The sequence below is a fragment of the Schistocerca serialis genome, chromosome 11, assembly GCF_023864345.2.
Source record: "Schistocerca serialis cubense isolate TAMUIC-IGC-003099 chromosome 11, iqSchSeri2.2, whole genome shotgun sequence".
Taxonomy (NCBI): domain Eukaryota; kingdom Metazoa; phylum Arthropoda; class Insecta; order Orthoptera; family Acrididae; genus Schistocerca; species Schistocerca serialis.
The window spans coordinates 104,991,500-105,063,588 of record NC_064648.1 but is presented as its reverse complement, the minus strand read 5'-3'; the positions used below and the strand labels follow the sequence as shown (position 1 = coordinate 105,063,588).

Below are 72,089 nucleotides of genomic sequence, written 5' to 3'. Positions count from 1 at the left end.
ACGGCATTCGCTCCGTGGAGATGGAAGCGAAGGCAAACATTCCCTCCCACATCGTTGTTAACGGGCACAAGGCGCATGTTATTTACTCAGGGCAAACCCCTACATGTCATGTATGTAACGATTCTGGTCACCTCCGTCAGGACTGCCCTCGTCGTGTTTTTGTGCTAAAAAATAACCTTACGCAACGCCGGAAATTAACATTCAACGATTTGTTGCCAGCCAGTAATACAACAGATGCGGCGGCTGTCGTGGATCCTGTTACTACCTCTGAAAATGTTGCACTTAATATTAATGACTTTCCATCTTTAAAACCTGCATTAACTGCTGAAATTCCGTCCCGTGACAGCGAGACTCCCACTAAAAAGCGTCCTCTAGAGGACACTGAAAAAAATGTTGATGAGGAATCTTCCAGTGAAACACCCGTTGCCAGAAAGTCGAAGCCAAGTCCTGTTGGAAGTGGTAAAAGGAGATGAAATGCAGGTCGATGTGGCTCCCGCACAAGGAATTATACCGCCACGAACAGATAGTGACGCAGCTCGTAGTGACCTTTCACAGAAATGTGACCCTGAGCCTCAGGTCACAGCTGCAATAACCGCATCGAGTGCACAGCCCATACAGTGCGAACAGTACGAGGAAGTACCAAGTAAACAACCGGCTGGCTCGGAAGCGCAACACCGCGCCGAAGGAGGAAATAAACCAGCATCACCGCCTCGCCAGCAAGACAACGCAACCGACAACTCCCCGGAGCCAAACAAATACTGACGACTCGCAAGCCACCGCCGTTGCGCAAGACGGCCACCGTCTGAGGCTGCAACCGAAACCAGGTCTTGCTGTCACGCGTCATCAAGCGAAAGTCACACCAGAGAAGAAAGACGTCAAGAAAAAGAATATTAAATATGAAGTCATCAGGGCCAACGCTGACGAGGAGAAAGACCACAGTGACTTATAGCGATGCATTGTCAGGATTTCAGGATAATTTTCTTTTCAAGCACTTTGTTTCAAAGCAGTAAAAATTTTTCTATGAAGTTAGTGCATGTAATGGGCACACAGCTTGTAAAGATCGTGACTTGTAGAGAAGCATGTTGCTGCTATAATCATACCGATCCTCATCCCAAATAGCTTCTTCAGGTATGTCTGTGATGCAAGTTTATATCATTACTACTATTAACATTAATAAAATACAGTCACCCTTCAAATTGGCAGAATCAGAAGATTTCTTGTTCCAGTCTGGGACAGATATCGCGTTGCTACAAGAAGTTGCGATGACGGCATTTCGGATCCCAGGCTTTTTTGGAATTGTCAGTGTTTCTACGCAAGCCATATCGGTACAGCCATTCTTATAAGGGAAGGCATTCCAGTGACTGAAATCGAACGACTAGAATCAGGAAGAGCCGTAGGCATAAAAATTTTCGATATGACCGTGCTTAACCTTAACACCCCATCAGGAAATTCCCATAAATTGGATGGTGCGATGCTTTTTAAGATGAACTAATTTATTTATTGAGGAAAAATCCGTGTTCTCTTATATTAGGTGGACATACAGTGTGTTTCAAAAATGACAGGTATATTTGAAACGGCAATAAAAACTAAACGAGCAGCGATAGAAATACACCGTTTGTTGCAATATGCTTGGGACAACAGTACATTTTCGGGCAGACAAACTTTCGAAAGTACAGTAGTTACAATTTTCAACTACAGATGGCGCTGCGGTCTGGGAAACTCTATAGTACGATATTTTCCACATATCCACCATGCGTAGCAATAATATGGCGTAGTCTCTGAATGAAATTACCCGAAACCTTTGACAACGTGTCTGGCGGAATGGCTTCACATGCAGATGAGATGTACTGCTTCAGCTGTTCAATTGTTTCTGGATTCTGGCGGTACACCTGGTCTTTCAAGTGTCCCCACAGAAAGAAGTCACAGGGGTTCATGTCTGGCGAATAGGGAGGCCAATCCACGCCGCCTCATGTATGTTTCGGATAGCCCAAAGCAATCACACGATCATCGAAATATTCATTCAGGAAATTGAAGACGTCGGCCGTGCGATGTGGCCGGGCACCATCTTGCATAAACCACGAGGTGTTCGCAGTGTCGTCTAAGGCAGTTTGTACCGCCACAAATTCACGAAGAATGTCCACATAGCGTGATGCAGTAATCGTTTCGGATCTGAAAAATGGGCCAATGATTCCTTTGGAAGAAATGGCGGCCCAGACCAGTACTTTTTGAGGATGCAGGGACGATGGGACTGCAACATGGGGCTTTTCGGTTCCCCATATGCGCCAGTTTTGTTTATTGACGAAGCCGTCCAGGTAAAAATAAGCTTCGTCAGTAAACCAAATGCTGCCCACATGCATATCGCCGTCATCAATCCTGTGCACTATATCGTTAGCGAATGTCTCTCGTGCAGCAATGGTAGCGGCGCTGAGGGATTGCCGCGTTTGAATTTTGTATGGATAGAGGTGTAAACTCTGGCGCATGAGACGATACGTGGACGTTGGCGTCATTTGGACCGCAGCTGCAACACGGCAAATAGAAACCCGAGGCCGCTGTTGGATCACCTGCTGCACTAGCTGCGCGTTGCCCTCTGTGGTTGCCGTACGCGGTCGCCCTACCTTTCCAGCACGTTCATCCGTCACGTTCCCAGTCCATTGATATTTTTCAAACAGATCCTTTATTGTATCGCTTTTCGGTCCTTTGGTTACATTAAACCTCCGTTGAAAACTTCGTCTTGTTGCAACAACACTGTGTTCTAGGCGGTGGAATTCCAACACCAGAAAAATCCTCTGTTCTAAGGAATAAACCATGTTGTCTACAGCACACTTGCACGTTGTGAACAGCACACGCTTACAGCAGAAAGACGACGTACAGAATGGCGCACCCACAGACTGCGTTGTCTTCTATATCTTTCACATCACTTGCAGCGCCATCTGTTGTTGAAAATTGTAACTACTGTAATTTCGAATGTTTGTCCGCCTGAAAATGTACTGTTGTCCCAAGCATATTGCAACAAACGGTGTATTTCTATCGCTGCTCGTTTAGTTTTTATTGCCGTTTCAAATATACCGGTAATTTTTGAAACACCCTGTATTAACTGTGTTTTAAACGAGAAAGATCAACAACCCAATTTCAACTACTCGCCACAGTTCAAAAAGTTAGTAAGGAACTTCAGCACCCGACATCAGTCGAGTTCACGTATATAACCAGCCACTCCCGCAGCAGACTAGATAGAATTTACGTGCCACCACATTTGGAAATTTTTTTATTAAACGTTGAAACAGTTCCCGTGTATTTTAGCGATCACAGTACACTTTTAACTTGCTTTAATTTAAGTGTACAGCCAACCCGTCGATTCTGAGGGCAATGGAATTTGAATATATCTGTCTTAACTGACGAAGAACTGGAACAGGAAATAAGAGTAGCGTGGACTATGTGCCTCCACACAGCAGAGAAGCACCCAACAGTCACTGACTGGTGGACTAGGAGGGCTAAACCAAGGCTGCTGAAAGTTGTCGTGCAGTATAGTGTAGCGAGGCGCAGGGAGCTGAGGAATACAATGGAGTTTTATTATAAAGTTATAAGAGACTTATATCAAGAGGCACATGATGACGTAATTCGTCTGAATGATATCAAAAAATAAAAGACAAGTTATTAAGCATTAAACAGCAACAGATGGAGGGACTAAAAATTAAATCGAAAGCCACATCAGTAGTAGCTGATGAAACTGCTTCTCTGTATCACTTGGTGCAGCATGCTAAAAACAGACGTCAAGCTTTTATTGATGAAGTCCAGACGCATACTGGTACAAGGCTCACGTGCCAGAAAGAAATACTGGACCAAGTCCACAGGTACTACGACAACTTATATGCCCCTACCACAGTGGACGATGCAGCTCTCGAGGACTTTCTCATTGTTTTAGGTCCACAGTTGTCGGGAACAGAAAACGCTGACATCCTGTCACCTATTACTAAAGATGAAGTGCATGAGGCAGTGCGTAACTCACCTCTCAAAAAATCTCCGGGACTTGGTGGCCTCCCTGTGGATTTTTATGCCCGCTACTGGTGTATAATTGGGGACAAGATCACTTCCATGGCGAATGTGGTCTTGACCGGAAAAGCGGTCCCTGCAGAGTTTAAGGAAAGTAAAATAGTACTGATTCCTAAGAGTAAAGCCAAAACCAACTTTAACAAATTTCGGCCTCTTTCGCTAGTAAATTCTGATTACAAAAAAATTTCGCGTATTATCAACAAAAGACTCCCTGCCTTTTCCAACAAAATATTGAGTCATCATGAGTCTTGTTCTCCTACCAGAAGGGTATTCGAAAGTCTATCTGTATACAGAGACGTCATTGCAATTACGTCAGTGGCAAGTATAAAATCTTTATAGATTTCAACAAAACCTTTGACCGCGTTAGTCATAGATACCTCTTTGCGACGCTGTCAAGAATGACTTTCCACCCTCAGATTGTCAACATGCTAAGAAATATTGCAACAGGTATAAATGCGAAAATAGCAAACAATGGCCAAACCTGTAAACCCATACAGATAAGGCGAGGGGTTCCACAGGGCAATCCCTTATCTATGTTTTTATTTACCGTATCTGTAGAGCCCTTTCTCCGCAGTGTCCACGCAAGATTAACAGGCATAACATTGAGTGTTGGGAAAACCGTCATACGAGCTTATGCTGATGACGTGGGTGTTGTAATAAGGAATAAGGAGACAGTTACACTGGAAAGAGAAATCCAAAAGTATTGTCTAGCGTCGGGAGCGACAACCAATGAAAACAAAAGTAAAATATTGAATCTGCAGGGCCTAGATCACCTCCGACTGGCATGGGCAAAACAAGACAACAAACATAAAACTTTGGGAATAACCTTAATGGCATGTCCGATGAGGATGGCTGCTTTTAACTGGACGGAAGCTAGGAGGAAAGTTCATGGTGCTGTAATGGAGAACATCCATCGAACTGTGGACCAGGTGCAAAAGGTCAGATTCATGAACTCCTGCATTTTGTCTAAAGCGTATTTGACTGCACAGGTATTTCCAATCCCCAAGCTAGTAGCGAAAGGGATCGTGTCCACTTTTACCAATTATTTATGGCGAGGAGACATATTCAGTGTTGGTGCGACTACCGTTATACTGGATGTCAGAAACGGGGGCCTCGGTTTGGTGGACATTCGAAATAAAGCGTCTGCTCTGTTCCTCAAACGGACTTTCCATGTACTCAGAGAACTGTGACGCCCCATAGCCTGCAAGCACCGATTGATGTGCGAAGGATTAATGCCCGTCTGCAGTATGTGAGGAACTTTTTCCTCGAAGCAAGTTACCTTAGTGACGAAATCAGAAGCAACACATGTACCACAGTGCGTGACATCATACTTGAAAGGAAGTTAAATGAGGGCAGAAACAAAATTGAAAAGAAATTCCCTAATTGTGACTGGAAAGCTGTATGGCGGAACATCAACTATGCCGGGCTATCTGCAGACGCTATTTCCGCATGGTACAAAACAGTTAACAGTGTCATCAGCACCAACGAGAGACTGTATGGGATCGGTTTAAACCAGACACACCTTTGTGGAAAATGCCGTCTGGTGGATACACTCATCCACAGATTCACCTGTGGCGGCAGTGTGAATAACTGGAATTGGATCAGGCAACAAAGCGCCTTTCTCACCGATCCTCGACCGAATATATAACGCCATCGTTCCTTCTGAGACCAGACATGACATACTTTCCGAAATTAAAAACGAACGCCATAAGCTGGTTACTGGGAAAATATGTTAGTTATGTCATCAACAAACTTGGGTCGGACAACGAGATAGAATTCCGCGTTTACATGAAGTGTGAATACGCAAAAATCAGCACGTATCGCAACCACAAGAAGCACTACGGCAACATGCTGAAGATCATTTTTGAAAGAATGGGTGTCGGTTAAATATGTGGCACCACTACAACACCTTGAACGAGAACGAACAGAAGAAAATTAAAAGTCACTTGTGTTCTTATTGTTATTTACTTCTATGTTACACGAAGAGGTTTTTCAAAATTTTCAGAATTACTCGTGTTCGACTTCCAAAGTATTTGTGTGATTCAAGAAGAATTGTTAAGTTTTTGTCAGTGATCAGTTTCTACTCAGAGAAGAGGTTTCTTTGTCTTTCTTACATCGGAGAATGGGAATTTTGTGTTAAGATTTCTGCACACTTAGTGCTTAGTGCTATGACCCAACTGGGGACATGCAAAAAGGGGTGGGAGGGGTTTGGGCCTCGACGCGCCGGCAGTGCCGTGAAGAGACCCCACTGCTAGTGCGGCGTGTACCACGCCCTGTGACCTTCCTAAAAAAAAAATTAAAAAAAAATGTTTTTAGCGCGCGGGAATAGGATACGGAAGGTCATGGGTTCGCGCGTGGGTGGATGCGGAAAATTTTCTTTTCCTCTTCATAAAAAAAAAAGGAAAAAAAAGTTGATAGAGCACTTGCTCGTGAAAGGCAAAAGTCCCGAGTTCGAGTCTCGGTCCGGCACACAGTTTTACTCTGCCAGGAAGTTTCATATCAGCGCACACTCGGCTGTAGAGTGAAAATTTCATTCTAGAAACATCCCCCAGGCTGTGGGTAAGCCATGTCTCAGCAATATTCTTTCTTCCAGGAGTGCTAGTTCTGCAAGGTTCGCAGGAGAGCTTCTGTGAAGTTCGGAAGGTAGGAGACGAGGTACTGGCGGAATTAAAGCTGTGAGGACGGGGCGCGAGTCGTCCTTTGGTAGCTCAGTTGGTAGAGCACTTGCCTGCGAAAGTCAAAGGTCGCGAGTTCGAGTTTTAATGTGCCAGGAAGTTTCACATCAGCGCACACTCCGTTGTAGAGTGAAAATTTGATTCTAGAAAGAATATATTGTTATATGGGGAAACGTATAATTTTAGAATTGTACATTTGCATTCGAAACGTTCTAAGAAGTATGTATGCGTTAATGGCACATGCTGTTGCTGATGTCCGTGTCTGCTATTTCCAGTTTGGCTGGTATCTCGGTATTGCAGATGACGTGCAGCGACATGAACAACGACATGTGATACTATGGTTTACATGTCTGTTATAACGTTCTGAGCAAAAATAACACATTCCCAAAAATATGCGTATCCCAATGCGATATTTTACTCTTTACTCTGCAGATGAATAAAGGAAACTCGCTGGTGATAATGAAATATGGCTGAAATACGTATCGGTAAAAAGAGAAGAAACCGTGTTTGTTCAAGGTTGAATCTTTTCAAATTTTTGTTCTTAAATCAAAGACGAGATAAAAAAAACCTGAGATTTCATGTAGAGAAATCACCTAAGATAAATACCTACTCACAACATTCCAAGAAGCTGTATGAAGCGAAGAATCTGAGAATACAAGACGGACGCCTGGATGTCGCTCTCGTAGGGCCGGCAAAGACGAGGTCACACTAATTACAGGGCGCACAGGAGCGAAGTGGCCGGGGAGACGGTCCAGTATGTGCTACTGCAGGAAAAACCCTCTACCACGCACTTCGCAGGGGTTTGTAGAGTATGGAAGTGGAAGTTAATTCAGATATTACCAGCATGTTATTTTTACAGCCTTATGACTGAATATTTACTTTCGCACAGGAAAAAATAAATTTCACGAGCTGGGTGACTGACGCAAAAGCGGTAGTGCATGATATGGAAAAATATACTGTCCCAAATAATATATGATCTCAACCACATGCACTCTTATTTATTCTGTAATTACTGCTTCCATTTCCTTACAGTTTGCATCCTTCAGCTTTACCTTTAGTTGCCCACATTAAAAATGGTGTTACAAGCAATTTGAGTGAGTGAGGCGCAGGAGTTTGAACTTTCTTCGACGTACAAGACTTTATTGTTTAAACGTTTGCAAATCCCGTTAACGTTAGTAACGTCTTCACTCTACGACATTCAGTAAACAGATAACCGAAGATTTCCGCTGCTCGCCTGGCATTGTCCTCGTTGTATACCAGCGTAATTTGATGTTATTCTCAGATACGTACATACTACTCACACAGCTGATCCTATCAGCTGGTCTAATGACATTTCTCAAAATATTGCTGTGTTCTCTGTTATTGTCTCTAGTTGATGGCTCTTGATACTGCTGTATTCCTTGGCAATATTATGCTTTTAATATGTGTTATTCAAATGCGTTGTGTTTTACACGCTTGCTGTTTGTCACTTGTAAAAATGGACATCTTTTTCCTGGAAAATATCAAACGAACATATGTGAAGTATTACATCTTACATCCAACCTATGGCCACCGGTGAAGCCTCAGGAGTTGACTGAATGACTTCGCCGCAGCTGGGTAGGGGCTCATAATCACGGCCGGCCGCGCCGTGCCACAAGTCACGCGTGCAGCGTGTCTGGGCCACGGGCGGCGCGGGCCCGGCCTGCCTGCCGCTCGGCTCCGCTCGGTCCTTCTCGGAGGCGCCCGGAAGAGCGCGGCGCTTCATCCGGCGTCGCGGTGCGGCGTCTTCCGGCCGGCACAAGTCTCTCGAGTTCGGCAGACTCGCGCTGTCAGCGCTGTTTACCCTTCGCTGTGTGATCTCGGTACGATGGAGGTTCACCGGGCCAGTGGCTGTTTGCACGAAGGGGGCAGTCGAGCGATCTACCGTCGCGATTCTTTAAAATGAGTGGCAGTGACAGAAGAGAGCGAAGAGGTTTCTCAATTCATATACGTTACAGGTAGTGCATATCTACTGTGAAACGACATTAGATGTACATATACATGGATGCTCTGCAGATCACACTTAAGTGCCTGGCGGAGGGTTCATTGAATGACCTTCACAACAATTCTCGATTATCCCGATATCGAACAGTGCTAGGAGAAAACGAATGCCTATACTTTTCCCTGATAGCTCCCGTTTCCTTTATTTCACTACGACGATAGTTTCTCCCTAAGTATGTCTGCGTTAGCAAAATATTTTCGCACTCGAAGGAGAAAGTTGGTGATTGAAATTTCGTGAGATGATTGTGCCACAATGAAAAACGCCTTTTTGATGTCCACCCCAAATAATGCATCATGTCAGTAACACTGTTTCCCCTATTTCGGGGTAATACAGAACGTGCAGCTCTTCTTTGAACTTTCTCAATGTACTCTGTTAACCCTATCTGGTGAGGATCCCACACTGTGCAGCGGTACTCCAAATGAGGGCATACAAGCGTAGCGTAGGCAGTCTCTTTAGTAGATCTGTTACATTTTCTAAATATTCTGCTAATGAATAGCAGTCGTTGGGTTGCCTCCCCCTCAACATTATGTGTTCTTCCCAATTTAAGTCGCGTCTGCCCATTCTGATTTAGGTTTTCCGTGATTTCCCTAAATCGCTCCAGGCAAATGCTGGGATGGTTCCTTTGAAAGGGCACGGCCGACTTCCTGCCCCATCCTTCCCTAATCCAATGATACTGATGACCTCGCTGTTTGGTCTCTTTCCCCCAAACAACCCAACCCAACCCGACCCCAACCCCCAATCTATGTGGCTCGTAATTATAATTCCTAGGGTTTTAGTTGAATCTGTGGGCTTTAGATTTAGTGACTTATCGTGTAACCGAAGTTTAACAGATTCCTTTTAGCACTCATATGGAGGACTTCATTATCTAGGATCAATTGCCACTTTCCAAAATATACAGATATATTTTCTAAATCGTTTTGCATTTTTTGATCTCAGATTGTTCCTCAGATTGTTACGAAATCATTTATATAGATAAGGAACAGCAGTGGGCCTATAACACTACGTTGGGGAACGCCAGAAATCACTTCTGTTTCACTCGATGACTGTCAGTTATAAGGAACTGTGACCTCTCTGATAGGATATCACGAACCCAGTTAGCTAACTTAGATGATATCTCATAAGCACCCAATTTCAGTAGAAGCCGCTTGTGTGGTACAGTGTCAAAGGCCTTTTCGAAATCCTTGTCGATAGCACTCAACACTTCGCGCTTCACAAGAATAATGTTTTCTGAATCCGTCTTTACTGTGTGTCAACAGACCGCTTTCATCGAGGTAATTAATAGTCCTCACACGCAATATATGTTCCAAAATCCTACTGGATATCGAAGTTAATAATATGGACCTGTAATTTACTCCATTACTCCTTCCACCGTTCTTGAATATTGGTGTAACCTGTGCAGCTTTCCAATCTTTTCACACGGATCTTTCGTCCAGCTGACGGTTGTATAAGGTTGTTATGTATGGACCTGTTGCATCAGCATACTCTGAAGGAAACGTAATTGGTATACAGTACGGACCGGAAGACTTGCTGTTATTAAGTGATTTAAGCTGCCTCACAAATCGTAGGATATCTGCCTCTAGGTTACTCATGTGGAGAACTGTTCTTGATTCGGATTCTGGAATATGCAGAAAGAGTTTAAAGATTTGATTGACAATGAAACAGGATTAAATCACGAATGTCGACACACAAGATTCCTTGTTTTGTACCTCAAAAAGCACTTTGTGCTAAATTTGCAGGCCTTTGGCACATGGCGAAAGTGGAAGAAAGCATATTATAATTGCTGAAGTCACACGTATCTTCCGTTTTCAGCTGCAACGGTTTTCAGTGAAACTGAACGATTCCTATGGAGACTTCATATCGTACTGCAAAGTACGTAGGTTATATCGAGAGACATACCTGGAACAACTTAAAACTTGCTAGCGTTTAATAAAGGAATGCAGGAACGAAAATTAAAACATGGGCAATCTAGTGCATATTTCACATTTTAACTGGACTTGACTGCACACTGCCCAAAGTAATGCACTGCAAGGTAACTTTTTCCTCATTTGATGGGGATGGATTTAAAAAGAAAATCGCGTTTCTGGAACGGACACATTCTGACAAAGACAGTGAAGTTCCCTAAGATCACTGGTGTTAAAGGAAATACGGAGTTTGAAGAATACGTTGTGGCCTAGAAAGAATTACAAGGGTAGTTTTATAAAGTTTTTGAGATTTTTAAAAGTTTGTTTACATTAGCGCTTCATTGCGTATTAATACAGGTTACGTAACATCAGTGCTGTTGTGCCAAGTTATCCTCTTCCTTTGTGTAAATTTTTCTGTCAAAACACGTCTAGCAAAGGCGATGTTTGCTGTAGAAATCTGCAGGCGGGGATGTGAAGACTGTGTAGGTTGTGGTTTATTGGGGCGAATGTAGCGGCGAGGAAACTGGATAGATAAGACGCTCTCCATGGCAACGTACGTTATGTAGAAAGGACAGAAAAGTCGCTGAAAAGGAGGCAAAAATTTGTGCCCTTGAGGCTGAATTAGAAAATGAGGACTTGGAATTATGTAGGCTAAGGGAAGAAACAGGGACGGGAGAGGTAGAAGCAAAAAGAGAAACTGTTGAAAAAACTTCGAAATTCAGTTAGTAAATCAGTTTGGCTTGCTATCTGAAGTAGTGGAGGAAAGGCCTCATCCAGATGTAGTTGAATGTATTTTGAAGCAGAATATTAGCTTCAAGAAAAAAGGACACGTAGGGATCAAATCAGAATAGGAAAAGAAGAATATTGCTTCTAGTTAACAGTCAAGGCCAGGAGCGTCAGGAGGAATTAGGTGCAGCGTACCAGCTCACAAGTTTTGTGAAAACAAACGCTAGGGAGATGAGGTAATCACAGTTGGAGCAGCAGGAAACAGCCTGCGGTATGAATCCAAGGTGTACTATAGCGAGTGACTTGGATGAAATAGGAACATGAACTGGCCACACAAATGTGGTGTCTGTGGAGGTCTTTCAGCGCCATGTTCGGTCCTGCATAAACACTGGTGTAAGGCGTGTTAACACTCTGGCTTGCTATCTGAAGTAGTGGAGGAAAGGGATGTTCCAGATACCCCCAAAACCTCACATACGCGATGTTCCTTTTGACACTACTGGTAGGTGAGGATACACTACGCATGGCCTGCACCTAAATAGGAAGGGGAAAGATAAGTCAGCTTCTCCGTAAGCAGACACCGTAAGGGGGAACCTCAGTCACACGAGGGTGACCCCTGTGGTTAATGGCACCAGGTAGACAGGTTTCTTATGTTGAGGTCAAAGTCCAAACAGGCAACACTCAAGAAAAATAGAATAACAGAAGCTTCATGTACAGTAAATAGGGATGAAGCTGAGGGTAGTATCAACTTACTTCATCAGAATATCAGGAGAATAAAAAATAAAGTAGATGATCTGTTAGCATATGTAGATGACCTATTACACTGTCTGTCAGCCAAAAACAGGAAGTTGTTAATCTGTGATGATTTCTAAGTAAACTTTCTAACCAGTTCAGATGGGAAAAGTGTAAGTGTTATTAATTGTATATAAAATAGAATCAGCTATCAATTTCCCTGTACATATAGCTCAAGGCAGTAGCGCTCTAATAGATAATGTATTTGTACAGCAAGAGGGTGTAAAACTAACACATGCTTTTCCAATGATAAATGGATTGTCAGCCCATGATGTACAATTGATTGAATTAGAAAACACAGCAATGTGTACAGCTCAGAAATCATGAAATAAAACTGTAAGGTTGCTCAACCCAGTGTTTATTGAGCACTTCAGAGAAAATCTAATAAATGTATGTAATGAGCCAAATGCACTTGTGCCTGGGCATGGCCCGTGAGCCAGTGTCTTGGCCACCCCATTTCTACACTCCTCGTTTCTTTTGTAATTCCTACAAACAATAACACCTGTATTCGTACTGATAACTAATTTAAATAAAACCTACTGGTGAATTTTGCTTAATGGGTATTAGGCCACTGTCCATGGCATATTTGTGTGCCTAAGACTTAGTCTCCTAAATGTGGAGGCAGCACCAGAGACACCACCAGAGGCAATAAACAATGACACAACACTAACTTGTGGAAACAGACCTATCCGAGATTTCAATTTTGATGTATTCTAGAGCTTCCAGCAGATAAGGGCAACGCTACAATGCTCATGAAATAATGAACCTACTGCAGAAAAACTTGCGTTGTATTGCAACCAAGAAGGTACAGTGAGATTAAAAGCAATCTCCCAAGATCAGTACTTAGGGTAACGGATCAGCTAGTAAAAGCCTCTTTGATTTTTCTCACCAACTAGAAGTGTCTTACTAAATCAGAACTGGTCCCATCAAGATTGTGTGGTATACCAAAAATTCACAAACCCCTCACTCCATTAAGACCAGTTGTTAGCGCTATGGACTGTTCGACAAGCGTGACTGCCAAATACCTGGACAGTCTTCTACATACCTCTTTAGCAAAAAAAGACGTATAAAAGGTTCAGTTCATTATACAAAAAATAGAATCCTTCATGTCCATCAGATATTAGCCCATTTAGACATTCTATTACTGCTTACTATAGTTGCTCTTAGTAAAACGATGTCACATATGGAATTTACACTCTTAGACAAAAAAAGGAACACTCCGTGAAGGAAATATCCGAAAGGTACAGAAAGTAGTAGTTGTACTTTACATGAGCAGACAAACAAGTGGATGACTTATTCAAGAGGGAAGCTTAACAAGTTAAGTAAGTCAATAATGCGTCCTTATGTAAGCAATTTTTCATCTTGACATTGATTGACAGAGTTGTTGGATGTCTCCCTGAGGAACATCATGCCATATTTTGTCCAAATGCTGCGGTAGATGGTCAAAATCCCGACCTGGTAGGACGTCCCTGCCTATATCGCTCCAATTATTCTCAATTGCGAAGAAGTCTGGCCACCTTGCTGGCCAAGGTAGCGTTTGGCAAGTCTAAAAACAAATAATAAAAACTCTCCCCATATGCGAGAGGGCATTATTTTGCAAAAAAAGTTAGCCAAGAATGGCTTACCTTGAAGGCAGCAAAACGGGGTGTAGAACAGCATAGAAGAACTGCTGTGCTGTAAGGTACCACAGATTAAATCCAAAGAAGTCCTGCTGTGAAAAGAAATGACACCCCACACCATCACTCAAGGTTGTCAGACCATATGGCGGACGACAGTAAGGTTGGTATACCACGACCATCCGGGCAGAAATGCAAGTCCTTACGGATGAAATAGACAGGATGGGTAGGAAAGCTAAGACGAAATGGCTGCCTGAAAAATGTGAAGAAATCGAAAAAGAAATTATTGTTGGAAGGACTGAGTCAGCGCATAAGAATGTCAAAGCAACCTTGAGTGATATTTTTAGCAAAGGGTGGTAACATGAAGAGTGCAGTGGGAATTTCACCGTCAAAAAGGAGGAGGAAGTGGATATATGGAAAACGTACATGGAAGGCCTCCATGAGGAGGGAAGATTTGTCTGATGTGATAGAAGAAGAAAGAAGAGTCGATTTAGAAGACATAGGAGTCCAGTAATAGAATCAGAATTTAAAAGAGCTTTGGAGGACTTAAGATCAAATAAGGCAGAAGGGATAGATAATTTTCCATCAGGATGTCTAAAATCATTGGGGGGAACTGGCGACAAAGCGACTATTCACGTTGGTGTGTAAAACGTATGAGTCCGCCGACATATCATCTAGTTTTCGGAAAAAAATCATCCACACAATTCCTAAGACTGCAAGAGCTGACAAGTGCGACAATTATCGAACAGCCTGCTTAACGAAATTGGAGAATACATCCAGCAAATAATTGAGGCCGTAGGCCGCAAGTGCTGCACTGAGATGAAGAGGTTGGCATAGGAGAGGAATTCGTGGTGGACCACATCAAAAGAATCAGAAGACTGATGACTCAAAAAAAAAAAAAAAAAAAAAAAGGTCTCTAACGTTTCGTCTCCAAATGCTGGAGATATCTTCTGTAGTGTTAGCAGTTAGCCAACACTACGAACAGTACCTGAGTGAGAGAGCCGATATGCACGCGTTAACCCACGCAGGCCAGAGATAGGTCTGAAACAGGATACGTAATGAATGCTATAAAGAAAAGTACGTAGCTGCTGGAATACTTAACTTTAATCCATCATTGTTGTACATCGCTCTTGACGATACAAGTGAGACTCTGTAGATACATGCAATGTAATGCTAATGGCGCCTTGCTAGGTCGTAGCCATTGACTTAGCTGAAGGCTATTCTAACTATCTGCTCTGTAAATGAGCGAGGCTTCGTCAGTGTGCATCGCTAGCGAAGTCGTCTGTACAACTGGGCCGAGTGCTAGTCCGTCTCTCGAGACCTGCCGTGTGGTGGCGCTCGGTCTGCGATCACTAACAGTGGCGACACACGGGTCCGACATGTACTAATGGACCGCGGCCGATTTAAAGCTACCACCTAGCAAGTGTGGTGTCTGGCGGTGACACCACATCTTCAGAGGCTAGAAAGGCTCAGGCAGCAGTTTGAAACTTCTATAAACTCTACAAGTTGAACTGTTTGTTCGGATCCCTGCCACAGTCGGGCTGTGATGTCATCAGACGGCTGCTTAAGAGCGCAGAGTCACGAGTGCGTGTGTTGTCGAGCTTCTGCTGGGGAACACTTGGCGCTGGTTTCTGTATTCAGCACTGAGGCCAGCAACTAGTCTAATTTCCCTCATTCTTCTTTCCGTTAAAGTTGCTGTATTCCTGAATTTCCCTGAACATTTTTGAACTTCCCTCTTTCATCATGGGTAATAATATTTTAATTGAAATGGTTTCTTCGCAGTTACTTTCTTTGTACCTATGTTTTTCTTTCCAACTTTTGTTATTGTCATTTTCAGATATATCCATTCCTCTTCAAGTGGACTGCCTACTGGGATATTCCTTGTTGCTGTATCCATAGCCTTGCAGATCTTCAAGAGTATCTCGTCATTCCTTAGTACTTCTGTAACTGACACATTTGCGTATAGATTCTTTCTGACTTCTCTCTTAAACTGCAACGTACTGTTTATCATTACTACATTGTGATATGAGTCTATATCTGCTCCTGCGTATGCCTTAAATCCACTATATCCTTTCGGAAGGTCTGTCGGACCATGATGTAATCTAACTGTAGTTCTCCATATCACCCAGCCTTTTCCAATTATACATCCTCCTCTTGCGATTAAGAGTATTCGCTATTACTAGCCGAAATTTATATCAGGACTGAGTTAGTCTTTCTTCTCTCTCATTCCCTATCCCAACCCCATATTCTCCAGTATCTATTTCTTCCACGTTTTCCTCTACAACTGCATTCCAGTTTCCCACGAGTAATGGAGTTTCATCTCCGTTTACGTCCTGTATTACCCTTTCAATACCTTCATATGCTTTTTCTGTCTCTTCATCTTAAGCTTCCGACGTCGGCATGTACTTTCTGAACTATCGTTGTCGGTATTGGTTTGCTGTCGATTGTGATAAGCGTAACTGTATCACTGAACTGTTCACTGTAACACACTCTCTGCTCTACCTTCCTAAAGAATCCTACTCCCATTATACTGTTTCGTACTACTGTTGATATTACCATAATACAAGCCCAAAATACGACCGTCCCGCCCCGCAGCAGCACCCATGGATAGAGATCTGCACCGGTGCCTGGTCACCTACACAGCCTTGTACGACGATCCCCAGTCGACATTCGAAACCTGTACTCGCCGGTGAACACAAGCCCACTCCACTGATCCAAGTTCTGTTTCACGTGTCCCCTTAGCCAATTTCTTCGCACTCCAAGGTTCCAGGTAGTTGTTTATTGTTGTTCGTAGTGGTGGCCTAGTGACCACATTGATCTAGTGGAACTGGCTACTTACTGACTGTGTCAAAGAGCCTCCATGTTGACACCAAACAGAGGGAGTACTTTTACAGATAGAGACTCCAGCCAAACACAAGCGGAACTGAGCCCACAGAGTTCTACCTCCATGATACAGAGGCACACATATGTGCCCCTGGATAGGACCAAAATTTCCTGCAGCTACTTCCTTAATTACTTTCGTGTCTCCCTCTTCCTGTCACTGTCATTTATGCAGCACTGCACGGACCTGTGAAAGTCGTTTGCTTCTATTCTAAATCAACTGCACTACATTCCTGCAAAAAACTGGGGAGCAAATGTAGACAAACAAAACAACGCTGCAATTTCTCTTGGTTATTGAGCTGTCGCATATTGTGCTATAGCATGGGAGAATGGCACTCACACAGTTAAGACGTAAGGAGCCATGTTGACTATTAATGACATTGCTACAACAGCTCCCACTTAGGGGTTGCATGTTCTGTTAAATTTTGTCCCTGCTAATCTCACAATCAAGGATGCCAATGTGCTAATTCTTAAGACAGAGTGCTATAAGAATTCAGTCCAACTGAGTAAGGTAGCGTAGTATGGTCTTTCTTGTCAAGTAAGATCAAGATTCAGCCTCATCCAAATGGCACAGGAGAGACATGGCAACGTCTTGAAAACGTGGTATTATAGTGGAAGTGCTGCTCGTGACTATGACGCCCAGGAGCAGACGGTGAGCCATGTTGTGGGGGAGCGCCCACTCCATGCCTTTGAACGCGGTCTGCTGTGCTTGTCCAATCATAGTTCTGGCTGCATGTTTGTATGTGAATTCTTGCATTTCATCAGAAACGATTAGTTCGCCAGAATATGTAAGCAGACTCGCATACCAGCCGTAATGTACGCCATAATTCCTGACACCTCGATTCGTCTCTAATGGGCTGGCGACCTCTATCAATGGGAAACGTGAAAGCTGGAGAAGTGCAAGTTGAGTTTAGTTTTCACTATTCTATTCTACAAAATACAGTCAAGTTTCATAATATCATCTGTGACATAAACTGACTCCATTTTATTTTGAAAGGTTGAACAACATGGTATGGAACATGACAACGCTGCAAACGGATGATCTGAGGCATCATATCCTGTCCCAGTCAGTGGATGCTGTTCGGTTCATCACAAGAGCGACGATCGGCAGGGTGAATTGTGAGAGGTGGCGTCATGTTCAGTTTGAGTGGAGGGATAAACCTGGTGAGTATATTATTTGGAAGTTCGTTATTGTTAAATAAAGCGCAATGTGCTCATTTAGGTTTTCTATAAAAACTCTCGTCGAAGTTAATCAACACATGGTGATGGAGTTGCACCACATTTGAAAATTCTGTCCTAATTAAAGTGCACAGACATAAAAACATAAGAACTAAATAATAATCACACTGGAGAAAAGAAACAGTTATCTAATCACAACCGATTTCATCTAACAAGAGAAGATCACCAACCAGGTCTCATATACGAGACGCACACTTGCAAGGTGTGAGCCCCAGCTGTCTATGTCGCGCGGAGATTTGCGCCACGATTATGACTGAACGCAGTTAAGACCTTCTGACCACATAGCTTTTCAACGCCCGTGTACCACTTGTTTCTGGCACGCTCCGCTGCGTTCGCCCATTGTCGGAGCTCGAACTACTGTACGGTACGGTGAGTAAGAGGTTCGCGTTTATAGTGCCGGTGAACCGACAAGCGACAGTGTGGCACCTCCAGTAGCAGTATACAGTGACGGTCAAATTGCCACGTTTAAACGTCAAAGCTCGCGACAGTTGTGACCGGTAAGCGTCGTTATATGTGGCTATTCGACTAACTCTTACACGAGGCAAAAGAATCTCTACGAGCGTTTCTTTGTGCTACAATTTGTACCTTGTGATTTAGTTGCGGCAGTCATACAGAAGATCCGTTAAATGGAGAGAAGAATAGTTGATTGACGTTAGACTATTCTTTATGAGAGGATGGTGGTGACAATGATGACGATGCCCTTTCACCACGATCATTTTCGTCAAACAACTTCATTGGCACAATGCGATGGAGACGTAAAATCACGAACTGACTGTTTAGGAAGCTTGCTTTGAAGAGGTAATATTGTCAGATTTTACCTTGCATCTGTCCGTAACAGAGATCTGTGTGTGTGTGTGTGTGTGTGTGTGTGTGTGTGTGTGTGTGCGTGTGTTTTATAAAAAACTGCTGCAGAATATGTCCTAAAATATTGCTAAACGGTGTTGACCATATATGCACATGGCATTGAAATACTATCTGCCCGTATTGCTTACCCGTTTTTCATGTTAAATCACATGTGTTCTACTTGAAGAACAAAGTTTCGAGACGTGACCGGCTCCACACACGTCTTCCCACACTTGCGGCATGAAGCGGGTCTGAGGGCTCAGGACGTCACCCCGCTGCACAGTACTCTGCACTCGTGCATCAGGCAGCTGCAGTGGGGCGGAGCCAGTGGCAGGCAACCTGCACCTACAGAACTTTAAAAACTCTGTATTCAAGACGTCTGAAATGAGTATTATCATAAGTGTGGCCATTTATTTTAAGAGAGGGCGGGTGTTTGGTATCTAGGGTTGAGATCTTGCAAGTGTACGTTTTTCTCCTTACAAAACAAGGTCGAGTTAGTTATGTTTACGTGGAAGGTTACAAGTAATAAACATGAAGGTTGAGGACAGATTTCATTCGATGTCAGATAAGGAGAGATCATGCTGACACAGGAGTAGAGCACACCACCTCTAGCCTCGACAAGGGCCTGAGTTGGCCGACAAGGAGAGTCCACGAGTCTCTCCAGTTGTGTCGTGTTCAGCTGACGTCACTCAACAGGTCCCGTAGAGCCGCCAGATCGCAGCGACGTTGAGACCGCCGCTGTCGACACGCTGGTGCCAGACATCTCCTGTGAGGCTGAGACCGGATGGCTTAGCGGGCATGTCGGGATGCGGCAGGACGGCTGAGTGGTCATCCAGCCAGGAGCGTGTCCACGCGGTCTGTGAAGACGGCTGCTGTCTTGGGAGCGTCCCCAGGGTACTCAGCATGAAGGTAGCGCACAGATCCCGATTAAAAAATCACTATGCGATGTGATGCGATCTAGACTGCTCACTCACTGAACTTCAGCATAGATCTCTGACACGTGACGTTTTAACACTCCCGTTCATTGTCGTTGCGATAAAAGTGACAATGCAGGAAGGTACTGTAACTTTTCCGAAATTTTTAGACCTTTAATGCCATACGCTACAGAGCGTACGGGGATCCACTACACGATGCCAACCCCAGCAGAACAAACACTAAGAGTCGCAAGAAACGACAGAGTCCGTATCCTTAGAAATAGTGTAAAGTGCGTTATAAAAAGTAGCGGAATTTGGCACATTGTGTACATTTATTTACTTCTTTATGCGTTTATTCCACCTGATAGAATTAAGGCATTAGTGCACTCTCTTACATATGATCCGACATCTCAATGTGTCAACATTACGACATGCGAAGTACACGGGCAGCACACGGTAGTGATAATTATACTACTTCTGCTAATAACAACAACAACAACAATGGAGACACATAAGAACACACGTTTCTCTTGATGGGACATGCACAACTGTTGATACACATCCCAGTGATAAAACCAACTGCTGATGTACAATTTTGCAACTGTAGCAGGTATTATCACTGATGACAGAAATTAATGTATGGGGTTTAATAAATTCCACGTGTTATGCTTTATATCAGAATACACATACTACAAAAATTGTAGCTCTGCATCTTTAAGTTGACTTAGATGTAAATCAGTGTAACTATTTCAAACTGTGGATGCATTACTTTTACATGTTTGTTCGCCTTTCTTTTAACAAATTACATAGCGATAAAAATATCAAAACTTTACGTACTGCAATTACGTAACGTTATTGCTTCAGTACAAACAGTCATGATTGCACACGACGTTTGGCCTTGGAGCGGAGTGGAAGAGAGGGGAGTCCCTTTCTCTCTCCCTCTGTCGCTCTTTGTTTTAACTCGCAACCGTCGGTAGCTATAGAAAACTCTCGCTTCCCCACGGGAGGTATGCTTCGAAAAGGATCGAGGCACAGGAAAGTTCCATGTGAGGTTACGTTCTGGTGAGGCTCTTGTTAATACTCGTACTTCTGTATTTATGGGAACAATTGTCCGATTATCTATGTCTAGAAGTCGAAATCTATCTTTTCTAAATCCTGCTCTTCGATTGTGTGGCACACCTAGGGCCAGACATAAGCTCAGATGTCAGTTGAATTGCGATGAAGAGTGGATTGAAATTTAAGAGAATGGTCTTGAAGAACAAAATGCGGAAAGGAGTGGGACACTAAAGTGCAAAGCAAACACGAACTTCATTTGAATTTCTCTTGGGCTGTAGATATTACGTTGATGAATACCACACAGGCAGTTCATTTGAACAGAAATGGACACCTATGAAAAGGGCATCATAGAAATTGGACAAACAAAGATAGATATAAGGAGCTAACGGAAACGAATCCTTGGGAAACAGAAAAAAACACAGCAATTGATCAGCAAATCATTGGCGAAAGTGTCAACCAAGTATTATTGAAGTTGGCGTCTAGAATATACGAGAATGGTGGTATACCATTAGACACAACCATGAAGATAAGAGCAGAAACTAGCAGGCCTATCGCACAACTAGCATAACACCTCATGTACGGAATTTGTCGACAAGACTAATATATACAGAGGAATGGAAAAGATAATAGAGAATATGATACATGACGATCATTTTGACTGTCAGAAGGCTAATAGCATGAGAGGGCGGTACGTCTGATATTGTGACTGATGAGAGAAACAAAACTTGGAAAATAAAATGGCCACATTCATAGGCCCTATAGACCTGGAAAAAGCATCCGGAAATGTAAACTTCTGCAAGATGTTCGAAATATTGACAAAAATGGGAGTAAGTTGCAAAGAAAGACGGGTGATACGTACAAGAACCAAGAGGAAACAATAAGGTTGCATGACGAAGAACAAAATACTGTCCCATCTTCCTACCAAAGCGTTTGGTATGTTCCATTCTTCACCAGTTCTGCTGAGAACCTCATCATTTTTTCTTTTATCAGTCCATCTAATTTTCGACATTCTTCTCTAGAACCACATCTCAAACGCTTCGATTCTCTTCCGTCCCGGTTTTCCCACTGTCCATGTTTCACTTTCACAGAATACTGTGCTCAAAACTTAAGGGGTAGATTTTGGGAAAGTCACCCAGAACTGTAGGTCAGGGGAGACTTACTGTACGAGATGAGAAGGGAAGACTAATTGTTGAGGACTGCATCGGACGAGATTTGAAAACCTAAGAGCTTAAAGGTGGAAGACAAGGTGATATGCATAACAGAGATTACTGCTAAAACATTGATCACAAGTTATTAAGAGTGAAAAGGTAAGCGCATTGTACATAACAGAGGTGGGATGGGGCGGTGAAAAATAGATGGGAATGACAATGAAAGATGCAGGAAACTGTAATGGAGTGAAGCAAAGAGTAGTTACAGTGATAAAAAGCTGGGTGGCGAGAACCAAGGACACGTTGTAGAGTTAGTTCTCACCTACAGAGTCCTGAGAAACTGGTGTCTGGGGGAGGAATCCAGGTGGTGAAACAGGCGCTGGTGTCACGAATGTCACGTTGTAGAGCATGCTCTGCAACAGGATATTGTGAGTTACCAGTATATACCCTCAGCCTATGGCCATTCATCCTAATTGATAATGTGATGGTAGTCATGCCTATGTAGAAGGCTAAACAGTGTTTACGTAGTAGCTGGTATATGACTTGTATCTTTTCGCAGCTGGCTCTCCCTTTGATAGAATATGTTTTGCCAGTTTTTTTTTTTTTTTTTTTTTTTTTTTTTTGGTCATCAGTCTACTGACTGGTTTGATGCGGCCCGCCACGAATTCCTTTCCTGTGCTAACCTCTTCATCTCAAAGTAGCACTTCCAACCTACGTCCTCCATTATTTGCTTGACGTATTCCAATCTCTGTCTTCCTCTACAGTTTTTGCCCTCTACAGCTCCCTCTAGTACCATGGAAGTCATTTCCTCATGTCTTAGCAAATGTCCTATCATCCTGTCCCTTCTCCTTATCAGTGTTTTCCACATACTCCTTTCCTCTCCGGTTCTGCGTAGAGCCTCCTCATTCCTTACCTTATCAGTCCACCTAATTTTCAACATTCGTCTATAGCACCACATCTCAAATGCTTCGATTCACTTCTGTTCCGGTTTTCCCACAGTCCATGTTTCACTACCATACAATGCTGTACTCCAAACGTACATCCTCAGAAATTTCTTCCTCAAACTAAGGCCGGTATTTGATATTAGTAGACTTCTCTTGGCCAGAAATGCCTTTTTTGCCATAGCGAGTCTGCTTTTGATATCCTTGCTCCGTCCGTCATTGGTTATTTTACTGCCTAGGTAGCAGAATTCCTTAACTTCATTGACTTCGTGACCTTCAATCCTGATGTTAAGTTTCTCGCTGTTCTCATTTCTACTACTTCTCATTACCTTCGTCTTTCTCCGATTTACTCTCAAACCATACTGTGTACTCATTAGACTGTTCATTCCGTTCAGCAGATCATTTAATTCTTCTTCACTTTCACTCAGGATAGCAATGTCATCAGCGAATCGTATCATTGATATCCTTTCACCTTGTACTTTAATTCCACTCCTGAACCTTTCTTTTATTTCCATCATTGCTTCCTCGATGTACTGATTGAAGAGTAGGGGCGAAAGGCTACAGCCTTGTCTTACACACTTCTTAATACGAGCACTTCGTTCCTGATCGTCCACTCTTATTATTCCCTCTTGGTTGTTGTACATATTGTATATGACCCGTCTCTCCCTATAGCTTACCCCTACTTTTTTCAGAATCTCGAACAGCTTGCACCATTTTATATTGCCGAACGCTTTTTCCAGGTCGACAAATCCTATGAAAGTGTCTTGATTTTTCTTTAGCCTTGCTTCCATTATTAACCGTAACGTCAGAATTGCCTCTCTCGTCCCTTTACTTTTCATAAAGCCCATCTGATCGTCACCTAGCGCATTGTCAATTTTCTTTTCCATTCTTCTGTATATTATTCTTGTAAGCAGCTTCGATGCATGAGCTGTTAAGCTGATTGTGCGATAATTCTCGCACTTGTCAGCTCTTGCCGTCTTCGGAATTGTGTGGATGATGCTTTTCCGAAAGTCAGATGGCATGTCGCCAGACTCTTATATTCTAGACACCAACGTGAATAGTCGTTTTGTTGCCACTTCCCCCAATGATTTTAGAAATTCTGATGGGATGTTATCTATCCCTTCTGCCTTATTTGACCGTAAGTCCTCCAAAGCTCTTTTCAATTCCGATTCTAATACTGGGTCCCCTATCTCTTCTAAATCGACTCCTGTTTCTTCTTCTATCACATCAGACAAATCTTCACCCTCATAGAGGCTTTCAATGTACTCGTTCCACCTATCTGCTCTCTCCTCTGCATTTAACAGTGGAATTCCCGTTGCACTCTTAATGTTACCACCGTTGCTTTTAATGTCACCAAAGGTTGTTTTGACTTTCCTGTACGCTGAGTCTGTCCTTCCGACAATCATATCTTTTTCGATGTCTTCACATTTTTCCTGCAGCCATTTCTTCTTAGCTTCCCTGCACTTCTTATTTATTTCATTCCTCAGCGACTGGTACTTCTGTATTCCTGATTTTCCCGGAATATGTTTTTTAATTCCTCCTTTCATCAATCAACTGAAGTATTTCTTCTGTTACCCATGGATTCTTCGCAGCTACCTTCTTTGTACCTATGTTTTCCTTCCCAACTTCCGTGATGGCCCTTTTTAGAGATGTCCATTTCTCTTCAACTGTACTGCCTATTGCGCTATTCCTTATTGCTGTATTTATAGCCTTAGAGAACTTCAAACGTATCTCGTCATTCCCTAGTACTTCCGTATCCCACTTCTTTGCGTATTGATTCTTCCTGACTAATGTCTTGAACTTCAGCCTACTCTTCATCACTACTATATTGCGATCTGAGTCTATATCTGCTCCTGGGTACGCCTTACAATCCAGTATCTGATTTCGGAATCTCTGTCTGACCATGATGTAATCTAATTGAAATCTTCCCGTATCTCCCAGCCTTTTCCAAGTATACCTCCTCCTCTTCTGATTCTTGTACAGGGTATTCGCTATTACTAGCTGAAACTTGTTACAGAACTCAATTAGTCTTGCTCCTCTTTCATTCCTTGTCCCAATCCCATATTCTCCTGTAACCTTTTCTTCTACTCCTTCCCCTACAACTGCATTCCAGCCGCCCATGACTATTAGATTTTCGTCCCCCTTTACATACTGCATTACCCTTTCAATATCCTCATACACTTTCTCTATCTGTTCATCTTCAACTTGCGACGTCGGCATGTATACCTGAACTATCGTTGTCGGTGTTGGTCTGCTGTCGATTCTGGTTAGAACAACCCAGTTACTGAACTGTTCACAGTAACACACCCTCTGCCCTACCATCCTATTCATAACGAATCCTACACCTGTTATACCATTTTCTGCTGCTGTTGATATTACCCGATACTCATCTGACCAGAAATCCTTGTCTTCCTTCCACTTCACTTCACTGACCCCTACTATATCTAGATTGAGCCTTTGCATTTCCCTTTTTAGATTTTCTAGTTTCCCTACCACGTTCAAGCTTCTGACATTCCACGCCCAGACTCGTAGAACGTCATCCTTTCGTTGATTATTCAATCTTTTTCTCATGTTAGCCTCCCCCTTGGCAGTCCCCTCGCGGAGACCCGAATGGGGGACTATTACGGAATCTTTTGCCAATGGAGAGATCATCATGACACTTCTTCAATTACAGGCCACATGTCCTGTGGATACACGTTACGTGTCTTTAATGTAGTGGTTTCCATTGCCTTCTGCATCCTCATCTCGTTGATCACTGCTGATTCTTCCGCCTTTAGGGGCAATTTCCCACCCCTAGTACAAGATAGTGCCCTGAACCTCTATCCGCTCCTCCGCCCTCTTTGACAAGGCCGTTGGCAGAATGAGGCTGACTTCTTATGTCGGAAGTCTTCGGCCGCCAATGCTGATTATTTATCAAAATTTAGGCAGTGGTGGGGATCGAACCTGGGACCGAAGACGTTTTGATTATGAATCAAAGACGCTACCCCTAGACCACGGGAACTATATTTGCCAGTTACAGGGCTGTTATAGGAGTACACACGCTTGTTAACTCGAGATCAATGTTTTAGCAATAATCTCTGTCTTGTATATTACCCTATCGTCCACCTTTAAGCTCCCTGGATGCGGTTCCCAACATTCCTTCTCATCTTGTACGGTAAGTCTCCTCTGACCCACGGTTCTGGGTGACTTTCCCAAAATCTACCCCTTTTACCACTTTTCCTAGACCTGTCCAGTCCTTTTCCTTAACCCTTTTTCCTTCCGTTTCAACCCTTTTACCTGCAGATGGAGCCACTGGCCCGAAAGCTTGACAATCACAACAGTTTCTATGTGTGTTCCGCCGCTGCTTCGTGAGTCGATTCTTTTATCTATCCTATTAAATAATTTTATCAATGATTGTTTGATTTCGTTGATACAAAACTGACAGTTGATGCTAGTTGACTTCGTTTGGCCATGAACATCCTCTTTGAATGTTCTTCTCTACTCTTTATGTTCTCTTTCATTTTTCCATTATGAGTTAGTTTGTCCTTGGTTAAAATGGCTCTGAGCACTATGGGACTCAACTTCTAAGGTCATTAGTCCCCTAGAACTTAGAACTAGTTAAACCTAACTAACCTAAGGACATCACACACATCCATGCCCGAGGCAGGATTCGAACCTGCGACTGTAGCAGTCTCGCGGTTCCAGACTGCAGCGCCTAGAACCGCACGGCCACTTCAGCCGGCTACTTTGTCCTCAAGGTAGCAGAATTCTTTCAGTTCGTCTTGATCCTCGTCTACAATTCTGACATTAAGTTGAACACTGATCTGATTTCTGCTAGACCTCATTAATTTAATCTTTCTTTGGTTTAGTCTTAATTCATAGAGTCTATCCATTAGATTGTTCATTCTACTCAACATCTCCTACTGTTACCTCTGACTTCCATTGAGAACAGCAATGACATCAGCTATTCCTGTCACTGATAACCTTTCAACATGAATTTTAATTCCATTTCTGAACCCCATTTTTAATTCCGTCACTGCTTCTTCGATGTACAGATTGAATGGTAGATGCGATTAGATGTATGTCTTTTACCTTTCCTATTGGTCTTCCTACTTTATCCTCTTGTTTGATGTACAAATTGCACGTAACCCTTCTTTCCCTAGAGGTTACACCCATTTTCCTTAGAGTTTTGGAAATCCTGCAACATTTTAAATTATCGTACGATTTTTATCTAACTACAAATCCTATGGACATGCCTAGATTTTCCTTAAGTCTCGCTTTAATCATCAATCGCCAACTGAAAAGTCCTTCGCTGATGGCTTTATCTTTCCTAAAACCAAATTGATCGTCATCTAGTACGTCCTCAATCTCCTTTTTTCTCTTATATACATATTCTTGTCAGCAACTTGAGTATGAGAGCTCTTTAGGTAATTGTGTGGATGTCATCGCACTTATGTGTCCTTGAACATACAGAACTATGTGAATGATATTTTCAAGAGATACTGATTGTTTATCTGTAGAACCAGTTTGAATAACAATTTGGCTTCCAAATTTCTGAACAATTTTCGAAATTCCGAAGAACTGTTCCATATGCCTTCCACATGATTTGATCGCGAGTCTTCCTAACCCCTGTTTGTTTCTGTGGGCTGGAGAGGTAGGCATCTCGACGACCGCTGCTTCCCGTGACGTCTCACGAGGCCACCTGAGGACGGAGCAGCGTCGACCTTACCGCCACAGGCAAAAGCGACTCCCGCCACTGAACTCCAAAGAACGCCCTACACTATGCTGCTTGTGGTGTGGTGTCAGTGGTAGCCACAGATCTCAACCCAGGTTACATCGGTCTGTCTGTGATGGCTGGTGAATTTCTCAGAACTCTGTTGTCTCCACCCCAAGCCGTGGCTATACATTCTGCAGTTGTTGCCCTACAGCCACATGCCACTGTAATGTGTCGGTACGATGCTCTCAAGTCCCTCATGCTGATGATTCGTTTTTTTTACAAAGTCATTAAGATGCACGTTCTTTGGACTTTCTCTTTTGCGATTTGCGATGAGTAATTCCAATAGCATTAGGAACATCGTGTACACACATCATTCTCCAACTGTAGCAATGTCTTTTTTGTACTGAAAATAGGCTCGCATAAGAATGAAATGCCAAAAATCTGGCACAGGCATAAAAATAATGCAGTATTTTTCTTAAAGACGTTGTGTCTGCCAATAACTGTAACATTATTTGTTTTCACGACTACATTTTCGATCCTATGCCCTTTACACAGGTATACAGCAATAACCGAAAAGTGAAGTGCAGATGGCATGTATAGAACGCCACTATCCTCCCATGCATGAGGCAGTTATATTACAACAAATGCTAGAAACTGTACGTCACTTGCATTGGGCCACTGGAGGTGTCAAAATTTACGAATCTTCTGACGTGTGTATATCTCACTGTTGTCTCTGCATGTTGAGTCTCCTAACTCCGAGTGTACATCTACTTTAGAGGAGCGTGAGGATCATAGTTATGGCATCAGGTAAATTTATTGTTACTGATGTTAACTTCACTAACATGAATTTCCTCAAATCACTGTTCATGTTGTTTATATGAGGTGCATTCAAGTTCTAAGGCCTCCGATTTTTTTTCTCCAGACTGGAAAGAGATAGAAACATGCGCATTGTTTTAAAATGAGGCCGCGTTCATTGTCAATACGTCCCAGAGATGGCAGCACCATACGGCAGATGGAATTTTACCGCCAGCGGCGAGAATGAGAACTGTTTTAAATACTTAAAATGGCGACGTTTTCCTTAACTGAACAGCATGCAATCATTTGTTTTCTGAAGTTGTGTGGTGTGAAACCAATTGAAATTCATCGACAGTTGAAGGAGACATGTGGTGATGGAGTTATGGATGTGTCGAAAGTGCGTTCGTGGGTGCGACAGTTTAATGAAGGCAGAACATCGTGTGAAAACAAGCCAAAACAACCTTGGGCTCGCACAAGCCGGTCTGACGACATTATCGAGAAAGTGGAGAGAATTGTTTTGGGGGATCGCCGAATGACTGTTGAACAGATCGCCTCCAGAGTTGACATTTCTGGGGGCTCTGTGCACACAATCCTGCGTGACGACCTGAAAATGCGAAAAGTGTCATCCAGGTGGGTGCCACGAATGCTGACAGACCACCACATGGCTGCCCGTGTGGCATGTTGCCAAGTGATGTTGTCGCGCAACGACAGCATGAATGGGACTTTCTTTTCGTCGATTGTGACAATGGATGAGACGTGGATGCCATTTTTCAAACCAGAAACAAAGCGCCAGTCAGCTCAAAGGAAGCACACAGATTCACCGCCACCAAAAAAATTTCGGGTAACCGCCAGTGCTGAAAAAATGATGGTGTCCATGTTCTGGGACAGCGAGGGCGTAATCCTTACCCATTGCGTTTCAAAGGGCACTACGGTAACAGGTGCATCCTACGAAAATGTTTCGAAGAACAATTTCCTTCCTGCACTGCAAGAAAAACGTCCGGGAAGGGCTGCGCGTTTGCTGTTTCACCGAGACAACGCACCCGCACATCGAGCTAACGCTACGCAACAGTTTCTTCGTGATAACAACTTTGAAGTGATTCCTCATGCTCCCTACTCACCTGACCTGGCTCCTAGTGACTTTTGGTTTTTTCCAACAATGAAAGACACTCTCCATGGCCGCACATTCACCAGCTGTGCTGCTATTGCCTCAGCGATTTTCCAGTGCTCGAAACAGACTCCTAAAGAAGCCTTCGCCGCTGCCATGGAATCATGGCGTCAGCGTTGTGAAAAATGTGTACGTCTGCAGGGCGATTACGTCGAGAAGTAAGGCCAGTTTCATCGATTTCGGGTGAGTAGTTAATTAGAAAAAAAATCGGAGGCCTTAGAACTTGAATGCACCTCGTACGACAACTGAGGTGGTTGGTGTGGAACATATTCACAAGTCGTTTCTTCTTTGCTCTTAGCAGTGATTGTACATGCCACAGTAAACGTTTTATACCAGAGTATCTTAATATCGTGTTTACATTTGTTAACAAAATTTGGCATTCTGTTTACGATACAAGCATTTGATGTAAAGAAATAAGATAAGACATTTCTTTATTGTGATAGTGCATAATTGTACGTATGGTATCCTTCGTCAGAGGCTTACAGTAGCTTGGCTGCTCATAAAAACATGGCGGTAATAATCATATATATATATATATATATATATATATATATATATATAATTTTACATGTGTATTCTTTGTACCACATTAATATCACAAAAGTATAAATCGCATTCACAACTTTCGTACATGAATTGATCTGATGGACAAATAAAAAGAAAAAGGAGTACAAAAAGTGAGATAGAAACATGTGATGGGATACTTGTCACCAATTACAGAACATTATGTGTATCATCATGTAATTGTAAAATGTACTGTTAATATGTAAGGTACTGTACCAGTACAAATGTAGTCATACATTTCGACGGTCCTTAGAAAGTTTAGGCAGAGAATGGCTTTTTCAGCTACATTTGCAAAACACCTTATTCAATTTTTTACTGAATTACTAAAATATATTACTTATGTTAAAATAAATACATCCTAAATATAAAAACGTTGATGAGTGGACATAATTCTTCCTCATTTCCAAACATATCATACAACTTACGGGAAACGTTGTAAAGACTACTCGTATTATAAAACTAGCATAGACACGATTCTGTGCAAATCGTTATGTCCTATGCTTGTCAGTAAGTCAAGGTGAAATAGCCAAACTATACATCCTCATTTGTGTTACTTTCTTTTATTAGCACATAAAACTTACTGGAATTTATCTCGAGATCCCTTATTTCTTAAATCTGTCTTATTGCTGGGCAAGTCGTGTAGGTCATTTTTAAAATAGTTGTATATTTCCACTTCTTCAGATATTTTGATACTTCTACCCTTAGGCAATGTATCAAGAATTTTTATGACTGGATTTACGTTAGGTGATGGTACTCCTCTCTCTTTGCCAGATGTGCTTTTTAAATTTGTCACTGGAATATGAGCTTAGTAACGTCCGGTCAAGATGTCCGTGCTGTAACTCATATGATTACTGACATTGTATATTGATCTAGTTTCAAAAGGTAAATGCTACCTGCATACACTGTGTGGGGGCAGAAAGTGAAAGCTGTGCTTCTACAGAAATCTGATCCACTGGCTTGTTCACCAGTCCATCGTCTCCCGTCTTGTGCAGAACTGCAGGCCCAGGCGGCTGTTTACCGGGAACGCCTCTCCAGCTACTGGCGGGACTTGGCGCAGCTGCTCTCACTCGGTGCGACGCACTTCTCACAGCTGTTGGTTCCCCTCGCATTCGAACGTATGGTAAGTGGAGTTTTTTCCTCCTCTTATAAACTGTATTATACGTACAGGGGGTGAGAAAATGACACACACCACCTGGTCAGTTCTTGGAGAGTGTTTCCCAGTATACCTTCTTCACACTGTAGCTATCTTTGGCTCTCCAGTTCTAATACTAACCATCTGGAAAAATTCTGAACCAACCTCTACTTCTGTGAGCCTTTTGGGGCTATGATACAGGGAGGCTAAGCTCGGAATGGTTAGAGATCGAAGAAAATCGTCTGTATCTTTCTTTTTTCGTATTTGCTAGCTACTTCTTTAACAGATTCAGATAACTTTGCATCCAATCCTGCTTTACAAGCTGAAGCATGTTAGCTTCATATTTAGTGGAGAGTGGTCTAGAGTCTCAGTGTGGCATTTCAAGTCCCCATCAGCATCTTCTCTTCCTAAGAATCTCTACTCCATATGGAAGGCCTATAAAATTACTTCTGCTCAACATGGAGGTTCGTCAACTTCAAATCTCGTAATGAACCTGTATACATACCACATAATTCATACATTTCGACACAACTGTTCAACGTCTTCCCACCTTAACATTCACGTGACCATTTCCCAGGACTCCATGACAAGACGATAGCGCAGCTGACACTTGTGGCTCTACGCCATTGGTGGCCCCCTGTGCTCACCACTGCCAGCCAGCACGGCAATGCCCCAGCCGCCGCAGCCACAGAGGACGCGCGTCAATAACGAAAACCTGCAGTTGAGGTCCACCAGTTAGCGTGTGTTGCGTCTGCGAGTGGCTTTGTTAAAGGCACTGCGATACTACAGTCACAACCAGAACATTTTATGACTATGTCAAGGCCAATGAAAATCTCTGTCGGACTAACCTGAAACCGGATGCTGCTTTCTGAGAGCATTCATCTCAGTCGTTAGCCTTTCTGCACGTGTCTCGTGGCCTAACTCGAACCATTATCGAGTCTGAATTCTCTGTCTATGATTTATGAACACTACCACCAGTGATTTTCGCACTACCGAGAATAAAAGCTATGTGGTCTTAACACATACACTGGACTCGCATTCGGGAGGACGACGGTTCAATCCCGTGTCTGGCCATTCTGATTTAGGGCACGGCCGACTTCCTTCCCCATCCTTCCCTAATCCGATGAGACCGATGACCTCGCTGTCTGGTCTCCTTCCCCAAACCACCCAACCTTAACACATAGAATGGCCACTGTGCATTATGACTGTTTGGATTGTGACAGTAGTATACATGGAAAGCAAAAGGACGCACTATGATCTGTGTCTTTGTGTAGCTTTTTGTGGCGTATGTAGCAACGTGCCAGTCCCGAAAGAATCGTGTGAGCCTGATTTTGGATCCTTTGAGAAGAGAATTAGGCGATACCTGCTTTAGTGAACTGAAAAGGCTCTGGGTACATTAAATCTTTTTCCTATAAATATTACGGATGTTTTCTGAATGATAATTTCAAAGATTGATAGTTGCGGGTTCCATATTTAAGAATGGTTTCTGCCGTCCTGTCATTGCATCTTGTTTTCGATACCATCATCCATGCATTTCACTGCAGCAAAGGCAATTTACCTGATACGTATCCAATATTTTGTAGAGTTAGTACCTCACAGCTTCCGAGAATGTTTAAAGGACGACTTCTTTATTACTTTCGCGGTGCAGCTACGCTTCGTTGATCATACACTGCACCTGCTTAGGAAAACTGTAATTGCGAAAAGTTATTCCGTGAAACCAATGTGGTACAGATAGTTTCGATTTAAAGACACACTTTGCTTTCTGAATGAAACTTAAGTCTTCAGACAGTTGCAGCAGTCTTGAGGTATTCGTATTCGAGATAATTCCTCTCGTGGTTCTTCACTACAGCCCTGCAGAGCGTGCTGTGGCCCAGGTAACGACGCAGCTTACGATTTTGACCCTGTGCCCCTGGTAACTGGGCTCTCACATAATACTGTGTACAAATATGTATGTATGTATGTATAGTCAGAATAGTTCAAATGTCTCTGAGCACTATGGGACCTAACTTCTGAGGTCATCAGTCCCCTAGAACTTAGAACTACTTAAACCTAACTAACCTAAGTACATCACACACATCGATGCCAGAGGCAGGATTCGAACCTGCGACCGTAGCAGTCGCGCGGTTCCAGACTGAAGTGTTTAGTACCCCTCGGCCACACCAGCCGGCATAGATTAGGTCTAGATGGCAGAAAGCGCAGTGGCCCCATCGCAAGGACGACCGATTCAACGTATTGGAAGGTGCCGATTCAAAAGTGTGCACCACCTTCCAATTCACTGCTCCTGCACAACGAGGGAAATTCTGAATTTTATTTTTCGTTTTCTGTACTGCTTATCGACGTATCGGTAAGAGTCGACTGCAGCCACGTGTCACCACTACAGTGATTTTGGGTCGGTCCGTACGCCGGGCCCCCTACTGTGTGGACTCGGCCCGTGTCCCCCGCTGGCCTCCCTCGCCCTGTGTTGTTGTGACGCCCACAGCCGGGCTGTCGGAAGTGGGAAGCGGCTCAGACCGCTAACGGGATGTTAGCTGTCCGCTGACCGCGAACCGCACGCTGTCACAGCGAGGACGTGACGCACGTCCCACACACACACACACACGTAAACGCGTGCAGTATTCCTGACGCACATCCGCAAAGCTCTGCTTACGCAAATACGAATTGGAGGCGATAAATCGCGATCCCGTCTAGAACCGGTCGGCCATGTATGTATGTATGTAAATTTAAAAAATATTTTTTCGAAAAGGATTTCTTTTTTCTCTGGCACCTGCCATCAATATAAAACTGATAAAGGAGGTATTTCATGCAAAAAATATGAAAAAGAAGAACAACTGTATTGTGAAAACAACTGAAAGCTTTTTAATTTCCATTTTTTCTCGCATTTGTGATACACGTAACAGTTTTGTTATTTCGTAATTGATTCATTACAATATACACATTCTTTTGTGAATAAGGTAATTTTTTAATTTCCAATGTCTATTAAACACTTATTAGTAACTCAGAGAGAAAGAGAGAAGTTTTCAGTGTGTACATACATAGAACAGCAACAGCAATGGCAGCTCAAAAACAATTCACACACACACACACACACACACGCACACACACACACACGCGCGCACACACACATGGATGCACGCAGTGTGCAATGAAACATTCATAATCTCAAACATGCAGTCAAAACTGTGACAAACAGTTCATCAAACTATTCCACACACACCCAGTAAAGTGGAACACCTTTTTACCAACAAATAAACCCACCCAGACACATCTGTAAATAGTCTGGGTGCAGCAGATTTCCACACCTATGCCCCCCGATGAACCACTTGTGATCGTCATAGGACACCCCTGCTTCCAGCTGGAATTGCAGTATATACCTCAGTATAACCTCAATCGAAAGGTCTCCTGATAAGCATTTGTGGTGCAGCGCCAATGCCCTAGAGGAGACACCTGTGGAAGTCCCTGAACGTGAAAGTCTTTCAGGCTGTGCAAATCACCGTGTTTGTCATGCAGACTTGTGGGATAGTCCAGCTCTACCTCTAGGACATATCCCTCAACAGCATCAGCAGCCACATATTTGATCTCTTTCCTCAGTCTGGTCATTTCCCCTTTGGACATCGATGAGAGCCCTTGAAAAGGGAGACTTTGTTGCACGGTTTGCCTTTAGAGACAGTTTACATCCAGGTACAGGATGAAACTGAAATCGTCAGAAAACCTATACTCCCCCTCGATTATTTGCAAGTTATTTGCCTTGGCATACCTACGCACACATTGGCAAAGTCACTCGTGGACCGCATGTTCCAGGAAGACATGCATCTCAACGTTGGTCAAGAATTCGCTGCTGGCTTGTGTCTTTCTTAACATGGCATCCCACGAAATCTCAGCCATAGACTACAAAACTTCTCGAAGATGTTGGCGGTCAGATGTACATTGGTGTTCACCATTTTATATGTTCTGATAAATCAGAGATGCCGAAGTCCTGCTGTTCATTCACCAAGTGCCCGTTCTTTCCATTCATTATGGAAATGCCTCTTAGTTTACTAGAGAATCCAGATATTCGTATGGAAAGACCCCTTCTCCGTCACAAGTTGAAACTCTTGAAACTCTACATCATCGAGATAAGTGGCTCCCTTTGCTAAGAATATCTTCAGGACGCGTTGGTTCAGCAAATTTCTAAAGAGACGTGAGCATGAAGCGTTGTGAATCCAGGAAGTTGTGTGATCCTCTTTGAAGCGGCATGTATTTGTCAACGGTGTCAGCAATGACACTGATCTTATCATCCTTCAACTCAGACTCGTCAAAGTGTTGAACTAGAAAGTGGGCATCATGCTCACTGAAATTGTGGAAAAGATGGCTGTGTACTGTGGCAGTTAGTACTTAAAGATACATGGGTTGTCACCTGCACTCTACCGTTACATGGCAACAGTCTCTACAGGGAGCTTCCTCACCTCTGTCCAGTCACAGTCCGCAGATATAACCATCAGCTGCCTGCTTGTACAGTGCATCATTCTCCTTCACGTTGGTCATGAGGACGTTTTCACTATAAATGTTATAAACATCCCGTACAAGACTTTCAAGCTCAGTGAGCAGCCATCTCGCACTATTCCCTTGACATAAGATTTTAATTTTAGTGCACAGAACTTGATGGGTAGCCACATATCATATGCATCATTTTGTGGCAGTGATATGGGAGGCAGAGGCACCACGTTCACACTGTACCACAGGAGCTAGGAGGCGCTCTAAATCGACGTAAACGACAAAGGTAGTGGTGGTTAGTGTTTAACGTCCCGTCGACAACGAGGTCATTAGAGACGGAGCGCAAGCTCGGGATAGGGAAGGATTGGGAAGGAAATCGGCCGGGCCCTTTCAAAGGAGCCATCCCGGCATTTGCCTGAAACGATTTAGGGAAATCACGGAAAACCTAAATCAGGATGGCTGGAGACGGGATTGAACCGTCGTCCTCCCGAATGCGAGTCCAGTGTGCTAACCACTGCGCCACCTCGCTCGGTAAACGACAAAGGGACAGAAGTGTTGGTGAGAGGCATTCTTAAACTTCGCCGGCCGCGGTGGTCTCGCGGTTCTTGGCGCGCAGTCCGGAACCGTGGGACTGCTACGGTCGCAGGTTCGAATCCTGCCTCGAGCGTGGATGTGTGTGATGTCCTTAGGTTAGTTAGGTTTAAGTAGTTCTAAGTTCTAGGGGACTGATAACCACAGCAGTTGCGTCCCATAGTGCTCAGAGCCATTTGAACCATTCTTAAACTTCGAGAACCGTTTATCCTTGATAAGCATTTCCACACCTATTGTTTCCTGGCTGAAGCAGTCAATCAGGTGTCTTTCAAAATACATGCTCTTGGTAAACGACTTGATACATCTACAGCAAAAAATCGTGCATCTTTTTTGTTTTCATTTCAGAAGAACGTAGGTGGGACATGCATTTTATCCCAACGTTGTGTTACTTATCGTCTTCAGAGATTAGCAGCAGGTCTACACTTTTTGGATGTTTCTCTGCTAATATGGACATGAAGAGGGGACCACCTAATTTACGCTCGACTTCTTTGTCGATGTGCCACACAGCGTGTCAATGTTTGTCTTCTTCTTATGGCTTTCCTACATTCGGCCATAAACGAGAAATTAGAACGTCAGTGGACATCTGGTGTTTGTTGTGTATCTGTATGCCCTGTATTTTTTGGTTAATTTCTATCATTCGTGAGAAGCAACCATGGAAATCAATTTAAATTCCTGTCGTCATGGTTCTGGGCATTAGGACATGCTTTTTGTTAGCAGTATATACGTTTGAAGAGAGATGTGACTGGACCCCACAATAAGTCGATCAAAATCTTATGAACATAAATCAAGGCAGAGCATACAGCTGAGTGTCTTACAGGACTCCCTTTCCTGCATCTCAGAAAAGTGACTCAGTATGACCACTCTGGTATCGACTCACCCCATGATGTCACGACAGCTCTCCCCCTAACTTGGACAATGCTCTTCCCCTCAACAACACGTCGAACTCCTAATAACTCTGCACACGAGAAGGAGAAAGAGACGCAGTTGATAAGTATATAAGGAAGGAGAAATAAAAATCCGTATTCGTATAATAATTATAATAAATTCTGAGTACTTACAAGTAAAACTGTTGTTATGATCATTACTGGAATACACTTCCAGCAACTCATCATCAGTGGGCATGTTTGTCATTAAGGGCATATCCCACATGGGTACTAGAGGAGGTGTATGACGTCGGTAGGTGAATGTGTCTGAAAGAATATGGACAAACCCAAACGAAAACACAGGTGCTAAAGAACTAGTAGCTGGTGGTCGTGTCAAAACACCGATATTCGCATTGAGAACATCTACAAACTAGAGCATCTGAAAAATAACAAACAAAACATTTTATACTGTAGAATAATCGATATCTGCGTCTGAACAATCGAAGTCGTTCCCCAGAGATCATCATCATCGTCATCATCATTATCAGCTGCTGGGTTCAGATCCCACAGCGAGTAACGCCTGCTCACAGCTAGGAAAGAAGAAGTAGAACCCATAAGACTCACTTACACTACTAGCCATTAAAATTGCTACACCAAGAAGAAATGCAGATGATAAACGGGAATTCATTGGACAAATATATTATTCTAGAACTGACAGTGATTACATTTTCATGGAATTTCGGTGCGTACATCCTGAGAAATCAGTACCCAGAACAACCACCTCTGGCCGTAATAACGGCCTTGATACGTCTGGGCATTGAGTCAAATAGAGCTTTGATGGCGTGTACAGGTACAGCTGCCCATGCAGCCTCAACACGATACCACAGTTCATCAAGAGTAGTGACTGGCGTATTGTGACGAGCCAGTTGCTCGGCCACCATTGAGTAGACGTTTTCAATTGGTGAGAGATCTGGAGAATGTGCTGGCCAGGGCAGCAGTCGAACATTTTCTGTATCCAGAAAGGCCCGTACAGGACCTGCAACATGCGGTCAGTAATTGTCCTGCTGAAATGTAGGATTTCGCAGGGATCGAATGAAGGTAGAGCCACGGGTCGTAACACATCTGAAATGTAACGTCCACTGTTCAAAGTGCCGTCATTGCGAAAAAGAGGTGACCGAGACGTGTAACCAATGGCACCCCATACCATCACGCCGGGTGATACGCCAGTATGGCGATGACGAATACACGCTTCCAATGTGCGTTCACCGTGATGTCGCCAAACACGGATGCGACCATCGCAATGCTGTAAACAGAGCCTGGATTCATCCGAAAAAATGACGTTTTGTCATTCGTGCACCCAGGTTCGTCGTTGAGTACACCATATCAGGCGCTCCTGTCTGTGATGCAGCGTCAAGGGTAACCGCAGCCACGGTCTCAGAGCTGATAGTCCATGCTGCTGCAAACGTCATCGAACTGTTCGTGCAGATGATTGTTGTCTTGCAAACGTCCCCATCTGGACATGGCTGCACGATCCATTACAGCCATGCGGATAAGATGCCTGTCATCTCGACTGCTAGTGATACGAGGCCGTTGGGATACAGCACGTCGTTCCGTATTACCTTCCTGAACCCACCGATTCCATATTCTGCTAACAGTCCTTGGATCTCGACCAACGCGAGCAGCAATGTCGCGATACGATAAACCGCAATCGCGATAGGCTACAATCGGACCGTTATCAAAGTCGGAAACGCGATGGTGCGCATTTCTCCTCCTTACACGAGGCATCATAACAACATTTCACCAGGCAACGCCGGTCAACTGCTGTTTGTGTATGAGAAATCGGTTGGAAACTTTCCTCATGTCAGCACGTTGTAGGTGTCGCCACCGGCGCCAACATTCTGTGAATGCTCTGAAAAGCTAATCATTTGCATATCACAGCATCTTCTTCCTGTCGGTTAAATTTCGCGTCTGTAGCACGTCATCTTCGTGGTGTAGCAATTTTAATGGCCAGTAGTGTATAAACAAAACACTATAGAAAATATGTATACTTGCTTTCATCCTCAGCCAAGGTGACCATGATGAATGACATCACACCGTCGTCGGTAAACAGTGACAACAGTGCGGCGTCATCATTGTTATCCAACGTGCGTGGCCATGACTGCAGTCACCATCGTCGTCACGGATACCGCACGAGCGCTTGACTCCGATATCAGGGCTGGCTGGCAGTCGGAGAGAGAGAGAGACTCGCGTCGCCCTCCGCAGGGCTGTTTACAAAACCCTTCAGCCACGCAGCGTGCGCTGATCAGCAATTCAAGTCGCAATCCATCACGCTTCTTCCCTCACCACTAACACTACTTACACATAGCGCATTGCGACAGTGCCCAGCGTGTTGGTACACATTTGAACATGCCCCTCACAACTTGCTACTACTCTCATTACTTACCAAGCGTGGACGCAAGGCAGCACACGCGGGTTTATTTCTCGTAAGAAGAAGAACTTCCACATATTAAACGAGTGGGATTGTGCTGTGACAGAAATGCACGAAATGGAATATGCTGGCTGCAAGTAGCTGCTGATCGGCTACGTTTTGAGTGACACATTGCAGAAACTTGGGAAATCATCTCGACAGTTCTCCAAAAAGAGTGTAGATGTCACCTGGTAAATAAACATAGCTGACAAAAGAACTGTAAAAAATGAGCTCATTGTGCACTGTACACAGCAAATTTTTATTAAGAAAATAATATTTGCACATATCTACAACACAAGTAAAACCATTTTTCTCTCCAGCACCATACACTTGCTTAAGGTGTCTGACTGACATACAGTTGAATGATTCCAAATTCAGGATGGCAGTGTTCTTGAAAATATCCCACATTCATACCACCACCTCACGACCTTTGACGTGCATGACGCTCTCTCTCTGATCACAGTTTCGGAGTGATGTCAACATATCCTCATAGGTCATTCCTGTATCGTGGCGGCTACTGCGATAGTGGAATCGAGTCAATCACGCTAGTGTCTTCCAAGACATGTCACACTTTATTGTTCTGAGCAGCTGGGCAGAAGTGACAACTGTGTAGAAACTTGTCGAAACACAGACTGAGTCGATGCGTGTGACAACAGCTACACCTTTAATCATCTTTAAACATGAAGTGGCCGCACTCGTCGTGGAGGCCTCGCCCGTGAGCAACAATGTTGTACCAGGAGGCAGGCAGCTTGGACCCTGGCCAGCAGGTGTTCAGCTGTATGTACAGGTGTTTCGTACACCTACATCTTGGCATAACCTCAGAGAATGAGGTCTAGGGTTGTAAGATCCAGCGATCGCAATGGCCATCAGAGAGGACCCCCCCTTTCCAGTCCTACAATGAGTGTGAGTATTCTTCAGGTGCTTGGTGCTTGCAAACATTAACATCAAAGTGGGATGATCTTGGATAATGCCCTAAAATACGTTGACTGAGAATCTTTGCTGTTGGCCTCCGATATGGGTGGCGTGGGTGTTGTCCTCATTCTAGATCTGCCTGTTTGGCTTTTGAAAACAACATCACGGATGAATGAGGCCTCATCCACAAACAATACAAACTGTATGAAATTGGACAGTACAGCGCTGTGAACGATACTGGATTGACACAAGCAGACACAGGGCTCAAAATCCGTTCGTCCCAGTGCTTGCACATTTCATCTTTGATTACTCATTGTGCACTGTACACAGCAACACACCTCACCATGAACACGACACAAGCTATCTGATGCAATGGACAGCTGACAGCAGGGTCAGTGGTGTGCTTGCGGCACAGGTTAATGCGCCACTGCGATGCTTGAGTGCTACGAGCCTAGTTGCGTACAGTAGGTCCGTTTGGTGGTCAGGTGTGTACACTGTTTATCAGCTGCTACTGTTCGAGTGCACAACGGACACCCGAGATCTTTGCAAGAGTGTGAAGAGCTGCAGGCATCATTGCAATACATGCGTTCATTCAGACTGACAGTCGTTGCTTTGAAGAATTGCTGTGAGCTACATTGTTGTTAGGTGGTGTATGCTGTGTATGTCCTTAACATAATAAATATGCACTTTCGAGTATTGGTTCCCTATCTCAATATAATCTATTGTGGAACCACTGTCACCTGTTTCAGTGTGACCCAAAAGGATTGGGAACTCCACGTACAGAGAACAAGAGCAGTTCTGTCCCACTTCTCTCAGACTCTCCCGACGGCACCCATGTCTGTGGTGAGCACTCACCTTCCAGAACAACATACTGGGTGATGCTAGGGTACATAGAAGAAAGGAAAACAGAATGGGCAAATGCGAGAGGGACTCACGCACTAAGGGTTCTGTGCAGACTCCCCATCCCGGGAATCGAGATTCCCAATGATTTTTGCCTGTTATCGAGACTCTGTAACTTTACTGGCAAGATACTGGTCCCAGGAATACCAAGATCGGTTCTGGCAAGATACTGGTCCCAGGAATACCAAGATCGGTTCAGAAATTCTACGTTATTTCCTCAGCCCAGCCCAAACAAACAAGAACAAGCAAGCAGAGGACTTTAGTTTATGTATGTAGGGAGCGAAGATTTAATAACACATTTCCGATAACGTACTAAATCAGAAATACAACATAAATTTTATGTTTGGATGCAGTAATGTTCGTATGTTATACCTTCAACAGGTGATGAATACAATGTATGTCCAAATCGAAAACGACATTTTTATGTGATATAATGAAAAGTTAACAAGTTTCAGATTTTTTGCTTTACTTGTACCGGAAAACTTAGTTGTTGCCAAATCTCATGATTCCAAGTCAATGGAGAGCACCCTATAGGTTTCGATGAGTGAGTTTTCGATTATCAAAACACGAGACATAAACGGCCGTATCTATTGACTGGAGTGAGTTATAAGTTTACAGTTTTTACGCCGCCAAGGGTCGATATACCTTTGTATGTGACATAATTTGAACATGATACCCAGAACGTATCCAGAGAAAAAGATTCCTAACAGATGGACAGACAAATAGACAGACTGATAAAAAATAATACGAAAAGTATTTTCTAGAGTTATATAGTTACCAATTATGAATTTTAAGATTTTTTTCCTTTATTTGCACTGTGAAATCTGGCTTCTTCCTAAATGTCATGATTCTAAATCAACAGGGAGCACCTTGTAGATTTTTAATAAAAATATGTATCATCGTGATAGACATCGTGTTAGATGACGAGCTACAAACGCAAATTTTCGGCAAAAGCGATCAGCCAGGCAACAGACAAACACTACAACATTTTGAGTCAAACTGACATTTCGTGTGTGCACAATTAACTCAGATAATGTTTCAGATATGGAGCGGCAGCTGTCTATCATTGCGTTTGTAGAAGGTCATAACATGTGTTCAGGTTTCTCACAGCGTAGGATTTTGACAGATTTGTCAACAGTCTGGCCATTCTATTTTCGAAAACCGTTCAAAAGTTTGAATAGAATCTCCTCAGAGTTCCAGCCACGCCATGTGGCTTTACACGTAGGAACTGGACGCTGCTGGCAGCTCCAGAACATTTCAGTTGGATACATCGTCACGGGAGTATACACTCATACATTCAGACGTCTGTAATGTCAACTACCAAGAAATATCTGCACCTCTCCTATCTGATGTCACAGTTTGAGAAATGTATTTATTTAATAAAACCCCACTAGGCATCTGCTGTGAATTAATGTTTTTATGCCTGTACAAAACTGAATGTACTACACTCATGCGCTGGCAGTAATTTCAGTGTCATGTAATAGTGCTACATGTAACTGTATACTAAGACAGGCTGCTGCTTGTGGATGTTACGAAAGTAATTTGAACTATTTTCTGTGTGTCTCAGGGTAACCACGCAAGTGATCAGCAACTCCACGGTTGGATTAAGGACATGAAACGTGTGAAAGACATGCTGCGCACGAAATTAACCGGATGGGTACAGGACTTGCAATTAGCCAGCAAACAGGTGGAGCACTACGAGGTGGAAGAAGACAAGGACAGGCCATGGGACTCGATACTCAGGTATAAACCAGTGTACACTCAAATGTCTGTCGTACTCACTATGGTTTATTGGAGTTTATCTCACTTTTATCCATGGAAGTATTCATTAAAGTTATAGAAAACACAGGGATCATTTAATTCAAAATGGAGTAAAGAACTAGCACTAATAGAGAGTAGTGAAGGACATGGTTAAAGAAACTCGTGATTTACAAAGGTTTTTGTCTCCGTTTAGCCTTCGATTTTTTGATTCGTATTGTGTCTTAAAATGTGCCACGTATTACGTAACAGACCAGCGGAGAAAACTGACACAATAAACGATGTTACTGCATTTACTAGAGAAAGTATTGATGGTTACAGACACTTCTGAAGTTTTCATAATTTGTGGAAACAATGATGTGGAACCTGACACGATAAGTGAGCGTGTCCTCGTCTTATTCGGGGGAAAAAACCACTTCGGGAGTAATTACGGTAATACCGTGTAGTTGCGACTCTAGTCCAGATACTGGCATCCAGTCGGTGAGGAAAAGAGGCCACAAGTCATGTTCATCTCAATAGATGGAGGAAAAATCTAAGCAGCGATGAGGGCAGGAAGCGGATAGCCATCGTTCTTATATTTTGTCCTGTGGTTTGTGTGTTTAAATCAGTCCGTAGCATAGAGCGTAAATACTGGAGGTTGTGAGCGGGAGGAAAGCGGAATAGTCTCTCGAGTGGTTGACATATGGGGCCGTGGAATGGAGTATTGTAGGAGATATGTTGGCACTATGGAGGGTGACCAGGTGGCTTCCTGTGTGGGAATGGGCAAGCTCCCAGCAGACACCCCAGGTTTTGTGGCGGTGTTGTTGGATTCTTTTATGTGGCTTATTGTGGGGTAGATATGGAGGTGGAAGACGTTGATTAGGATGGACAATTAGACTCAGTCGTGATTACTATCAATAGGATGAAAGACTTCTGCAGTTACATCTGAAGAGGTCGCTAGAGGAGTCACTTTGGGATGAGTGTGTCTGGGAAATGGACTAGGTCTTCTGAAACGAAAGTGATCAACCGACATCCACAAGTAAGTTCATCATGGGAATTGATGTGGGTAAACAGCTGTGGAGAGGCAGTGGTCAGTGTGAGGAACGAAATTACGTGCTATAGGATGGCTCGGACAGAGACAGGCAGTAGCACAGACCACGGTCAGGGTGGTAAAATACACACTCAGGATAAAGTATTATGCAGGATGATTGAACATGATTTGTAGCCAACTGGAGCTGTTTTTGAGGACCGGTATTGTTACTCCACAATGTTTATTGTGTGGGGATTTTTGGTTTGCTACTCCACATCTGTCATCAGAACTGTGAGATTGTTACTGGTTCACTGTGTACGGACACATGCAGATAGTGTGACGGGATAAAACTATCGATATTGTGTCAGGCAGTGGGAATGAAGGTAACAGTGGTTGGGAAGGTGAACTGAAAATCGGAGATGGGTAGATTTCAAGACAGGGGTGCAGTACACAAAGGAAGCAGCTGATCGGATAGCAGAGTACTTGTGGAGTGCACATGGGGGGTTTCAGGCTAGCCAGTAGTTTGAGGTACTCTCATGAACACTCGCCAGTTGGTACACATTTAGGGAAATCAGATAGCTTTCAGAGTAAAGTCAGTTCGACTCTGAAACTTTTATCAGTCAGCTGTCGAAGTATTTGTAACATAGTTCCCAAATTTACTCTCCTCCATGAACGTTCTCAGCCTCAAATTATTCTTGAATTGAGAGCTGGCTAAGACCCTAAGTAAAAAAACTCTGAGATATTTAGCGAGTCTTGGAATGTTTATCGGAAAGACATATTCGACGCCGTAGGAGGGGAAGTGTTCATTGCAGTTGACCAAAAATATACTCTTTACTGAGGTTGAATTTGAGTGTAATAGTGAGGTTACGTGGTCGCACATAACAGGACTAGGTGAAACCATATTAGTTGTTGGCTGTTTTTACCACCCACCCGACTCCGCTGGGACAGATGTGGAGCCATTCAAAGAAGATAAATAGTCAGCATTGCATAAATATCCAGATCACGCGACACTAGCTGGCGGTGACCTTAACCTACCGAGTATAGACTGGGACGTCTATGGATTCACTGCAGGTCGTGCAGACAGACAGTCTTGTGAAGGACTCTCGAACACATTTTCAGAAAACTGTGTTGAGCAGCTAGTTCGTCAGCCAGCACAAACAGGCAGGACCTTATCGATGGCGTCAGCATAGTGATGGGGATTAGTGATCATGATGTTATCATAACAACTATGGTTACGAAAGTCAGTAAATCAGTCGAGAACGCTAGGAGAGTTGATATGCAGTTGTCAGCGTCTCACGTAGACAATAAAATACAATCATTTAATTCCAGAATTGTGGCCATAGAGGAATTATGGCTAAAGTTTAAAGAGACTGTAAATCGTGATCCGGAAACGTATGCGCCTACTGAGTGGATCAATGGCGGAAAAGACTCATCGTGCTTTAATAACTTAATTCCTAAAATGCTGAGGAACGAAATGCTGTTACATTCTCGGTTGAAAAGAGAACGCGCAAATGAGGACAGAAAGATTTGTAGAGATTGAAACGCGTATGTATTCAGTAGCAGCGATTGCGAGGCAACAGAATCTCTGACCAGACAGTTATTTATCGTTGCTAGTCTGCGCTTGACCGCGCGAGAGTTCAGTTGCGAGAAAGTTGTTGTACGTAGCGAGTCGCGAGAGCTTGTAGTTGCGAGTTAGCAGTGTAGAGAACCTGGCTGGAGAACGATCCTAATGACGCCAGCATACATTTCTGGTAGGGACCACGAAGACAAGATACGAGGAATTACGGCTCCTAAGGAGGCATATAGACAGGCGTCTGTCACTCGCTCTGTCAGCGAGCGGAACAGGAAAGGAAACGACTAGCTGTGGAACAGGGTACCCTCCACCACGCACTGCACGGTGGCTTGCGGATTATGTATGTAGATGTAGACACAAAGGACGATAGTTGAGAGGAATTATTGGTTTCATGTCCGTAAATTTAGTGAAATCATTTTTGGCTCGGTTTCATTTGGAATCGTCAGGTTTTATCCATTCTATTTCATTTGTTGAGTCTTATGACATCATGTGTGAGGGTTGTGGTGTAATAGGTGGCCCCAGTTGTGTGTAGATAAGGACATTGACAGGAGTTTATGACGGCGGTGACGAAGCTACAGTGGTGGTGGATGTGGTTGGAACTTCTGGCTCCAGCAGTGGTGAGGGCGATGGGGCGGGCCGCGGTTTGGGGCTGGCGACGGTGTTGGCGACAGAGGCAGCGACGCTGCTGGCGAGGGAGTCGACGGTGGCGCAGGTGGCGGCGACGGTGGTGGAGCATTTGACGGAGGCAGTGGCGAAGGAGCGGCCAGACTACGGCTCTCTGTGAGTGGTGAAGCAATGAAGACGGCGACGAAGGGTGGGAGATGATCGGCGAAGAACCACTGGGAGAGTCCAGGTGAGAGCTGAGGTGCTGGCGAAGTATAGTGGGGCGTGTCAGTAAAACGGAGGATATACTTCGTACTAGAAATATTGAGAGGACATTTTGGGGTTAACATGAGTAAAGCGAGTCAGAGAATATACTCCTGCCGAGAATGTGCTCATCGCGAGTAAAAGGGTGACGGACGTTGCTCACAACAAAGAACGTTCTCCGATTTCGTGTGAACAAAACTAGAGGTGCTTCTCACAACCGGAAAATATTGATGCGAGATCTGTAGCACTCTTCGGGCTGAGTAAGTTCTGTTAAGTTTTACCTACATTTTGGCAATGATGGCAGAATTCATATTGCTTGGGAGGCAAAAAAAGAAATATATAGCCGAACGAGGTGCTGAATTGAGGAGCTGTAGAAGTTTATATCGCTTTGACAATAAGAACATTATCTGCGGACTACCTCTCAAAAGAAGTGAAAATTGAAACATTTTTATTGCTATTTAGTAGACCCAAGTTTTCAGACTGACGTACGAGAACATTTAGCTGTAGGCCTACACCAAACAACCGTGTCGCTGATGTTTCGAGACGTTCACCTTCATATCTTCTCACAGCATAAGTCTTATATAGTGTGATGTTAGAAATAAGTAGGGTTACCAGAAAAATTAATAACTGGTTTATTGCACACCTAGCGACTTGTTACTCGTAACGAACGCATGGTGGGGCGCTTACGTGCTTGCCACGCGAGCGGACAGTTGTGCGCCGTATTTAACCAAAATTATCTCGTGTTGGAGAACTGTGACAGAGTTCCGATTTGGTGTCATTTAATTTTAAGATTTCGTTCGCATAATGTGTTCACCTAACATCTATAACTGAAAAGTTTTCCACATGTTGTAAATTCGGTAACATCGCAAGTAAATACATTTTCGTAAACTGTACGTAGTTGTCTCAATAATTTGTTGGCTAATGGCTCTGAGCACTATGGGACTTAACATCTATGATCATCAGTCCCCTAGAACTTAAACTACTTAAACCTAACTAACCTAAGGACATCACACACATCCATGCCCGAGGCAGGATTCGAACCTGCAACCGTAGTGGTCGCTCGGTTCCAGACTGAGCGCCTAGAACCGCTAGACCACCGCGACCGGCAATAATTTGTTGCTACACATAAAATAAACAAAATGAAACGTAGTGCAACTCTGCCTGAACACACTGATGCCGGTTCCAGACATGTCGCCCGTTTGAGCGAGCTGAATGAAACGTGACACTGCGCGTGCTTTCTGTGCCGGACACGGCAGACCACACACACCGAGAACTCCGCAGAGAGCAGAGGTAGTGAGAAAAAGGAACACTCTCGTCAGAGATTATGGCTTCGAATGTTTTGCTCGTAAGAGCTTTCTCAAAGGATGTCCTTTTGCTCCGAGAATCTTCTCCAGAGAACTTCGTCTTGTTTATTCATACGACCCAGCGTGTTTACCTTCTGTTGGATGTCAGTACAAAGTCGAAAACCGGTGATGCAAGAGGGGAGGGGTTCACAGAGCTCCAGCGGCAGTGGTGCAGCTTAGGTACCGCCCTCCTAGTTCAGGCAGCGCACCATTTCGTGTCTCTTCTGTAGTTCACGTATCGCCATTTACAGTCGGTCATTTCTAAATTCCGCCAATCCACTTCATTACTGGACTTGCATGGTACCTTCAGTAATGGCTCCAGCACTACAGGCCAAAGCCGCCTATAGCACACTGACCCTCTCTCTGCACGCAAATTGTCGACGATTGCCTTCCGTGGCAGCGGTCTGCCCCGCTTGTCGACACTCCAGCTCCATGTGGCGAGTATTTATTGCGTCCTCTGTTGATTTGCCACTTTGTGTTGCAACGCACTTGCTCCTAAACTGAATATGGCAGTCAGTGTTGTATCATTATAGCAGTGTAGTACATTCGCAACTGTCCAGAAGTTTCGAGATTTTCTTTAGAGCTTGTTTCAGTGGATATTGTTTGTTCACTTCCTTGCTGCATTTAAATCCGTTCTTTCGCTGCCTTATGGAATGAAGGCTCCATTACGTTAAAAACAGCCCTTTCCCGAAATTCTTCCCCAACCAAATCTCCGTATAATGTTTATTCAGATCATTGTCAGTATGCACGTACATCCTCCATCTGTGGCGTAGAAATAATGAGTTTCATCACGGCACGGATTCTGAGTCCCAGCTTGTCAGTGGAGTCGGTGTGGTACTGTACCTCCATGCAGAACAGCGTGCTGGTGTACGTAGCGTGGAAATGATTTGCGAGCCTTAGCACCATGGCACCACTTGTCTTATGGGAGGGACAGCTTTCCGTTCAAACTGGGGACCCAGACATCACACGGAACTCATTATGATCCAGCTTCATGCTTTAATTGACAACGTCGTCGTCAAGTAACAGTGATAACCAAGGACCATACTACAAGGAGTACAGGGAGTACTGATTGTCCTGCATTGTATCTGGCAGTATGGAAACTTTCCATCGTTGATGGGCTATAGGGAATGCAGTTGTAGATTAATCAGGAAAAAAATTGTCTCATACCCGATTCTGAGGGCTCCATTCTCATCACAACATGTACCTGACACATATGCATCGAATCGATGTACGGAACACTGACCTTAGGACAAAGTCTTACGGCCAACAATTTCTGTATGATAATTTTCACTGCCAAACTAGAGACCCGCGCCAACCAATCACGAAGCGAGACGGAGCGAATGTTTCAGAGCCAAGTAAGCAAACATTTTTATGCAATATTACGTCAGCAAACATGTACTTCCGCGCGTCAAGCATAGCAGTGTGAGATGGTGGGATGCACACTGCCGGATGTAAGCTGAAACATTATAAAAATTGCACAACTGATAATGAGTAAAACAAAACACGTATTGTGAAATAAAAACAAATGTTTGGTATTTGCAAAGACGGATTTGAAATAGTTTAAGTCATCGTATCGCGCTGTCCTTAGCCGTTGGATCAGCTGAAAGGGACTGAATAAGTGGACCTGCTTGACGGTACATTCACGTTTGTCCACTGAACTCATCTTCCCGTGTCATACAGTCTTTACGGAAAATTATCGCAGATGTCACATCACCTAAAGCATAAAGGAAACTCCCTGGCAGGTCAGAGCCGTGTGTCGGATCCGCTACGTGCACTCTCCACTGCAGAGTGAGGATTCGTCCAGGAAGCAACTCCCGAGGCCTCTGGTCACTGCAGTGCCCATCCTTCCGGGAGCGCTGGTCCCGCCAGCCGTGCAGGGGAGCTTCTGTGACGGCTGGAAGGCAGCGGCTGAGGTACTGGCGGAAGTAAGGCTGCGACGGCGGCTCTCGGTTCCTGCCTGTCCAGCTCGATGTCTATTTTTTTAAGGACGTCATATTTGACTTTAGAAATTGTTTTACAATTGCAGTTTCGGCGTTTTGAGCCATTTTCAAGCGGTAATGAGGACGATTTTGCTTCAGCTCATGACAGACATGTCCACATGTCGTCGTCTACAATCATCTATAACAAATTTGAACAAGTCATTCATATCCTTAACATAAATATCACATGTTCACTCTCTTGCAATGCATACGAAATTCTTCTTTAAAGAAAAGAGGTATTCTGCGGCAAGCGCTGCAGCTCTGCTGTTTGATGTGTCTGAAACCAGTTAAAACGATATAGCAGCACAGAACGGAGTGGATGATCTGCAAGAAATAGTTACAATCGGTATCTCACTCAAGTGATCTGAAATCTAAAGATGAAATCTCGATGCGCTAAAATGCTAAAAAGACCAATGGATTTGCGATTGTTTGCTGTGTTACTATGCATCCTTTAAAGAATGAAAAAGTTCCAGGTTTTTGTCCCAGTCTGGTACATAGTACTCATCTATCAGGAAGTTTCTAATCCACTGCTGAGTGGAAATCCGCTCGGGATACTTTTAGCCGCGCGGGATTAGCCGAGCGGTCAAGGGGCGCTGCAGTCGGGCTGTGCGGCTGGTCCCGGCGGAGATTCGAGCCCTCCCTCGGGCATGGGTGTGTGCGTGTGTGTGTCCTTAGGATAATGTAGGTTAAGTAGTGTGTAAGCTTAGGGACTGATGGCCTTAGCAGTTAAGTCCCATAAAATTTCACACACATTTTTCGATACTTGTACGTTCTTGCTAGACTATACATGCTTGGTTTCTAACTTTTAACCTGGCACCTTGTGTGCTACAGGCTGCCGCTGTTGAGTGAACGCCTGCTGCGCTATCAGCCGTGGAGCCTCTCCTTTGACGACGACTTCAGTGCGCTGTGCAAGGAGCGGCAGCCAGAGGCGTCGCAAATGTTCAGCCTCGCTGACGAACTGTACGCCCTTTATCGTGTCTCCTGGTACACTACAGCTGAGTACATCGATTCAGTCTACGAAGATGATTTCAAGATTGTAGGTAAGTTTAATACTGGGACCCGGCCACTTCACGGTTATGCGCTGACAACTGTTCAGTTGTTCGAGGAATGAGATTCTAATACCCTTCTGAATTTGTAGTTTTAGCTCTTGCGTGATTTTGCATGCCACGCAGGATAATCTCTGGTGCTCTTTCCAAAGTCAGTGTTTAGATTCCTCGGCAACTCTCCGTCTGGATCTATGACAAGCTAACTACTTCATTTCGATGTATTATTGACTTCTTCATTATGCAGGGACTAAAAAAGACTACGTAGACAAAATTTTGGAGTGTTTAGAGAAGATTAAAAAGAACAAATTTTATGTGACACAAATGTCACAGGTGTCATGTTTTGGAGACGTTACTCAAGTGCCAGCTGGGTGCTAACGATTGCGCAACACACTCGAAACAAGTAGGTGTCTCACAAATAATGTTTGCAGCCTCAGCCTAACAGGCAACCACCTCACCTGGGGTGTCTGCCAGTGTCTGGTACACTGAACAACTCGTCTCCCTCCTGTAGGAGGCACGCAACACCTCTAAACAGTGCCCATCCCACAGCACTTTGAACACCGTCTCTGAACGCCAGTGCAGATAAGACCTTCATACGTGTGCGACACGTGCCTCATATAAAAAAGTGTTCCTTCTTATCTTCTATAAACGCTCTAAAATTGTGTACACGTAGTTTTTTTTGAGACCCAGTCTAAGGCTTGTTTTAAAAATAGCGAATGGTTTCTGCAACTTAACGGCTACAGACAAGCTAATGTTTCGTCAATACTGTAACTTGTGTAGTGTTCTACACTTCTCATCTATGATGCTGGCATGATACTGTTCGTATTTACTAATTTTCTTTGACGAATAATATTTCGATTTGTAACTGAACAGTTAATTTTATCAGATACACTGTTAATATTATCCTTAGAAATGTTAATACTATGAACTGTAGTAGGACTGAGGAAACACAGCTATCGCATCTGTCTGCTAAACAACTCTATTTGTTCGAATCACTATATTTTTTTAAATTTATTATTTTACTCTCGTTGCTGGGCTTTATCTCTTACTCGATCATCTATCTATCGTGCACCAGACATGAAACGAGTTGCAGGGTTTTCATTGGTAGTAAGCTGACTAATTAAGAAACTAAGGTGGTCGAAAAGGGTTACAACAGATAAGGAAGTAAGTTATCACAAAAATATCCGTATAGTAGAACCAGGAACTGTAATACTGAGAAGAAAGGCCTTTCCAAAATTTCGGCTGTCGCCGATAATTTACTGCAGGCACTCACAAGAATAATACTGGCACCTAAAAGGAAATACGCATTGTTAGCAAGTTACTAAACAAGCGGACTCTTACCCCATCTGTTGCTAGACTGAGCTGCACTCTGCAGCATGTCTATAATGATGACTGAAACTGTTATGGACACCGAGAACAAACGTGTGAGCTGTAGTTGATGTTTCAATTCATCACGAGCCGCTACAAGATATTAAAGAATGAGCAGCGACAAGACCTTACAGAGTTGTGGACCACTAGCCGTTTGTCTGGAAGCTAACTTTAAGCCCGACATTGAAGATATCTTCAGGGGCCGAACGGTGTGGCCGTACGGTTTTAGGCGCTTCAGTCTGCAACCGTGTGACCGCTACGGTCGTAGGTACGAATCCTGCCTGGGGCATGGATGTGTGTGATGCCCTTAGGTTAGTTAGGTTTAAGTAGTTCTAACTTCTAGGGGACTGATGACCTCAGATGTTAAGCCCCATCATGCTCAGAGCCATTTTATCTTCAGGGGAAAGTGGTCGTGATAATCCAGAGAGATCGGAGAGGTCGTGGCAGTTCGGTCGAGATTGGGGGGGGGGGGGGGAGGAGGAGGGAAAGAATAAAGTCGTGCGAATCTCTTCTGAGCACGTGGCGATGTTCGAAATGGTTTGCACCATCCAGCAGGCTGCTACAACGGCCCTGCTGAAAGAGTTGCCCTCGCCACTATTAAAACCGTGGCGCTTCTCTTCCGGCTTCTTTACGCATCACTGTCCAGCAGAACTAGATGCTTGCGCACAACAGACCAACGTATCAAGAACCGAGCCCTGATCTGTTGTCGCTGCCATTGTGTAAAATCAACTAAATCGCAAATCCAAGCCTACAGATCTCACAAATACTTCCAGTGTGACGACTATCTGACCCAGTATTGCAGAACCACGTGGCCTATCCCAGTTACAACAAGACCAGTCCAAGTTGCAAATTTTTATTTTTTATTCATTCGATGATTTGTTTCGGAGCAAGACCAATTTTCAAATCACCATAACATAGTCGAAAATGGCATTTCTGAAGATGTCAAAAACGTGCAATGGACATTTACAGTGCATAGAGATAACTCACCGAACGAACAAAAACTTGGAACGGTTTTTCGTTCACTGATTACCAGAAGTTGCTGACACAAACTACTGCAGCATACTGGAAGTTCGTTAAACCTCCCATATTAACTGTGCCCAAATGTACAATCCTTGCACAACTGCATCATCTACACAGCCTCAACTCGAATGATCTAATAAATATAAAGTAAACGCATTATTCACGACACTAAACTTACATTCCGCATCCCAACAGCTACATGCATTGCATCCTCACCATCAAAGATATTGAGTTCAGATCCACAGTTTTCTACACCGTCAGTAGAGCTCACCGTCATCATCCCAACAGTTTCTTGTGTCGCATCCCTAACATGAAAGACATCCAGTTTAGAACCACTGTTTCCCACAACAGTCTTTCAGCGTCCCCATATCGTCCAACAGATGACGATAACAGCCACAGTCACCTTCCATTTTAACATCCAAGTCACCTGTTCCAAAAAGCAATCCAACTTTAACTTCAGCCACACCAAAACATCAGCTTAAAACCTATACCTAACCTCGTTTCGCCACATAAAACATCAAGACAAAGTAGCAGCATAGCATTCCATCCATATGTCTGTTCCATCAGCTCCAACGAGATCTTCATCACTCACATGTTATTTCAATGCTACAACTATACTTTAATGAAAATTGTTACAGTAACGTAACATAGTCCCAGTCATTCTACACTCTACAAAGCACAGATAATTGCTACAACATACAATCAGATGGTACTGCCAATGGGTGCTTGTAAGATATCCTGATACCAGCACCTCATTCTGCAGATCAGAAACCCTGGGATTGGTGATACACATGAACAAAAACACTGCCACATTTTCCATAAACTGAACAATCTATTGAAAAACGATTCATTCTCCTCTCATCCATAACAACCACACGTTACCAAACAACCTCAACAAGGCAGACTCAGTGCTTCATATCTTAAAGATATACTCACTGTATCTAATGACTGTTCGACAATTCGGTACATACAGTGTCACACAATTACGACCACCATATCTCTTGGTCCCAGTTTAAAATACCTGTCTATAATGCCACAAAACGAATTAAATATAGCATTTACAACACAAGACTATAAAGCCACACATTTTGTGAGCGTGTGGGTTGGTGCTATTCTGTCATTCTGCGCAACAGATTAATCTGAGATGTTCCCTTTACCCTTTGGCCCCTGCAAGATGCAATTTCCACCCCCACACTACTATAGAAGTCAGACGGACAGTCTTGACGTTCCAAAGAGAAATGCCTAAAAAACTTTCAGCAATAAATACCTTCTGGAGTCATCCACTGTAAGGAAATGACACAAAAATTCACAAAATGTCTTACGTAACTAGTGGGATACTTGGGTACTGGAGTAGTGCTAGTTAGTGTAAGAAAAACACGAAAGTAACGAAAATTATTATTTATTTTGCTAAAATTCTGAGAAATCACCATAGCACTTTTAGTTATGAATTGAACACGTTATTTGCAGGTTCTTTTCAGAATGTGAAGTTACCTCTTAAGGATAGGATTCGGTAATTAAATTTCTATACAAAGTTTAAGATTGTTATTGACTTGGCAGAATGGCTGAGAGCAGCACCTACCCAACTTGAATATTTACCAGTTAGAATGTTGCTAGGTACAGTCGAGGCTGTCACGTGTGATATGCAGTGAAGGGTACTGTTGTGGAAGAAATGTGGGGGTCGCAAGAGCTGTAGCTGTGATGACTGCTGTCTGTGCTGCTCGCTGCCGACAAATAAGATAACTCTCGTTCTATAACTTGACCTTCGCCAATCAAACTCTCCCTACGCCTTGATGAAGTCAAGGACTCCTATTTGCCCCTAGTCTATTGGCGTGGTACACCGGTCAGATATCCAGTCCACCGCGATGCCACTCAAAAATTCACTCACAGGCGTTTAACTATTACTCTGTCCATTCACACCGCATAATAAGTGTGGCGGCCAACACAGTGAACAATGCTTAATCGCAAGGACTCAATATACAGTTGCACTTCGATTCGCTCTCGACAGAGGTGCTCTCCCAGTTAAGTACTGAGGAGAGACTTGTTCCTCGCTCTCTCGAGTACATGTACGAGCGCGCACGCTCTCGTTACATGTTCTCGCTCCAAGAGCGACAATGGAACGGCCCCTCTGCACGCCAGACGAGAAGCGGTATACCTTTCGATCTCTCCCATTACTCCTTCAACTCAAGGCGTCAGAAATATCGTCTGCCAATCAGAATTGCTCTTCTAAAACGCGAGAATGACGTATTGTTTAAGGCGACCAATCGGGAAATCTGTAGTATCGGTGTTTGGCGTTTGCTGTCTCCCTGTGAAACTGCGTGCTATGTGTAAAGAATGCGTAGGCTAACCGCTCCCACACAATGTAGCGGAATTTGCTTTTAAGCCGAACACGAGATCGTCCTTTCACTCGGGCTAACGCTGTCTGCTCTACAGGCGGTCACTGGCCGACGTAGATAACTTGGGACCGGCCTCCTGGGGTGCAGTTGCCTCTCTCGAGCTAAAAGCTCCTGTGACCGGCGTGTCTGGAATGTATGTGTGTACGCCAGCCTCGAGTATTTCGACCACGGTGCGCACTTGCGATTTATTAGTTATTTGCATATCGTTTACATGAATTCATACAATACTGACTTTATCTTATCGAGTTTGGGCTCGAATGAAGCGTCTTGATGTGCAGAATATGATTGTGAGGGCGGAATATGTAAGCAATGAAGGAGACCACGACGTCTTACAATTTCAGGAAATTCTTATGAGAGGCTGCTCATGACTCCATTACTTTAGACCTTCTTAAAAAAAAAAAGAAAGAAAGAATGCTCTTATTTCCTACTACCTATAGTCAATTTGTGTGATATCATACTGTATGCAAGTTTATATCCCACAGCTCACCTATACTAATCAAAACGTCATGGAACCCAGGTTTGAACCTCGCTGCTGCTTAAATTTAGAATAAAAATCGTCAGTAATGATGGATGGGCGGACAGAGCTTCAAGGCACTTTTTCCCCTGCTCCTAAAACCCTGAAGAGTCAGCAGTGCTCAAAGGCATGAGAATGCAGAAGGTAATGGGAACCACTGGTGTCTGTCCACAGGACATGTGGCCTGATGTTGAAAAGTGGTACGATGACTCCTCCACTGGCGAAATATTCCGCAATAGTCGCACATTCGGATCTCTGGGAGGAAACTGGCAAGTGCCAGGTGTCCCAATGAATTATGTTTCCTGTATAGCTCCTTGTCTGGCACACCATGCTTCTTTTGTTACTCTAAATCTTACTCAACAGCATATCTCCATCTGCCTCGATAACTTAACCTCTTGGTGTAGCCTCTGCTACATCAAAAACACTTTTGTTAAAAACCCAAGGAATTATTACAGTAAATACCACCAATCATTTCTCTCTCCCTAACTTCCACCATGACACACATAAACATGACTGTGTGGTGGTACTCTGTTCAAAGGTAAGCTGGTTCGAATCCAGGTGATGGAAGAAATTTGCATTGCTGGTATATCCCCAGTAATGGGAGGGGAAATTGAAGCATAAAGTTTCTCATCACCAGACCTCGTGTCAGTGTTCTACATTACATTACCTCTCCTCAGTGTATGATGATACACTGATGACGCCTGTGACACTGTTGAAGGTGACACATGTGGTGTCGACGATAATCGCCTGCAGCAAATCGTCAATCGACCACCGCAGAGATGCTGTACACCTAGGCAGCATCGCCACCGCCTATGAGAAAGAAGTAGTAAGCCACTCCTCCTGTAGCTTCGAGGCGCCACACACGACAAGTAATTCCAGTTCTGCCAGTGCCTGGTACGAGTTCTGCCAGAGTCCAGCCTGAGTTCTGTTCTGTCTACGAGGATATCAAAGTTCCATGACGACTGCAGAGAAGCGACGAATTTCTGCCTTCAGAGTGCAGTGTCGGCGTAACGTCACTCAGTCAAGCCTAGGCCAAGCATGCACGTACAGAGAGTCGAGGGCCAACAACAGACACATATTTGGCACAGTTGTAGTAAACGTTCAGTGCTCATCATCTGCAGACTTGCACTGTAATGCCTCTCAGTGTTTTCAGCAGCTCCTGTGTATTTGGACCCCAATTAATACCACACGTGCTCACACAGCCACAGCCACGAGGAGCTAAAGATAAGTGTATTGCTTTCCAAACAATAAGGCGTTCTGATCATTGACTGTTTCATCTATCTACTTGTAAATTTATTAAAAGCATGACACAACAACATGTGTGTCAGATGTGGATGTTAAGCTCTTAACGCATCCATTACAGTCATGTACACTCAACAGATAACTCCGAGTCACAGTTCTCTCACAATGCAAGGACAGTGCCCAATTATGTGGAGGAAGATAAGCGCTTGCAGTAAGGCGGTGGACCTGCTGCTCCATTCCTCTGTGCTGACATGGGCAGAGGACTCTCACTTTCTCATATCTTGGAATAATCACGCATCCCCAGCTTACAACAAACTCAAATTAAGAAGACAGGAAACACGACAATGTGGGGATTCCATCACTCAGCCATCCTCTGTACTTGGGTAAAACCCACTGAACGAGACGATGCTGTGGTAAGCTGTTGGCTCCAAACTTGGTTTTCGACCATATTTAGTTTCTCTGTGATGTCCCTACACAGCTTAAGGTGAATGACACGACGGTTCCTATGGATGGACGCCGCTGTCCTGCTTCCCCGTTCTTCCCAATTCTGGGTTATGCTCTAATAGCTGTTTCACCAACAGGACGTTAAACCCTGATCTTGTTTCTTCCTTCGTCTTTCCAAAAGCCTTAGTGGCCCCAGTGTTACTTTCGCCAATATAGCTTGGATCTCAGCAGTCTCAAAAATTTACCATTCCTTACAGTCTTAGAACACCTTGCACTCTGTATCATATTTGCCGTCTCAGACGCAACCTCTACCAGCTGATTAGATTGCCCTCTCTTCTGAAGTTCCTCATACTTTGTCACAAATTGTAAACGTTCCATAAACGTGGGGAACAAAAGCAATTTTTCTCGCCTATCCTCTGGATACCTAGGCTTCTGGTGCGCCTGTACCAACATGTCATATCCACCCTCCACTTGCCACCCTTCTGTATCCTATTCGAGCGGAACTTCAGCTGGCTGGTTCTTCCTGTTCCAGAATAGTATGTAGACACTTACTCCTCCAACCATCTATAATCCTAGCGTATATGCCTCTTCAATATGTAGATGATCCCGCTTCCAGCCTCCTGACCACTGCCATCCCTCCCTCACACCTCCCTCTACCCACATCAACTTGTCAATCATACTTCCCAGCCCACTCCAACACCTTGAATACATACACCCTTTCTGGCCGGCACCTGCATCATACTGTATTACCCTCGTAGTAGTTATTGGGAACTGACTGCCAGTGACTTGCCAGAAGCACGAGACTTATCTTCACCATAGCACCATCATCAGCTTCAATGTACATGTGTTTATGTAGAGACGCTATGGCTTTTATTTTTTTGAAACCTATCATTTTATTCATTCTCCCATAAAAGCTATACTGGCCTAACTTCGATAGGCTGAAGAGCAGCAAAGTGTCTGAAGCTTGCGCACCACACGATAATGTGGTGGGAGTGGAATGAATAACAAAGAAAATGGAGTGTTTACGACAAAGTCGTGCATTCGGCCTTTCACAGAACATGGCGGTGTATGAGAACCTTTCAGAACTTATTCGTCTTACTGGGTATACATTTGCGCTCAACACGCCAATGAACTATACAGGGTGAGTCACCTAACATTACCGCTGGATATATTTCGTAAACCACATCAAATACTGACGAATCGATTCCACAGACCGACCGTGAGGAGAGGGGCTAGTGTAATTGGTTAATACAAACCATACAAAAATGCACAGAAATATGTTTATTAACACAAACCTACGTTTTTTTTTAAATGGAACCCCGTTAATTTTGTTAGCACATCTGAACATATAAACAAATACGTAATTTGTTGCATTGTAAAATGTTAATTACATCCGGAGATATTGTAACCTAAAGTTGATGCTTGAGTACCACGCTGTTCGATCGTGTGTATCGGAGAGCACCGAATTACGTAGGGATCCAAAGGGAACGGTGGTGGACCTGGAACAGCACATTACGTCCACATGCTAACACCTTCTTATTGGTCTTTGACGCACATGTACATTACAATGAGGGGTGAGGTACACGTACACACGTGGTTTCCGTTTTCAATTACGGAGTGGAATAGAGTGTGTCCCGACATGTCAGGCCAATAGATGTTCAATGTAGTGGCCATCATTTGCTGCACACAATTGCAATCTCTGGCGTAATGAATGTCGTACACGCCGCAGTACATCTGGTGTAATGTCGCCGCAGGCTGCCACAATACGTTGTTTCATATCCTCTGGGGTTGCAAGCACATCACGGTACACATTCTCCTTTAACGTACCCCACAGAAAGAAGTCCAGAGGTGTAAGATCAGGAGAACGGGCTGGCCAATTTATGCGTCTTCCACGTCCTATGAAACGCCCGTCGGACATCCTGTCAAGGGTCAGCCTAGTGTTAATTCCGGAATGTGCAGGTGCACCATCATGCTGATACCACATACGTCGACGCGTTTCCAGAGGGACATTTTCGAGCAACGTTGGCAGATCATTCTGTAGAAACGCGATGTATGTTGCAGCTGTTTGGGCCCCTGCAATGAAGTGAGGACCAATAAGGTGGTCGCCAATGATTCCACACCATACATTTACAGTCCACAGTCGCTGTCGCTCTACCTGTCTGAGCCAGCGAGGATTGTCCACGGACCAGTAATGCATGTTCCGTAGATTCACTGCCCCGTGGTTTGTGAAACCCGCTTCATCGGTAAACAGGTAGAACTGCAACGCATTCTCTGTTAATGACCATTGACAGATTTGCACTCGATGATTAAAGTCATCACCATGTAATTACTGATGTGGCGACAAATGAAACGGGTGAAAGCGGTGACGATGCAGTATGCGCATGACACTACTTTGACTCAGTCCACCGGCTCTCGCAATGTCACGTGTACTCATGTGTGGGTTTATGGCAACAGCAGCTAACACACCAAGTGCACCCGCTTCTCCTGTGACGGGCCTGTTACGGACCCGTTTGCGTGCTACGACCATACCTGTTGCATACAGTTGGCGGTAGATGTTTTGCAATGTGCGGCACGTTGGATGCTCTCTGTCCTGGTACCGTTCTGCATACACCCTACAAGCTTCAGCTGCATTTCGTCGACACTCGCCATAGATGAGTATCACTCTCCGCCTTTTCAGAGTTCGAATACACCATGGTCACAGTTCCTAGAACACCACACTATCACAGACGTCTGGTAACACGGTGTACTACAGTTGGTCTGCGTGCGGAGACGAATGCAGAATAACAATAGCAGCAAGCGCTACATGCGGACATTGCGACAGCTAGACCAAACCACAACAGTGCACTACAGCCACACTCGTAAACATGGTCGTCATCGAAACATGTCCCTGCAGATGCTGCTCGCCGACCGTGGCCCGTGTTTGTTACAAGACGCAACTGAATGTTGGAGGTTTCAAGCGTCAACTTTAGGTTACAATATCTCCGGATGAAATTAACATTTTACTATGCAACAAACGGCACTGATTACGTATTTGTTTATATGTTCAGATATGCTAACAAAACTAACGTGGCTCCATTTAAAAAAACGTAGGTTTGTATTAAACAGTTACACTAGCCCCTCTCCTCACGTTCGGTCTGTGGAATCGGTTCGTCAGTATTTGATGTGGTTTACGAAATATATCCATCGGTAACGTTAGATGACTCACCCTATATACATTGGATGATGTGTAGCATATCAGTATCATTCTCCTTTGATTTGTACTCTGAACAGGAATAGTGCTCGAGGAAAACGACCATCAGGACTTCTCAGAATGCAGTAGGTAAAGCCGTCATCAAGCTGAAGCCTGGTTTGGTCACCACAGTGCTTCGCGAGCCATTGTCCTACTGCAGGTTGTGGTCACTCGCCGTTTTCCTACTTCTGAACTAACTTACCCAGTTAATAATTGTGGGACACAGTTAATTATTGGGTCTCCGAACAATTCTACAGTTCCAACATTTTCGATTTCCATAAATCAATGTCAGAGGTGAAAGAAGAGATAAGTGACAGAAGGAATCTCGGGAGCAATGCCTGAATCCCAAATCTCTGGAGTTGTAATCCCACATTCATCCACTCAGCAGCTGAGGCATATATGTCCCAATTGCATTTATTGCTGCATTATTATCATTACACAAGGTACGAGTCAGAAGAAGTAATTACATTTTTGTGCGTGTTTTTGAATGTATGCAAACAGAGTATTAACAGTAAATCGTTCATTGTGGTAAAGGAACTCCCAAAATCGTCAGTTACTGTATTTTGTTGTGCTTTTTCTCGACAATCTCGTGCTAACGACACAAACTGGTGACAAATATGCTCCATCACTTTTTTTTACGCTGCGTGATGGGGTCACTAAGTTCACGGAGGAAAGTGAAATATCACAAAGACGAGAATTCAGCCTGCATCCTATTTCTTTGTACAGGACGCCTATGGAGTTATGTCAAAAGAGTATATTCTATATGGACGTAGTTAGATATAAAAAAAATACGTATCCAACGGATCAGTGTATGGGCGATCACACCTTCCTCAGATATCTACGTGTCTCGCTGTCCCCCTTGCTTTATTGCGAGTCGTCCTAGTAATTCTGCTTAGAAAGACTTCCTCAACACTTGTGTCAATTTTCCATTAATCTTTCAACGTTGAGCCACATGAGGCTTTATTATTCTTCATATTCAGTCATTTGCGTGGTAAGATCAAAAGTTTGTCATGACGATTTCAAAAGGTTGTTGAGGTGGTAATGTTGGGATTTCGTGGTAACCATTTTAATGTGGCTTTAAATGCTGCAGAACCAAATAGAATCCGAGAATAAGTTGTTCATTAAGAAACCCACACATCTGAACAACAAAATGAGACTCAAGCTCCTTCCTTCTACAACCACACAAGATCCGTGATTGCCTTGTCATGGAGGTGAGATACTGGAAACTTCTGTTGTATAGAGAATTGGAAATTCCCATTCATGCAAGCTTCAAAAGAATGTGGTCCTAACAGGTATTCTGATCACACAATGGCCCACATAAGGTGAGGTAGGTTCCTTTCCAACTCTGGCCCACATAAGGTGAGGTAGGTTCCTTTCCAATTCTGGCCCACATAATGTGAGGTAGGTTCCTTTCCAACTCTTGCTGATAATGGGTACTTTCCTTAGACAAGAAAACAATTTTTTCCTGATCAAATAGTGGTATATGGGACATTTATAGGTAAATAACATTCTTGAGCGAGACATGGCAGAAGTCGCCACAACGAAGTACAGTAGGTTACAAATCGTTGCTCCACACCATTGTCAGATAATTCAGTAACAAACATGGGCCTCAATCCTTTCGTATTCATATTTTTTCAGTGTGGTCGTGCATTGTTGAAGAAGATGCTTGAAGTCCAACTGCTCTTTTGTAAATGATTTTCATTGGAGACTGCTCATCTGATTAAGAGTGGGTGACACACGTTTCCTGTCACTTTTTATTGCTTCCAATATGTGGTCTGTCTTTGAGACAGTCTAAAAATACAGGACATTTATCTCAATCAGGCATGGCTACTTTACGAGGGGGACTGAGGCAAATGCTCTCATCATACCTTACATAGTTTTTCCTATCTGCGGATGTTCATGCACCCACCAATCCTCCACTGATCTCTCCATTACAAGATAACTGTTGGTCCATGGATTCGGAACTCAAAGACTGCAGTTCTGAAACAAAAATATAATTCTGACAACATTGTTTTTTTAACATCTTCAGTGCAGGACTATCAATAAAACCTATTTACTTCCTTATTTTTACTACATCAAGAGCGATGCAGGGACTTCTTGGACACCCTGTGGATGAAATAGACGCGCATAGTAACATGATATCTGTCTTTGTTAATACTCTTACTTTGTGTTGACATGCCGCCTTACATAGTTCTGGGTAACTGAACCTGGGTAATGTGGGTAAACAACGCCCAGGCTCCTCATCCAGAGAAGACTTTGGATTCAGCTGCCTGCAGTGTACGGGCACCACCTACTTGCTGTCGTTTTCTTGCAGACGAGGAGTGGCAGCTGGAGGACAGAAGCCACGATACGCTCTCCGTGAACACTGACTGCGTGCAGCTGTTGGTGAACGCCCTGGACCACCCCACGTGTCCGCTGGAAGACCTGCCACTGGAAGCCGTGAAGCAGCGCGAGCAGTGCCGCGAGCAGCTGTGGGACGACGTGGTGCAGAGGTCGCCCCACATACCCGTCACCAGCTACCTGGCCTACACGCAGAGGATAAACGTCAACCTCTGTCTTCTGGCCTGGATGGCGGTCAACTCGTACGGCATTTGTCAGGACGTCCCGTTTAGTATGATACAGTCCGTACACGATGCTCGCTGCTATTTCGATAGTCCTGCTGATCAATCATGTCTGCAGTCGAACGCTACAGACGCCATCTGTTCGGTTTCCAGAGCTATTCTGTTGCTGAAGTGTCGCGATTTTTCCTCCTTTAAGGCTTCTGATGATTGTACGCTCTTTCATTACCCATTTCAACGTTTCCCAGTTGGATATACTAAATCTATCCGCATACTGTATCAAAAGTTAACAGAAGAAACCCTGAACTACAGAAACAGTTTAAACAACGCTACCTTGAGATACAAGGATTTCAAAATTGACAGCTTGAAGCCTTTAGAAATCTCATTTATACTGATAAATATCATTTTCCGTTTCTCGACTGCCGGAGTATACATGTATCTTCCCCAGTTACGTAACTTGCCTGGGAAGATATTCTTGTCGTTTCAGATCACGTGCATAGTCCAGATCCTGTGTTCTGAGGTCGTGTATCGTATGGCAGGCGTCCCTGACTTACCTACAGCAGTGCTGATAGATAGCGCCCTCACACTTCTCAGCTGTATCTGGCTGAACTCATTCTGCTACCAGATGTATTCTTGTGTTCGCCATCTCAGGCTTCCTAACCAGCTACTACCTGCTGAAGTAAGCCAGTTATTCCGTCGTGAGATGCTGTGTGTGTTTATACCGTGGAGTATAGTATGTGTGGCAGCTGTTGCTTTGGAAAAGACGAGTGAATATTACCTCATCCACAGTCGCATAGTAGTCCTTGCAGGGATTTCAGTGTCTGTGGCATTCAACTTGGTTTGTCTCGGACTGATTGGATACATGTACCTATGTAATCGGTGCTCCATGCGGCAACTCAAAATTGTTGATAACAAGAAATTTGCCTCGAAGAAGCAATGTCTTTTTATGTCAGTTAAGGCCGTTATATTAAGTGGAATAGGAATTATTATTAGAATTGGGTTCCACCAGGCTCAGGGAATAGCGCAGTTAGTGTACTATATACATCTAGTTACGATGCTGCAAGGACCAGTGCTCTTCGTCTGTTTCGTTTGCAATGGAACGACGCTCCCTCTACTGAAGAACAGGATACTTCTTTGGTGGGACCCAACCAGCATCCCTGCAGGTCTAGAGCTGTGTTCGGCAGCCAAGAGGAATCTGGCCAGGAGAAACAATGAACAGTCTCCCTTTTCAGAATCCTCGCTGTAGCCTCCTTCAGTATTTTTCGCAAATAACTGTTTCCACACTACACTGCATTAAACTCAGCAATAAAATGGAGTGTACCTGGTATGACAATATCAAACGTCATTAAATCTCATATCGTACAGCCAGTACTTCTCTTTCCTAACGTCTCCTTCATTTATAACTGTGTGCTTATTTGTGAGTGGTAGCCTCTGTCTACCTATTCTAATGCACTGAGACTACTTACTAAAATTGTTGGGAAATGCTTCGTGTATACAATAGGCTGCGTCAATCACACGGCCTGTTATATACAAGGAGAACGCAGCATGTTGTCGGAGAAATTCCCGTTCGTCAGGGTCATCTACCATGACGATGGTGCATTTCTGGACACATGTTCGTAGGACGTTTTATCTCCGTTTTCCGTCGAGGATCTGTCTTTGCAGTTTGTCGGTTTTATTAATGTATAATGTATGATATTAGTATATAACATTATGTCTGAAACAAGGAAATTTTCCATATGTGTGTGAAAGATGTACTTTTACATGATTTGTAATTCAAGTACCATGACAAGAGACATTCAGATACTTAAAAAATCAAAAGAGAGGGGTGAATGACTGAAGTGGTGTGTGCATGAAAGTGTAAATGGGTTTGTTTAGCTTATTAGTGGTTCGATTACATAGATTGGCTCAAACAGGTATAGTAATAAAGTAACACGTGAGTTGTTGTGTGAAATGTGGCTTGAAGTGAACGCAAAGTGTCGAATGGCAGAGTTATATGAGATTAGCATTATTGGGTCTGAGAGACAAGATGGTGATTTGTTAAGCTAGAGGTTTGTAAGGGTACTATGGCAGATGTTAATAGTTAGAGTTCCATGTGCCACTCTTGAGCAAGGAAGAACATTACTTAAAGGCGTATTTACAGAAACAGTACTGTGGAAGGATAAACTTGTGCCAGTACTGTGAGTCATGGAAAACACGTGCCGTAGTAGCTTCACTAAAAACACACAGTACGCCGAAATTGTTGTGATTCGTAATCAATAGAAGATCTCCCATTTGTTCAAATAAAACCTGAGTGAGCAAAGTAAAGGAGTGTCTGTGTGAATTTAGTACCCAGCCCAAAGGAAAATTCTGTGATAAATAGTACTACGTGGAGTGATTTTCGTGAATTGTGAAACTACAGGACTCATCGCGCACTTAGCAGGCACCCGCAGTGTTAACCGCGGTTTCCGTCTGGACGCAGTGGAACCAGAGGCCGCAGCGCCACGAGGGAGGCAGGTGTCGGGTGTAGCCCGCCTGGCCGCAGGGGGCGCCGGCAGCTCAACACATTCTGTAAAACCGTTTGACGAAGATTTGCAGGCCGTGCGCCTCGATTCTGTCAGCGCAGCGCCAAGCCAACCCTGGCCCGCTTTGCGTGACGTCACAAGAGCGCGCCGCGGCCTTCTCTTTAGGTGGTGGCGGCCAGAGCCGACACGGGGCGCAGTGGGGGCGCTTAGCGGCCCACCCAGACAAGCGTCCTGCACCACCGGTACACGCGTAAAGTCGGTCCGACACAGTGGTCGCCAGCCGAGCCTCGACCCGCTGGAAAGTATCGAACCTCATCGCTCGAAAGCCAGTAGTTAACGGCCCTCATTCTACCTACTTACCCCCAGGCAAGATCCCGAGTTCCGACCGCAGTACTGGGAACATTCACAGCCAAGTCCAGGAAATTACTTTCGACTGGCTGTACGAAATACACAGTTCAAACTCAACAGGAAGACGGTCACTCAAAAAACATGACTCCCAAATTTGGATAACAAACTGAGATTATCGCTATCCGAACGCGTTTGGAAACTCGAGAACACTGTGCGTCGCGACACGGAACTCCGCTCCAGAGCGCCCGCGACCCGCCACGTCGGCCACACGGGCGCCGACGGCCAGCTTTCGATTCCCCGAGCTCCGAGCCTCTCCACGAAATCCTTCTACACGTGGGCCTTTTAGCCAATCAGGAGCAGTAGAGAACAGGAAGCCCCACCACTGGCCACTCCCTGCTGCTGCTTACAGCCGCTGCTGTCACGTTCTGGTCTTCAAGGAGGCGAACCAGCGAGCAGATATGGGTGGTCAGGGAATCACCTTTTACAACCCTTTGACTCGTGGGGTATCAAGCATTAACTTCTGCAACCGATATACCTACTAAGGGCTTTCCTCTGATATATCTGGGGACAAGCATTCTCGCAGCCGAAACTGATTGAACTGTTGTTACATGTACGTAGTTGTTCGACAGCAAGCGTGTTACTCAGACGATGTCCAGTGCAAAGTGCATCATGCATAACTCGCGCCACTGTCGTCAAATGCAGCATTGTCAGAGCGATTCAGACTTGGGATCACCAGTCTGCACAACCGCCACACTTTGAGACGGGGACGACCAACTCGCATCTGCCGTGGCTAAAGGCACAGAACGCTGACTGCGGGAGTTCTCAAGCAGGGCGTGGGGACTATGGATCGTCCTGTTTCCGATGTGCAATAACAGTTTTCAGCGCACCAGACTGAAGTAGAAAACTCTGTCTCCACCAATCTCCAGAAACGCAACGCTACGCCAAAAACCCAGACAAGAAACCCGAAGTAAACAGGCAAAGCCGCCACAAACACGATACTCGAATTACAAATAGTTTACACTCATCCAGATACATCTCACGAAGAACAAGGTTTACAACTGGTTGGATGCCGATGGAATTAAAGCACATCCAACACAACTTATGGCACTTTAGCACACCCTTCAATAAACTATAAACTAAGAAGGTGGCAAAGAAACCACCAAATCATTGTAACCTGCACTAAAACAGTTGCCTGGGCCACCAAGTCGTTCACAAAAAAATCCGAAAAAATTTGCCAACATCACAACACACCCATCAGATATCGAAACCCGAGAGAACAGTTTGAGTTACTTACCGATCTGAAGCAACAGTAACAGAAATCACACCGCACGCCAAACACTAAGCAAAAGAGAAACCACACAGACTCACGCTCGCCTTTGTGATAACCAATTTTGAGCGTGATATAACAAACGAAAAAACTGAAGGGGACCTAAAGGTACCGGAAAACTAAATCAAAATTCCCCGCTATTCCTTCCAGTCATCTATAGTTACAAACAACCAACTAACAAGCCACTTGTTCACCATTTCAGAATGCACTGTGTACCTCACAAGGTTGGACTATTTAAACACTACCTCCTCAATAACAGCAACGTCCATATTGCAACACTTTCCAATAAGACACGAAAAGCTGCGATATAAATTGAAATGTGAAGAACGGAGTCGAGCACATAGAATTTTTAATTACAAAATAGACCCGAAACAAGAAGCACCAAAATGCAGGAGCTGCAACACTGATAACGTTAATAGTGATGAGAGTCACAAAGAAAGACCAAAACAGCCTATCTCAGCAAACAAAACTGAAAACATTAAGCGCATTGATCAAACTATCACGGTCTTCGTCCAAGAATGTCACGAAAACAATCAAACGGAAAACATACTCTGAGTCTTCACTACAGCCCTTCGCACCATAATATTTGAAAGAAGGGAAATAATAACAGCAGCTTCTAAAAAGCTCCTACTACGTTCTTTGGCGACCACGGATCCACGTCTATATCGCCATATTGATAGACAAGGAGGCCTATGCCCCACCTAGCCTGAGACACCAGGAAGCAAGAATTAACTTTCACATTCAAGCCTAAGAAAGATATTGCCACTATCTGCATTAACACGCTGGGTTTCTGCTCTAAAAACAAACTCCCTAAAGGCATAATAAGAGAAAAAGAAGTTGGTATTATAGTCGCAGCACGTACCCCATGAGCAGGTAGAGAAATCAATCTAGATAACTGTATCTGTCACGCAAACCAGACCGTAGTAGAAGCTGACATAGATGCTTCATCGTCTTCCATATAAAACACCACAACGATGTATCTTGCCGCGGTACTGCCAGCTGATCTCGTGAATTATATACTCTCATTTTGCCCAGCTAAAGGAACAGGAGGCTCAGTACTAGATCTGTGATATTTGCTGAAAAATTGAACAAGAAAGATATTAAACTTGTTGTAGCCATTTTGACTCACGCAAGACTCAGAAATGACTCGCCGCCTTTTATCAATCACTATGGCACTTCTATCTTAGAACACATACTATGTACAACATAGCTACCCAGATTCTGAAGCTATACTGAATTTGGCGACGGCATAGCTAACGAATACCTCACATTTATTATGCTGTGAACCAGAAAAATTAGGAAAAACGATCATAAACTCACGAAATCGGATAGTCGAAAAATTCAGATTGATACGTTTTAACACAAAACCTAACGAATCAACTATTCAAACCAATCCTTATAACAAATTGTAATCACCAAATACAAGTGGAAGCAATACAACCTGCTATACCTAAAACTACCCTAAGAAGAAAATAACAAAGATAAAGACTCCTGACGTACATAAGAAACAAAATTAAACAGTAGGGAAATTCTATAGAACATATGGCACTAACCAAATGGATATGCTACGATTGGCTTGAACGTTTTCAATGACCTAATAAGAAGCGAAACCCACCAAATGATGCGCGAGGTAGTCACAAGAATTAGGTCCCACAATAGCAGTAGTTTTTGGAAAAAAGTTCCAACAGTCATAGCACACCATTTGCGAACAGCCATCCTTAATAGATGAGAACGTCATTCATTACTGACGACCTCAGAAAAGTTCCTCAAAGTGCTACAAAAACATTCACGGTCATCCACGGTATCCTAAATTCGATGAAACCGACGAAGAAATAATACTCGAAAATCCGAATGCAACCGCTTAACATCCACTACTTTATAAGATTGACGAATATGAAATGGAAAGAAAGCAGCTCAGAGACTGGAGGCACTGGAAGATAACAAAATAAATCACTCCTTTCACAAGACACCTGCCTAAAATACATCAGACGTTTCTTCATCGTGGCCATTAAACTGAAAATAGTCTCCCTAAAATAGAAGCAAGCTAAAATCAAGATGATTTCCCAACCCGAAAGACCAAAAAACAACACCAAATCATAGGTTACCGTGCTCTCAGTGACAGGGAAAGCTTTCGAGACAGACCAAAGTTATTCAAGGAATAGAGCAACATAATCGCACAAGAACACGCCGGATTCATCGGCAACCACAGCACAGGTGACCCGGTCCCAGGACTGAGCAGCAGAGCGACGCAGGCTGAACGCAACACGGCAGGCGCGACGCCAGCACGCTTTCTCGTGGACGGCGAACGCGCCTTCCATTGGTTGTGGCATGCTGGGCTGCTCTTTTAAACGTTACTTTTGAACTTCCCACCCCAAAGTGTGCAGTTTACTAAAAACGTTGCTGGAAATAGGTAAGTACAAGCGCTGCTTGGTGATCACCATTGGACAAGTATTATGCCAGCCGCAGCAACGCCACGTGGGACAGTCACGTCTCCACTGCTACACACCAACAACACGGCTGACATCGCTAAAGGTCGAGGATCGAAAGAAGAGCCCTGTACACAGATGACACTGCGTACTGTTGTCACGGCCCGACATGCGGCAGAATTAACGAGCAGGTCAGCCCCTTCACAAACAAGGAGGAACCATCGCTAAGCAAGTAGATTAAAATACAGCGGATCCACGAAATCTATCCTTCAGCACCAACCTGTGATCTTCAACTACCCCCACTTTAAATAAATATGTATTCCTCACGTCATCTTCAGAGGTACTCTGACAGTCAGTTATCAACAATGAAGCAATACACCAACTGGAAAATGAGATGTTATAACACAGAGAGATGTTGTTCCGCCCCTCAGTGTGAAGACTGGTTTTAAAAATACCTCTCCATTCTACTGTATAACTTGCAGGCCTCTTCATCTCCAAGTACATACTGCAGCCCACATCCATCCCAATCTCCTTACTGTATTCACCACCTGGCCTTCCCCTACGATTTTCACCCACACTTCAATTCAAAACTAAATTGGTTACCTGTCGACGTCTCGGAACGTGTGCTACCAACAGCCCCTCCATTTGGTCAGGTTGCGCCTCGCATGTTCCAACGTTTCTCGGTAATCGAAACTTATCTTCCCTGAGGTCAGCGTCTACCAGTTTTTTCATTCTTCCGTAAAGAATTTGTGTTAGTATTTTAGAACGATGAGTTATTAAATCGATAGTTCAGTAATTTTCACACCTACCAGCAACTCCTTTCTTTGGAATTGAGAACATTGCATTCTTCGCCTGTCTCATACGCCTGGCACAACAGGTGAGAGAGCTCCGCCGTGGCCGGCTCTCCCGAGGCTGCCTGTAATCCTTCCAGAACACTGTTTACTCCCTGGGCCTCGTTTCGACTTAGATGTTTCAGAACACTGTCAAATTTGATCTCGCACAGTTACATCTCCCACCTCATTTACATCCATCACCACTTCCCTATCTGTAATATTACCTTCAGTAAGATATATATCTGACATAACTACATTAGCAAAAAACAAAACCTATGTGATGTCATGACACCAGAAATTCTAAATACGATGTAGCTATGCTATTGACTATACAAAGACTTAGACCACTACACCATTCAGAATGACTCCAGTTTCTTCTATATAACATGGCACTTACCTCTGACTTACACGGTTATGTTGCAAATCCCTTCGTATCATACTAGAGATTAGTTCCTAAGCATTAGTCTTAAAGACTACTAGTACAATGTAACAGGACACAAAATGTCATAACGATCGACAAATAAACGCAGGTGCTGCTTTTTCAAAGAAAGGTTTTAACCCACTCATAAGGCGAGTGCCAGGACTCAGCAGTAAGAATAGCATCGTCCTCCAATCCGCCAGGATTACACGCTGTGTCCAAACCAAATAAGAGCCTCAGATTAAAGATGAACACCGTCACTACATCATTAAGCGCATATCCGTTCAAAGAGTAACACGTTTGCTAGGGCACATTGCAGCTTGTACTAAACTTAAATATTTTCATTTTCACCTCTCCCCTGTCAACAGTGACTGTAATTGGGATCAGCTACTCAGAAACAGACATTCTTTAACAAAGTCAGTCTGCAGTAGTCGACGAATGATCTTCACATTAATGAGATGTTATTAAGACCTGACTTATCAGGTGCTACAGATAAGTGATCTTATGTATTTCTAAAACATTAAAACTTAATTACGAAACCTTTTA

General features: G+C 43.9%; 1 protein-coding gene across 1 annotated transcript; it reads left to right on the top strand.

The window, feature by feature from the left end:
• Positions 1-44,063: 44,063 nt before the first annotated feature.
• On the top strand, positions 44,064-65,988 carry LOC126426494 (uncharacterized). The gene is made up of 4 exons (XM_050088403.1): positions 44,064-44,126; positions 46,223-46,470; positions 50,711-50,919; positions 63,447-65,988. Exons 1-4 carry the CDS (start codon positions 44,064-44,066, stop codon positions 64,934-64,936), a joined length of 2,010 nt encoding a protein of 669 aa, XP_049944360.1. The 3' UTR covers positions 64,937-65,988.
• Positions 65,989-72,089: the final 6,101 nt, after the last annotated feature.

Excerpts from the sequence above, each read along its gene's own strand:
- LOC126426494 (XM_050088403.1), top strand. The coding sequence starts at position 44,064 with ATGAGTGTGTCTGGGAAATGGACTAGGTCTTCTGAAACGAAAGTGATC. Across the intron at positions 44,127-46,222 it reads TGATCAACCGACATCCACAA|ATAAGGACATTGACAGGAGT; the intron begins GTAAGTTCATCA and ends AGTTGTGTGTAG. Across the intron at positions 50,920-63,446 it reads AGATGATTTCAAGATTGTAG|ACGAGGAGTGGCAGCTGGAG; the intron begins GTAAGTTTAATA and ends GTTTTCTTGCAG.